This window comes from Diospyros lotus, chromosome 13 (genome assembly GCF_014633365.1).
Source record: "Diospyros lotus cultivar Yz01 chromosome 13, ASM1463336v1, whole genome shotgun sequence".
In the NCBI taxonomy this organism is placed as follows: domain Eukaryota; kingdom Viridiplantae; phylum Streptophyta; class Magnoliopsida; order Ericales; family Ebenaceae; genus Diospyros; species Diospyros lotus.
The window spans coordinates 35,992,079-36,053,026 of NC_068350.1; the positions used below are offsets into that span (position 1 = coordinate 35,992,079).

A 60,948-nucleotide genomic window follows, 5' to 3' on the forward strand; every position below is an offset into this window, starting at 1 on the left:
ACACCATATTTCTTCATTAATCCTACCACAACTTTATTACAAAAATGGGAACCCCCATCACTGATGATTGCTCGTGGCATCCCAAATCGACTGAATATATTTTCTTTCAAAAATTTCACGACAGTCCTATGGTCATTTGTTCTGGCCGGGATTGCTTCTACCCATTTGGACACATAGTCAACAGCAAGTAAGATGTATTCATGACCAAATGAATTGACAAATGGGCCCATAAAATCCATACCCCAACAGTCAAAAACTTCTAACACTTGGATCGGATGTAATGGCATCATGTTTCTCCTTGACAGACTTCCTAACCTTTGACATCGATCACAATTTGAACAGAACTTGTACACATCCTTGAACAGTGTCGGCCAATAAAATCCACTCTGAAAAATTTTTGCAACTGTTTTCTTGACAGAAAAATGGCCTCCACATGCAAGAGTATGACTGAAATTGATAACACTTTGTTGCTCATGATCGGGTATGCATCTACGGATGATTTGGTCAGGACAATACTTGAAGAGGTAGGGCTCATCCCAAAAGAAGGTTCTGACTTTTCTGAAGAATTTATGCCTATCTTGCTTACTCCAATGGTCTGGGATCAGACCAGTTGCCAGGTAGTTCGCAATGTCAGCATACCAAGGGACAACAGATGATGCACGAATAACATTCACTTCAAACAGTTGCTCATCAGGGAAATTGTCATGAATTGGTTCATCAAATTGTGTGAGATCTTGACTTGGAATCCTTGACAAATGGTCAGCCACCACATTTTCTACTCCCTTCTTGTCTCTGATTTCAATGTTGAACTCTTGCAGGAGTAAGATCCATCGGAGCAGACGGGGTTTTGCATCTTGCTTTGTGAACAAATACTTCAGAGCAGCGTGATCAGTAAAAATGATCACTAGTGACCCTACGAGGTAAGATCGGAACTTGTCCAGGGCAAAGACAACTGCTAGTAACTCTTTCTCTGTAGTGGTGTAATTCTTTTGTGCCTCATTAAGAGTTTTGCTAGCATAGTATATCACATGAGGTTTCTTATCCTTCCTCTGCCCTAACACAGCTCCTACCGCGTAATCACTAGCATCGCACATAAGTTCAAACGGGAGGGACCAATCAGGGGACTGAATGATAGGTGCTGAAATGAGTGCATCTTTCAATTTATCAAAAGCATTTTGACAGGCAGGACTCCATTCAAACGGAACATCTTGAGACAACAAATGGCACAAGGGTCTTGTTATGGTGCTAAAGGAAGCAATGAATCTCCTATAAAACCCTGCATGTCCCAAAAAACTTCTGATGTCTTTCACATTCCTAGGGATGGGGAGTTTTTGAATTGTTTCAATTTTTGATCTGTCTACCTCCATCCCCCTAGATGAAACGATGTGCCCCAAGACTATGCCCTGTTTCACCATGAAGTGACATTTTTCCCAATTGAGTATCAGATTTGTTTCCTCACATCTTGCTAAAACCTTTTTCAAATTCTCCAAACAGGCCTCAAAGTTACTTCCATAAACAGAAAAGTCATCCATAAACACTTCAACAATTTGCTCAACCATTTCACTGAAAATGCTCATCATACACCTTTGAAAGGTGGCTGGAGCATTGCATAACCCAAATGGCATGCGCCTGTATGCAAATGTCCCAAATGGACATGTGAAAGTTGTCTTCTCTTGATCTTCTAGTGCAATTTCTATCTGATTGTACCCTGAGTACCCATCTAAGAAACAATAGTAGGCTTGGCCTGCTATTCTCTCCAGAACTTGATCCAAGAAAGGCAAAGGAAAATGATCTTTCCTTGTCACAGAATTGAGCTTTCTATAATCAATGCACATACGCCATCCTGTCTGGATGCGTGTGGGAATCAGTTCATTGTTCTCATTTTTTACAACAGTGACTCCAGACTTTTTGGGTACTACTTGTGTTGGACTTACCCACTTAGAATCAGAGATTGGGTAAATTATTCCAGCATCCAATAGCTTCAGCACTTCTTTTCTGACAACTTCTTTCATGTTGGGATTTAATCTCCTTTGCATTTGCCTAACTGGTTTTGCTCCTTCTTCCAAGAATATCTTATGAGTACAGATCAAAGGGCTAATACCTTGCAAATCTGAAATGGTCCATCCTAATGACTTCCTGTGTGCTTTTAGAACTTTTATCAGTTGTTGCTCTTGCTGAGGTGTCAAACTTGAAGAGATCACTACTGGGAATGCTTCCCCTTCTCCTAGAAAGACATACTTCAAATCACTGGGCAATGGCTTTCTCTCAGGCGTGGACTGATGGCTATCAGGAGCCATGAGCTTACTGTCCAAGTTCCTTAATGGCTCTAAACCAGGCATCCATGTAGGCTTCTCACTTTCTTTGCTTATGACTTCCACTTCTTTTATTTCTTCAAGATCTTGATTTCCTTCTTTGGGTCTTCTCATGAACTCTTCAAAACAGTCATTGGTCAGTGTTTGGATCAAGTCTACCTCCTCCACTTCACTCTCAGTGTCCTGATGTTTGGCTACCCTAAAGATATTCATTTCTACAGTCATGTTCCCAAAAGATAGCTTTAACACACCATTCCTACAGTTGATGATGGCATTTGATGTGGCAAGGAATGGTCGACCTAAGATGACTGGCACAGGAGGTTGAGGCCCCTGATGCGGCTGGGTGTCCAAAACGATGAAGTCCACTGGAAAGTAGAACTTATCGATTTGTACCAGAACATCCTCCACAATTCCTCGTGGAACTTTGACTGATCGATCAGCCAGCTGAAGGGTCACTCTAGTGGGTTTAAGCTCACCTAATCCCAACTGTTGATACACGCTGTATGGCAACAAATTGACACTAGCTCCTAAATCCAAGAGTGCCCGATCAACCTTTTGACTTCCTATGATGCATGTAATGGTTAGACAGCCTGGATCTTTGTATTTGGGAGGAGTTTTCAATTGGAGAATGGCGCTGACTTGTTCAGTCAAGAATGCCTTTTCATGCACATTTGTTTTCCTTTTGACAGTGCACAGATCTTTCAAAAACTTTGCATATGAAGGTGTTTGTTTGATTGCATCCAACAGCGGGATGTTGATTCTCACTTGCTTAAACACTTCATATATATCTGCATTTTGTTGCTCTTTTTTCAAATGATTCAACCTTTGTGGAAAAGGTGGTTTGGGCCTGTATTGAATTTCTTTCTCATCTTCTTTTTGTTTTTCATTTTTTTCATTTTTCTCATTTTTTTCATTTTTTTCCACGGTGGATTCATGATCTTTTGGTTCTTTTTCTTCATCAACATGTTGGTTTATCCTAGGATCAGTTGGTTTCTCAATTATTCTTCCACTTCTTAGGGCAGTCACTGCTTGCACTTGTTCATGAGTGTTGGTTTCACTATTTGAAGCTTCTACCTGGTTGGTTTGCCTAATTGGGTTAGGATTAGTTTGGGATGGAAACCTCCCGGGTTCTCTCACACTCAATGTTTGTGTTATCTTGGTCAACTGGCTCCTAATGTCTTCTACAGCTCTATTTGTTTGGTCTTGATTTTTGACAAGCTGAGCAACCTGATTATTGATACCTGTTTGACTTTGGATGAACTGGTGCAAGGTATCTTCCAAAGATCTTCTATGAGGAGGTTGATAAGTATTGGATGAAGAACCTTGATTTTGTTGGAAAGTGTGCTGTTGTGCAGGGAAGGGAGGTTGAGAATGATTTCCAAAATCATTTCTCCAAGAAAAATTGGGGTGATTTCTATTATTGGGATGGTATGAATTGTAGTTCTGATTATTCCCATAATAGGCTCCACTCTGATTTTGATTTTGTCTCCCCTCAAAGTTGTGTGAATGATTGTTATTAGTCTGCCCATACAATACCTCCTTGAAAGCAGGTAGGGTAGGACATTCTTCAGTTGAATGATCTATTGCATCACACACAGCACACTTTACTTCCACTTGATTAACAGATTGCACCTTTTTGGGTTGCATGTTTTCAACTTTCTTTGTTAAAGCAGTTAGTCTTGCATTTAAATCGTCACTCTCACTCAGTTGGTATCTCCCTCTAGGTTGTGGATTTTCTCTTGAATCAAGAGCAGATGTTGGACCAACTTCCCAGTTCCTTGTATTCTCAGCCAATGTGTCAAAGAAGTGGAAAGCTTCTTCTGGAGTCTTCTCATAGAATTCTCCATTGCACATTGTAGAAACTAGCATTTTCAATTGGGGAGTGAGTGAATCATGAAAGAAACTGACCACTCTCCATTGCTCAAAAGCATGGTGCGGACAAGTGTGAAGAAGGTCTTTAAACCTTTCCCACGCTTGAGCAAAATTCTCATTTGGTTTACAGGCAAAGTTCATGATTTGTCTTTGAAGAGTAGCAGTTCTGTTGGCAGGGAAGTATTTTTTTAAGAAAGTTGTTTGCATTTCTCTCCAAGTTCCTATAGATCTAGGTGGGAGAGTGCTTAACCATATTTTTGCCTTATCTTTCAGTGAGAATGGAAAGAGTTTTAATCTTATGACATCCTCATTTGCTGTATGGTCCATGCAAGTGCTACATACTTCCTCAAATTCTTTCATATGAGTATATGGATTTTCAGAATCCATGCCATGAAAAGTTGGTAACAATTGGATTGTGCCAGGTTTGAAGTTAAACCTATGATGGTTGATGGGAAGAATAATGCATGAGGGGGTTGTCTGCCTAGGAGGATGAAGATACTCCCTAAGGGGTCTGATCATCTCCTGATCAATGGGATCAGGGTCACCGTGGTCACTACCACGTGCAGACATGTTCTGTGGAAGTGGCATGTTCTCATTGTGTTGAGACATGAGTGACTGATTTTCTACAGTTTTACCTGACCTAAGTATCATACACTATGCAAAAATAAAAATAAAGTAAAAAGAAACAGAGTTACCGAATTTATCAGGAGATGCTTATTCTTATATTTTGTTTTTCCTTTTTGTTTTTGCCTCAATCTCCCCGGCAACGGCGCCAAAATTTGACTGCACTCTCACCCTGCAATTAAAACACAAAACAAAACACAATAAAAATTTTATATTTTTTTATTTATTTAGGCGAGAGGTTTATACTCGTCAGTGTACGAGTGCAGTTGTAGTTCAAATTTAAATTTATACTTTCTGGATAAGTCCAGGTCGTCCACTGAGAGATTTATTTATGGCAAAAGAAAAAAAGAATGTCACACACACGCACACGCATTTAGATGGATTGATAACATGATTTTTTATAATTTTTTAGATAACAAATACTAGAAAATAAAGCAAGATAGAAGTTGAAATAAATACTAAACGTGAGAATATGAAATTGGAAAGTACTTGAGTTAAGACAATTTCAGTGCCAACCCGTTGATTCCCAAATATTAGCATAAAAGATTAGCAACATTAATTTAATTTCATATATGAGGATTTGTTATTAAATGCAATTAAAGATAATGATAGCTTTAGTTTAAGCAATCCCCATACATGATATGCGGGATTCTAATTTAAAAAACTACCATAAATTTAATTACAATTAATACACAAAACAACTAAATTAATCATCCGGGTTTGGGTATGATAGCGTTTCCAGTTCTAGTAACTCTCATGCGTGACATGAAAGCTCTAAGTTAGGTTTACGCTCCAATCCAAACCTAGTGATTTTTCAATAATCAAAACAAACTCATATTGAAGTTTAAACCAATGTTACTCATTTAAAGCGTAGCTTTCTTTGGGAATCATTGGCGTTAGACACTGTCCTTGCCTTAACCCAAGATTAGATTTAGCTACTCATCTCTATTAAATTAATTGACAACAATTTAAATGACATAATTTAAATAACAGAATTTAAATGACAGGAATTAAAATAGAAGAAACTAACCGGCCATTTAGGCGGTAGATAATTAAAATACAAGAATTAAAATTGCAAGAATTTAAAGGCATAAACTAACCGTCCATTTAGGCGGTGAACAATTAAATGACAAGAATTAAAATTGCAAGAATTTAAAGGCATAAACTAACCGTCCATTTAGGCGGTGAATAATAAAGTAATAATAAATGACATAAGAATTTAAAAGAAGAAAGGAAGAAAGGAAGAAAGTAAGATCACAAGAGAAAATACTAAAGAAAATGAGAGAGAACAAAAGCAATTCTCAAAGAGAGAATTCTAAGGAAATAACTAAACTTTGATTCAAGAATAATAATCACACTTACAAATGCAATCAAGTGAGCTATTTATAGGCCACAAGATGCAATACAAACCACACAATTTCAATTATTCAATTAGACATAATTATATCTAATGGGCACTCACACACTTAAAGTTAAATGGATTTTAGCTATAATACACACCTAATATTAAATGGATTTTAGCTAAAATACATACCTAATAAAGCACTCATAAAGTTAAATGGATTTTAGCTATAATATCCACCTAATAGTTAAATGGATTTTAGCTAAAAAACATACCTAATAAAGCTCTCACATAAAAAATAAAAATAGATTTCTATAAATTGGTTTTTTAATCTTTATTAGGATTAAAAATAATCCTTGGGCCTTCTCCAAATAATATCTTCCATGGGTTGCTCAAATTGGGCCTTAATTCTTCATGGGCTTGAATTCTTCATGGATTTGATGTCTTCATGGACTTTAAATCTTCATGGGCTTGATTTCTTCATGGGCTTGATTTCTTCATGGATTTGATGTCTTCATGGACTTTAAATCTTCATGGGCTTGAATTCTTCATGCCTAAAAAAAAAATAATTTAATGTTATTAATAAATTATATATTATATATATGTATTACACATGGCACACATATATATATATTAGATTATATTATATATATATATTACATGCATGCATATAATGATGTATATGTATTATATATAATTTTATATATTATTATTATTATTATTAAATTTTACTTTAAAATTTCATTTCATTCATTTTTCAATTTAAACTTGCATATAACCATAAAATATATATTAATATCTAATTTAAACCATTTTTAAGATCAAAAGAAGGGTATAATTATAACAAAATTTTTACAAAATTAACCACTAATCATTAATTTGGGCTAAAAGTGACACTTTTCTGAAACTATCAAAATAAGTCGACCGAGTGAAAAATAAGTCGACTGAGGGAAAAATAAGTCGATTCTTCAGTTAACTTATTTGAGAGCAAGGAAAAAATGACCGAAAAAGACGAGCCTCTGTCGAGTTAACTTAACCCAAAGATAGGTCGACTCGATGCAACCAGAAACATATGAAACGAACACCAAACACCCCCTCCCCCCCATTCAGCTTCCTAACCCACAAATGTCATTCCTTGAAGTAAAAATGGGATGAACAAACCGTAATGAGACTCTCAACAAGACTATCCAATTTACAAGATAAATATATAATATTTACAACCAATGGAAAGAGAAATCAATTTTATCGAAAGAGATTTCAACACAATGAAGAAGATAAAATCTTGCATCAAATGAAAAGAGAGGGGGTCAAGAAAAGCTTGCACAACCAAATAAAAAAGGGTGCAAGAAAAACTTGTCTTAAATGGTGCAACTCCAAAGAGATGAAGAAAACCCCGAAAATTTGCAAATCTCTACTTAAGCTCTAGTCAAGAGTAAAAATAAAGAAAATAGAAGAAAGAAATAAAGAGGAAGAAGAAGAGATGAACAAGAAAGAAAGCGAGAGAGAGAGAGAGGAAGATTCCTAAGGAAACAAGAATGAATGGGGGAGATGAGTTGCCACCAACTTTTCCAACCACCCTTTCCTTAGCAAATTTCAATTGTGCCCTCCATCACAATACACACACAACATTTATCAAGCCCATTTTAGACTTTACATATTTTCTTTTTTTTCCCATTTATTTAATTCAATCCACTTAAATACATGGGCTCAATCCCAACTATATAATCTCTCTCCATTAGGCCCATCTAAATTAAGGCCCAATGGGCCCTTATTTTAACTTGCATTTATATCTAATTTTACCCCATTGGCCCAACTCACTTCATTACAAAAACACAATTATACCATCCCAGCCTTAGGCCAAATTTAATAGCCCAATTCAATTGGATTTTTCCCACACAAAATAATATTTTCAACCTCTAATTAATAAAAGCAAAACTTTAATGCCCACGTCAAAATATCAATAAACGCCTAGACCCACTAATGGATCGTTACAGTTTATATTTTATTTCGATATTTTCTCATATGTCTTTTTAGCCATTATGAAGGTCATGTTCCTTAATCTAAGAGAAATCTCCCTGGATTGTCCCTTATTGCATCCATGGTCTCGTAATATTAAATTTTGGCAAAAAAAAAAAAAAGCAAATACTTTTTAAAGTAGTTTATAATTATAAAAATTTGTAGTAAGTTTTGTATAAAGATCTTATCATTATATATGTTCTTTCAAATAAGTAAGTAGTGGTATAGACAAGTCTAGTCAAAGGCAATTGAGAAGAGAATAATTGTTTTTTTTTTTTTTTTTGTGAAAGTGTTAACTTTAAAAGCTTCAAACACAATGTACAAGATATGTTTGTGCGTGTGATTGCTTTACTTTATATAAAATGGATATAGCAATATTAAATTAAATAAAATGAAAATATAAAAATCAAAGCAATTTAAGTGCAAATCTAAAACAACTATAAGCAAGCGAGAGAGGAAAAGGGGAATGCAAATTAATTTATAAAGGTTTAGATTAACCTTATAACTAAGCCTATGTCCTTTCTCCTCTCTCCTTAAGTTGCAATTTGAGAGTTTCACTACAGAAACGATCCTTCTAGTTTGTCAAGTGATAGAGAATCTTACAATCTCATTGCTTCAATAGGTCTAAGTCAATCCCTCTTGTCACAACAACTTAGATGGCCCAACATAAAAGAAGAATGCAAGATTTCTTTGAAAAGATAGGAACAAAAATTTGGCCCAAGTAAAAAGCCCTATATCTAATTTTGAAAAGTTTTATTTTTTAAGAGGAGAATATGACCCTATTTATAGAGTTTCAAAATATGACAATTATAATGTTTAAAATTCAATTGACAAGAATTTTTTTTTTTTGTAAATGAAAAATGCATTAAAAAGAAAAAAGGACGATAATGTTTACAAAAGACCATCGGGGCAAACCCCGCAAAAAAACACAAAGAAACAGGCCCACACTCATATTAGAAAAGAAAAGAAAACCACAACTACCTCAAACATGCAATGCAGAAATAAATTAAACTAAAAATAAAATAAAATATGGGAGACTAACAGCACGCACCCCATAGTGATAAAGGCACAAAAGAACATGAGAAGAGCATTAAAGAGTCATCAAACAAGGATTATAGCAGTCGTGGATAACGAAGGCTATCTAATGTGCTAATATTTCTTATATATTTTTTATATCATTCTTACTTAATTTTATGCTTAATTATCATACTCTTATATGTTTTTTATATTAATTTTAGGTTATTTATCATGTTGACAAGATTTGAAGGAAAAGTGAGAGGAGCAAAAATTATGGATTTTCGCTATTCAATGGTTCGATTAAAAATAAAAATTGGACCAATTGAAATTTTTAAAAATTCTAAAAAAATATATATGTGAAAGCTCTATATGTCTGCTTTTTTACGCTTCAAACGGTGCATAAATAAGAATTTTTTACATAAAGTTAGGGATGTTGGAGTCACATAAAATCAAAGTTGTCAAAAAAAAAAAAAAACAGCATTATCTACGAATTTTTCATTCCATTTTCTCCAAGTTGGATAGATTTGTAGATGAATTAAGGGGTCTTTTAAGGGTTACTAGAGCTGTCTATTCCTTAAAAAATTAGACCCAAATTGACCAAAGAAACCTAACCCAAAAGTTTAATTAAAATAAGCCCTTATATTACAAAAAATCCTAAATTATAATTCTTGATATTTTGAGAGATTATTTTATATTTTTCCTTGAGTGTGGGACTTAAAATTTTGAGTGGGCATGGATGGCATGAAACATGGAGGAAGAAATTAAAGAGAAACATAGAGGAGGAAATTAGGGAGATAAGGTATGGTTTGACTCATGTTTTAAGGAGGAAATTAAGAAAAAGAAGAAAGTGATGAATATAAATAGAGAATGAAGGCTGAAAAATTAGGGAAGTTGAAGGTAGGAGAGCTTAAAGGATTGGAGAATTGAAGTATTCTTGGTGGAGTATTTCTTATATTTTTTTCAATGATTGGTGATAGCATTTTTGGAGAAGGAAATTATGTACATCAAAAAAGTTTTTATTCTATACTTATGTTCATTTATTTTGTTATGAATTTTATTATTTGTAATATGAATTAAATTCTATAACTATGGTGTTTTGATGTAACTTAAATATGATAATTTGATTTTATGGATTGATTTTCTTTATTCATACAAGTGTTTATTATTGTACTTTATGCTATCAAATACTTTGTCAATATTTGATTGATATGTTGATATAGATTTAAAATAGAAGGAAAAATTTATAACTTGATCTAGATAATAAATACCACAAGAATATAATTAGAACAGAAGTAAAAATTTGACTTGTATGATTAATTATCTTTACATGAATAATTAAATTTGGAACATCAACCATTTAAATTAAATTAGATTATTTAGGTAAAATTAAAATACCCTAGTGCTCTCCAAAACTTGAACTTCCTTATATTTATTTTCTATGTTATTATTTCATTTTATTTTCTTAAATTAATTAATTCATCACTTAATTAATTATTTAAATAACATTTGGATTCATATAATTTTGTTAATTATCAGCCAATCCTGGTTGGAACAATACTTTTACTTACTATTTTATTACTTATGCAATCCGTACACTTGCAAAAAATTGCTATCGCTGGCCCACAAGAGGCCTCCATCAAGTCTAAAGGAGACCATCCATCGAAGTTCTTAAGGAAAATATGATGCATTAGAAATCTAATCCTTATGATGACAATAACATAGGGACTCTGTAAGAAGGAGGAGAGGGACAAAGGATATTCCTGCCAAAGACCTTGCAAAAAAACCATACTCACAAGCAAGAGAATCAGTAGCATCTAAACAAACATTCAAACTGCGAAAAAGCGCTAGTTGAAACACAAAGACAAAAACTGCCAGAAATAGGCAAAGGCCAAACCTTACAATAAGTGAGGGAAGCACACAGAGGACAAACGAGTCCAAACAGAGGTTTGGATCTAATAAGCAATTTGAGTGGGGGAACACTCGCTATCCCGAAAACATCGGTTATTACGTTCTTACCACAAGAAATAGACAACTGCTTGCAAGGAAAGCCGTGTAGAATTATTATTCAAATTCCAGAAACATTCATGTCAAATCACTAAGAATGAAATAAACAATAAACGGAAGCGTACCTGTATTTATTGTGATGATTGATCAAAACGGGTTTTTGATCTTCCAATTGATTCGTAGTTTCTTAGAATTTATTTGTTGATGGGGATGCAAAGAGATAAAACTTCTTAATCAATTGGGGACCATAACCTCTTTATTTATAATTGCTAAAAGCAGTTAACAACTTCTAATATTTCCAAATTAGCCCCTCATCAATTTAGAAATATAACTTATGTTTCTACACATTAATTCTATGATAGTTTAATACCCAATAGCCCAAAAATAAACTTTATAGATCACTTTTAATTAGCTAAACTTTAAGATAGCATTATACATTTAAAAATACATTTGTGGCCCTATATATTGAATCATTTATTTTCAACAATCTCCTACTGGGCCACATATGTAACCTTACAAATGCGCACAACCTTATGAGCTCCAAAATTTTTGTTATCACTATTAAGGGTATTTTCGAACAATCTCGTCCATTAATCATACTGATATAGGATCAAAGTGATATTCGTCACATTTAACGTGACTAAGATTTATCAATAGTCACGTATACCAATACAACCAAATGACATAGACCAATCATGGATGTGTAGCATGGAAATTACATGTGATGTGATCCAAACATGTCTATTTTCAACTGGTCCTACCTTATTCCTTAGTGAGATCAATACTGAACATAATATATCAGAGTGAAATGAACCGAATACTTTATTTCTGTACAGAAAATATTCAAATACAAGAATGTCTTTATAAACAAACATAAAACAACGAGAATACAAACTCTCACTAAAACATGATATCCTCACACAATACAACACCCATATGAACAGTGTGCTCGTGAAAAACCTTAGGTGGTAATCCCTTAGTAAGCGGATCCGCAATCATAGAGTTTGTCCTAATGTGTTCTATGGAAATCTGTTCACTCTGCACTCTTTCCTTCACAACTAGTAACTTTATGTCAATATGCTTAGATTTAGATGAGCTCCTGTTGTTATTGGAATACAGAACTGCTGATTTATTGTCACAATATAACTTAAGTGGTCTTTCTATACCATCCAAAATGCGCAGCCTAGTGACAAAATTTCGCAGCCATATTCCATGGTTAGATGCCTCATAACACACTACGAATTCTGCTTCCATGGTGGAAGATGCTATGAGTGTCTGCTTGGCACTCCTCCACGAAATGGCTCCTCCAGCTAGCAGATAAATGTAGCTTGAAGTGGATCTCCTACTGTCTTGACATCCGGCAAAATCGGAGTCGGAATACCCTATAATCTCCAATTGATCTGATCTCCTATATGTGAGCGTGTAATCTTTTGTTCTCTGCAGGTATCTCATAACCCATTTTGCTGCTTTCCAATGATCCATGCTAGGGTTGTTTAAATATCTGCCTAACATGCCAACAAGGAATTCTATATCCAGACGTGTACAAACTTGAGCATACATTAGACTCCAGACAGCTGACGCATAGGGAATCTTTTGCATCTCCTTAACTTCAAGTTGATTCTTAGGGCACTGACTGAGATTAAATTTGTCTCCCTTAGCTACAGGGGTGTCACCTGGCTTACAATTCTGCATGCCAAATCTTTTAAGCACCTTATTGATATAGCTCTTTTGTGATAATCCAAGAATATACCAAGAACGATCTCGGTGTATCTGAATCCCTAATACAAAAGAGGCATCACCAAGATCTTTCATCTCAAAATTCTTTGATAGATATCTCTTGGTTTCATGCAACAAGCATATATCATTAGTGGCAAGCAATATGTCATCAACATACAAAACCAAGAAAATATGTTTACTCCCATTGAATTTTTGATACACACAATCATCCATAGCATTAATCTCAAAACCAAACGAAATAATGACTTGATGAAATTTGTGGTACCATTGACGGGAAGCTTGTTTGATCCCATAGATGGATTTCTTTAATTTGCAAACCATATTCTTTGGGTCTCCTAACATAAAGTTTTCTGGTTGCACCATATAGATCGTTTCATCAATGTCGCCGTTGAGAAACGTCATCTTAACATCCATCTGATGTAACTCAAGATCAAAATGTGCAACAAGCACCATAATAGTCCTAAAAGAGTCTTTCGTAGAAACCGGAGAGAAAGTCTCTTTGTAATCGATGCCCTCCTTTTGGGTAAAGCCTTTAGCTACAAGACGAGCCTTATATCTTTCCACATTACCTTTCGAATCCTTCTTGGTTTTAAATATCCATTTACAACCAATGGGTTTCGCACCTACTGGTAATGGGACAAGATCCCAAACTTTATTGTCTTACATAGACTTGTACTCCTCATTCATGGCATCAATCCACTTTTGAGAGTTAGAATGTTGCGTGGCTTGATGGACATTAATTGGGTCATCATCCACCATTCCAATATCTTCCTCACATTCTTGAAGAAATACTATATAATCGTCTGGGATAGCACTTCTTCTTGCTCTAGTGGATCTCCTTAGTTCATGAGGTTGTTGAGTTTGTTCTTCAAGAATAATTACTTCATTCTAAATGGGAAGTTGTTCAACATTGTCTTATTGAGGTTCCTAATTTCTTTCTTGATCAATGACAGGTATAGAAGCCTGTACATTATCAAAAGTAATAGTAGGAAAGGAAATCGATTCCTCCTCAAAGACAATGTCTCTAACCTTATTTCTCCCCCCAAACTCAATATCCTCAAAAAATGTTGCAGTTCCCCTTTCAAAAATTGACCTAAGTGTGGGATCATAAAATTTGTAGCCCCTAGATCCCTCAGAATAACCAATAAAGTAGTTGCTCACTGTTTTGAAGTCCAATTTCTTTTCATGTGGCCTATAAGGCCTTGCCTCAAATGGACATCCCCAAATGTGAAAATGCTTTAAACTAGGCTTTTTGCCTGTCCAAAGCTCATAAGGTGTTTTGGCAACTGCTTTAGTTGGAACTTTATTTAGAATATAAGCTGCAGTCTTTAGTGCTTCTCCCCATAGTGATTTTGGTAAGGTAGAATGACTAATCATGTTCCTCACCATGTCCTTAAGAGTCAAATAATAATCAGTTGCTAACAATAACAATAAAGTGCCTATTACATCAACTTCCACCAATTTGCCATCACCCACAAAGATGTATCTTTCACCATCATTTGGCTTTCGGTAGCTCAGGCAACCCTGCATAGAAACACTTATGTGAGTAGTAGCACCAAAATCTAACCACCAAGTGTTTCTAGGTACTGAAGCTAAATTAATCTCAGAACAGACTAAAGTAAGAATTGTACCTTTCTTTGCACGCCAAGCATGATATTTGGCACAATCCTTCTTCACATGTCCAGGCTTATTGCAAAAGAAACAACCCTTATTGTCTTGCTGTTGTTTCTTCTGTGTTGGACCCGTAGGAGCAGCTTCATATCCTTTCTTTCTTTTCTTGCCCTTATCTTTAGAGGTGCTTGCCAAGTGAGCACTTTCAATTCTATCATACTTTAACCTTTCTTCCTCTTGCACACAATAGGAAATGAGCTCATTTAGAGACCATTTCTCCTTCTGGCAGTTGTAACTGACCTTAAATTGATTGAAGTGTGCTGGAAGCGAGATTAATACCAAATGCACAAGCAAGTCATCAGACAGCTCAAGCTTTAATCCCTTAAGTTTTGAAGCAATGTGAGACATTTTCATGATGTACTCCCTTATGTTACATTTGCATTTATATTTAATTGAAACCAAGCGTTGCAAAAGCATGCTTGTTTCAACCTTATCGTTTTTCACAAAACGCTTCTCAATTTCGACAAGGAACTCCTTAGCATTAGTTATCCCTTCAGACGCTGCACCCTTAAAGGCTTCCGGAATGCCGCGCTTAATGATCATAAGACTCATGTGATTTGAGCGATCCCATTTCTCAAAGTTCCTCCTATCATGAAGTGAACTTTCATCCGTAAAAAGAGCGGGTTGCTCAATCCTGAGCGCAAGGTCTAGATCCATGCAGCCTAGATGTAATACCCGGGAATAATTTGAGGACAAAATTGATATTTGATAAAGGGCATAAATGGAATTGTGGGAAAAATAAGACTATAGGGCACACTAACACAGCTTTGGACGATCGAATTAGTCAAAGGGAGTACCTCGGACCCTAGATAATTAAGAAAAATGGTATAGTATCATCCAGTAGAATAAATTATGATTTTTGGTGATGAAAAAAATGAGATCGGGAACAGTTTTCGGTACAGCAAAAATACAGCTGCCAATTAGGTCGTATTACCGAATTGTTATAGACGATATCCAAAAAATCAATGGAGTGTGTATAGGACTAATATTTGATGTATAGAACAACCCTTAAGTGTTTTCAGATTTAATCGAGTGGATTTGAGATCAAATCAATCAATCGGGCCTAAGTGTAATTTTTTAAAATTGCCTGAGGGAGGTCAAAACGGTAATTTTTTAAAAGTTTCCAAGGATAAATGAGAAGTACTAATCTTGAGGGTCTTAGTGATGGTGTTAGAAAGATCAGGGCCTTGAGGTTAAGGGCCAAAATGCAAAAGAAAAATTTCAGGGGGCCAAACTGCAATTTTCAAAAAATTGCTCAGAGATGGCAGATTTGGCCGTGATTTGTGGCCGGAAAATCCGACCATTTGGCAGCCTAAGACCCTCAGGGAGTGGCCTAGGGTGGTCTAGGAGGCGTGGGGAAGAAGTTTTGGCCGAAAATCGGCCACGTGGGGGTCGAATTTTGCCTATAAATACTTAGGGTTTCGGCCGAGAATGAGAGCACAAATTGACCTCATTTTTGGACGATTTTTGGAGCTTTGATAGAGGGATTTTGGTCGCGAGGCGTCAAGGATCACTTTGGGATCGTTTTGAGGCATTTTGGAGTGGGTTTGAGGGCTGTTCGAGCTCGACCGAGGGTTAGAGGCAAACCGCTAGTCGGACCTGCAACTCGACTTTTGGAGGCCTTACCGGTGTTGTTTCGGCCCCATTTTAATTCCATTGTGATCGACTCTTCAAGGGCTTTCGGACGGTACCGATTTTGTGGCCATCGGAGCAACCACCGGTGACCGAATTTTTGGAGAAGACGGTGGCGCGTGCAGCCACGCGCCAGCCCTCACCCTCACAAACGCGCCTAGCGCGTGAGGGCACGTGAGCAAGGGTATTCTGGTAATTTCAACTCCAGTATTTTTAATTAATTATTTTAAGAATTATGGTGTTGAAATATTTGAGAAAATAATTATTTTGGAATTATCGAGGTGAAAAATGGGAGAAAATAGAGGAAATTGTGAAATAATTGAGGAAAATGGATTTTAATGTTTCCTTTATTAATTATGGTGCTTAGGAAGTGTTGTGGTTCGAGGTTGACTGTAAATTCAAGTGTCTATGATTTGGCACGCATAACAAGGTTGTACACGAGGATCGAGGCAGTCCAAATACGTCGAGGTGAGTGTTCGCCCCCAACTTTGTTTTGACTTGTGAATGATTCTATCGAAAAACTCGTTTGTGGCATATGAATGGTTTACTGTGAGTGTTCATCCTCATGACTAGGTTTATTGATGGTTTTACAAATGATTACTTACACCTGTGTTATATTTCGTACGGTAAATTGCATACATTGAGATGTTGATTTTAAGTTATGCATTTTATGATTTTTCGGCATTGGCATGTTGTGTTGTCCATGTGGGACGTGGGTTGTTAACCTGTGACGTAGCTCTCGAGTGTCAGCACTCGGAATGCGTGCCAAGGGTTAATGCTATATGACTCACTTGGGACGGGGCTGAGACAGACTTCACCCTACAGTACTCAAGTGGCGGGGCTGAGAGTGGACACCACCCCGATTGTTGGCTCAAGTGGCGGGGATGAGAATGGACACCACCCCAGGTTCCTTTAAGCAATAGCATTAAGGCCGAGGTGTCGTGGATTTCGGGGATAGTGTTGATGTGACACTCTTGGGACTAGAGTTACGTTGGGTTTTGGAATGCTTTTGAGCGTAAAGCCTAACAATGACAATGGGGTGATTTCCGGGTTCATATGTCGAGGTTGTCCCTCTTAAGCAGGACTGGTTTGCCCATGGGTCGGTATGGTCGTGTTGCCTTTAGAGAAATTGTATTTCCCCCGGTTAGGGCTAAATGCTGTGTGGGATTCTCTTAGGCTGAGGCATGTCAGGATTTATTGGTTTTATGCATATGATTTTGCATATCTGCATGAAAATATTTTTGAATTCTCACTTAGATGATTCAGCATCTAATTTGGACTATGTTCCTGGAATATTCAAACGTTCCAGGTGAAAGCAATGGCGCCAAGGGAAAGAATGTCGTCGAGATGTAGCTGTTATGTTCAGTTTTCGTAAGTTTTGGTCTATGATTACGATGTTCAGAGGTTATGTAATATTTTGATATTTTCATGTGAAACATCGATTTGGTTATTGTAAGGGAATTATCGGTTATATATCATTGAGGTTTCGATCTTGCTTCCGCTGATATGATTGATATTACTTGTCTTAGTCTATTAATTAATAAATTTTGATATGCTAAGAAGGTACGATCGGGATTGTCGGAAAATGATTATAACAAGGGTATGTATATCAAGGGGCTTATGTTGTGTATATGATAAAATATATATATATATTCCCAAAATCTCGAGGTAATGCACGTTGTGGGAAAACGGGGCGTTACACTAGAACAATCGAAATGTTCTCTTTCCAATCTTGGAAGTTTGTCCCATTCATCATGGGAATTGAATTTATATTGGCAGATATTGTAGTAGCAGACATATTAGCTGTATAAAGAACAAAATAACCAAATAAAAACATGCTCAATTAATATCTATAATAAATCAATCAATAAATTCAAATAATGGTGAGCCCCATCTCAAGATACCTAGCACAACATTAATATCAAATCTTTGGACAGTAATATTAACTGTAAGTGGTACTCTTGATGTAGTAATCAAACACTGATAATAATTACATATCAAACAATAAATCTTCCTTTGGGCCAATTTATTGGTCACATGTATAAACCGAACAATTATCACGCATTTATTACCACAAGTGCATATGAAACTATGTTAAACATTTACCTTCCTTTGGGCCGATAAATATTAACACAAGTTACATTCACACAACCGTTTACATTTCAAAACAAATTAATTTCCACAAGAGAGGTCACTTTGGCGACATATTGTGTCAATTAATTTATTTCAAAATATATATATATAAGCAAACCAATATTGGAATTTAAAATTGCACCAAAATAATTACTGAGTTAGGACTGGACCGGGTCGGGTCAACCTGTCCCGGATCCTGCACCAGCCCGCCCAATCCCTTGTTTCCTTTAAAAATAGTTTTTTTTATTTTAAATAAAACTGTTATTTGGTGAAAAAATAATGAAATAAAAACAAACTGTTTTACATTAATTTATTAAAATTAATTATTTACTGGAAACCCTAGGAGTTCAACCCCTAGGAATGGAGACAGCGGTTAAGCCTTAACTGCTCTGCCGTGACGCCGCGGCCTGGAGGCCGCAGCCATTTCTTTTCCTTAATGCTGCGGCCATTGGCCAAGGCTTTTCATGTTTTGTAATGCAGCGGCCAAATGCAGTGGCCATTTGGCCGCTACCATCTTCATGCCGTGGCCTCTGGCCACGGCCTTGATTTTCTTAATGTCGCGGCCAGATGGCCGCAGCTGTTCCTTATCGGCGCAGTCTTTGACTGCGCCACAACTGAATGTAAAAACAAATTTATTGTAAAAACAATACGATTCTTAATGATTCAACATGAAAACTGCTCTGATACCACTTGTAGAATTATTATTCAAATTCCAGAAACATTCATGTCAAATCACTAAGAATGAAATAAACAATAAACGGAAGCGTACATGTATCCATTGTGATGATTGATCAAAACGGGTCTTTGATCTTCCAATTGATTTGTAGTTTCTTAGAATTTCTCTATTGATGGGGATGCAGAGAGATAAAACTTCTTAATCAATTGGGGACCATAACCCCTTTATATTTAATTGCTAAAAGCAGTTAACAACTTCTAATATTTCCAAATTGTCCCCTCATTAATTTAGAAATATAACTTATGTCTCTACACATTAATTCCATGATAGTTTAATACCCAATAGCCCAAAAATAAACTTTATAGATCACTTTTAATTGGCTAGACTTTAAGATAGCATTACATATTTAAAAATACATTTATGGCCCTATATATTGAATCATTTATTTTCAACAAGCCGGGCAACCATATTCCACTGCTATTTTTCATGCAACCTATGGGTGGACCAAAAAAATCCCCCTTACCCAATTCCTTTAATGCCATATAAATTTAATTTGTTGCCTTAATTGGGACACAACCTACCTGGAGAAGGAGCAATCAAAAAACAAATGGTTGTGGCATTCAAATGCTCTCCTACACAGATAACATTTGTTAGGAAATGGTAAATAAAGGTTGAGCCATTCAAAAGTGAATAAATGCTCACGAATAGCTAACCAAAGGATAAATGCATATGAGGGAACCCCTAAGCTATGCCAAACAAGGTGAAACCAATGAACTCTACTGCGATTAGACTAAAAAGCCCTCACCGCTTATTGCACTGTAAAAACACCATCAGAAGGAGGGAGCCACCTCAGAAGATCAGAAGAATTGATCCAAGGCTGTCCCGACATAGATGAGAGGATGAGTTGAAAAGCCTAAGAGGGAACTAACATAGGCCAATTCTAGGCACCATCAGCAATAATATCAAACACCCTAGCAGTAGAAGGGATGGAAAACTAAGAGGGAACTAGCACGAAAGGTAATCCACCAACACTCCTAAGGGATGCCAATTATCATACCATAGAAAAATCCTACTACCCTCTCCCACAATCCAACCAAAAAATTGACACACCTTACCCCTAATCTAGAGAAGTTTTCCCCAGTACCAAATGCAATAATAGGGAGTAGGGAGGAACCAAAAACAAGAATCCCTGATCCTGTATGAATGAATTCATTGAATCCAAATGGATTCAGAAGAAGCATTCATGAGATGCCAAATGAGTTTAGCGACCAAGGCTTGTTCCACATATATAAGGGTCGAAGACGCAACCCACCTTGATCCTTAGGACAACAAATATCATTCCAAGCAACCTTGGCCTTATGAGTAGATAGATTCGAGCCACTCCAAAGAAAAGCACAAGCAATCTGCTCTAGCTCCTTAATAATTTTTTCAGAAGAATAAAAATAAATACCCAATAGATGTGGATTGTGCATGAGATGCCAAATGAATTTAGCAACCAAGGCTTGTTCCACATATACAAAGGCCGAAGACCCAACCCATCTTTATCTTTAGGACAACAAATATCATTCCAAGCAACCTTAGCCTTATGAGTGGATAGATCCAAGCCACTCTAAAGAAAAGCACAAGCAATCTGCTCCAGCTCCTTAATAATTTTTTTAGAAGAATAAAAATGGATACCCAGTAGATATGGATTGTGGAGAGAACAAAATGAACTAATTGAAGTCGACCAGCAAAGGATAAGAGATGACCACGCCATGAGCCCACCCTAAAACGGACACAATCAAGGATAAGATGACAATCACTATAGGAGAGCTTCTTGGATATCAAGGGGATACCTAAATAGTGGATAGGCAGCGAGCCATGACGAAACCCAGACTCCTTAACCAACTCATCTCACAACTCAAAGGAGAAACAACAAACAAATCAATCATTTTTAAACAAATTAGCTTAAAGGCTAGATAACTCCGAAAATCGGATCAAACAGGATTTCAAAACTTTGACAAACACACGATCCCCATGACAAAAGAGCATGAGATTATTGGCAAATATGTGCATGACAATCTTTAAATTTTCACATTTTCAATGATATTGAAAATCATCAGCTTGCGAATGATAATTCACAATGCCGTGAAGAACTTGCATCACAAGAACAAACAAGGTAACAGGGGGTCCCCTTGATGAAGCCCTCACCCCCCAAAGAATAACCCATAAAGTTTCCCATTAATTTTGATCAAATACCGAGAGGAAGTCACACACACTTTAATTTAAAAATAGAAGTGTGGAGGAAAATTCATGAGCTGGAGAATCAAAAGAAAAAAAACTCCCAATTCATTGAATCATTAACCTTTTCTAAATCCACTTTCAACGCATAGTGAGAGGGACCATGAGAAAGATGGTAGCGATAAAGGATTTCCTGGGCTAACAGAATATTGTCGCCAATGGAACGCCTAGACACAAAGGCTGTCAAGGCACCATCAACAAGATAAGGCAAAAGCTGATTAGCAAGAATCTTAGAAATAATCTTGTAGATCACATTGCAACATAATATAGGCCGAAATTGATTAGGGTTCTCAGGGTGGGAAATTTTATGATAGGAATTAATGGCTCAAATTGAGACTTAGTCAAATTAATTTTTTGCCTTTTGAAATAATCATTACATTCTTACAATGTTCAATAGATTGTGTTACAAACTCATTCGATTAAATAACATTTTTTTCCTCTAAGTACAACCACCAACAAACTTTGATGATGCACAAGAAAGTTCAAAACTTTGTAGGGGAACATAAACAACTTAGATAGTATTTGTTAACCAATGTGTTTGTTAAGGTAGTCTAGAAAGCATTACAAACTTTTTGTCATTTTCAATGTGTAACATCCCAAGATTTTGGAGACAAATAATAATTATTAATTCCTGTATTTGAAGTCATTATAGAATATTTGAGGAATTAAGAGAAAATGTTTATTTATGTTATTTCGAGGAAATGAGTAATTAAGGTAATTAATTATTTTATTTGTAAGTATTTATGGAAATAGTAAAATAAATTAATTTAGTGAATTCTCAGAAATTTGGGTGTAAGTGGGATTCCCAGAAGTTTCTGGGTATTAGTGTAATTAAACGTGAGGTGCAAGTGAGGTTTTTCAAAGTGCTAGGGTGCTGGTGTAATTTTAGAGATTAGTCGTGGGATTCCTTTATAATTAATGGGGGGCATATATACAATGAAAGAGCAACTAGCCCAGCAGTCACGCGCGATGGCGACCTAGCAGGAGGTGTAGGATCAAGCTGAGGGGGAGGCGTTGTGGCTGTGTGACTTTGCTGGATTTTTTTAGCAATTTGAGGCACCAAACGGCGTCGTTTTTGGCCTAAGTGACAGCAACCTTGGGCTGCGACGTAGCCACTTCTCGACCTTTCTTTTTTGTGGCTTAAAAGCCATTTAAATTTTGTATAAATTGGGGAGGCTTGGGCAGCAAGCAGGGGCCTTTAAAGGCCTTAAATGAGGGCGTTCTGGAGCCATTGACAGAGGAAGAAATTGAAGAAAGAAGAAGACGCGGCCAACAGCTTAAGGAAGAAAGGAAAATGGGAGAAATGGGAGAAATTAAGGAGATTTTGGAGATTATTTGGTATTTAAAATATTTAGGTAAGTGGGTAAAATTATTAAACGTAATATATGTTTAGATTATAGATTTTTCACGGTTAGATTGTATATTTTACACGGCTAGATCTGATTATTAAAGACCATAATCTAATCATTTTCTTATAAAACGTTTTACTTTGTAGCAGAAGCGCAAGGAAGGCCAGAATCAGCCAAATAAAAGCAAGTTCCTAACACTCTCCTTATGTTCTTTAATTCTCGTGAAAGTCTCCATGGTTTCTCATATTTTAATCTCTCCCTTATCATGATTCGGTACTACGCATTAATAATGCAAATACGCATGGTAACCATTTTATAATATGCGAGTTGTTATCGAATCTGTGAACGGAGAGCTTGAACTAAATATGTGACTCTTGGGGATATTTATTTCTAACTTTCACGAGGCCTTGTATCGCCCATACTTCTTTGGGAATGATGCCAAACCGATGTGGGTTAGGTTCTTAGAGAGTCGGGGTGACTCGGTGTGATTGTGGCGGTCAACTGACCAGCCTCCGTCTAATCAAATAATGTTAAATATGTTGAACTCGCCAATTATGTGAGTAACAACAAGCAGTGTCCTTGATCTTGAAAGTAAAGTGGTACAAATACTTGTGCCGTATAGGGGTTCATATCCTGACCCCGGAATCATATGAAACACCAACCTGTTGATTTGTGAGTAGTGGGCTAATATCTTGTGCCATAAATGTGTTGGAAACTTACCAATATGGGTTCAATGATGTGGATTGCATAACGTGTAACATATGGGCTTTTACCTGAAACAAATAGAGTAAATATTCCCTTAACAACTATGTAAAGACCTTGCATATACATGGTGGTGTGAGTTGCATATGATCATGCATGCATTGTATTTATGTTTATCAAGTGAGGATTACGATGGGTGTTTGTCATTTCGGCCTCTGAGTAAGGGCACTGCTATCGCTGTGCTGGTGACGTCCGGGCAAGTTAGGCGTTTGCTGCCATGTCAAAAAGAGTGACAGATGGTTGATGAGTATTATGAGTTATGATATTGCATATGGTATCATTGAGTATATTGACATATATGAGCCTAAGGGCTATTTGTATTTTGTTGAGCATGTGCATGTATTGCATTATGATATGGAACCTTTCATGAGAATACATGTTGTAGAGAAAAGTAATGTTAATGTGAGCGTGCATGACGGTGCATGGTATACAATATGAATTCGGCTCGAATGGCCATTTGCAAAATTATGAATACATGCCACACAAACTTGTGGAACCTAACGTTGGTATACTGAATATATGCAATAACTTATGATATGATGTGGGGAATGAATATTGTGGGAAGCCTTGTTAGTGCTAGTTGTGGTGATTGATTCCCCTTTGTTTTAATTATGCTTGCTAAGTCTTGTGGCTCATGTTGTTTTAACATCATTCTAGGTTAAGGAAAGAAAGTTCAAGGTTAAATTCGGTGGTGTTAGATCCTTATCGATAGCCATGTGTACAAGGCTCTCCCGACTAAAAAGATCTTTGGAGGTGAGCGTGAATAGGGGCTCAGGTGGGGGTGTTTTGTTATATTTGTTTAGCTGATGCTATGGTATGTATGTAAAAGCCCCTAAGATGTGTAATTCTAATTAATTTGCTTCCGTTGATGTAAATAAAAATTGAGGTGAAAATCTATGTCGTTACACAATATATTTGTTAAATTTATCTAGCCATCATTGAAAAAATAAATCACGTGACTTCTTATTTGACATATTCTAAATATGCTTATCCCCATGCCCCCTCAAAATAAACATATCTTAAATCTTATAGATAAAAAAAATAACGCATATGTCCTCCAGTGTAATCTAAAAAAATTAACAAATAATTTAATAAAAATCTTAAAATACTTCTCAATTTTATTTTAACTATTTCATATCTTGATCTAGAAAACATTCTAATATTAACTTAATACAATCTTATCTTACTCATTTTAACAAACATGACAATATTCCCTTTTTGAATGTCTAGGCATGTTTTCAGCTCAATAACTCAATCAATTGTGTGGTCTCACAGATGACACTCTCTCCTCCTTTCATAAAAATATTTCTCTTTTGCAAGCATGAAAAACGAGAGTTCATTGTGGTGTGAAAAGGTTCCAATTAAAGCACATTTGGACTTTTCTTCAGAGTGAAGGGCCTTTGTTTATTGTTATCAAAATCTTTAAGTATTTCTCTTTCTTCAACAATGACAAAAACACTGAAATAAAGGGGAAAAAAAAATAAAATTTGACCCAGTTGGCCGTTTAATCACTTGACAAATGTGTAAAAATTATTAGTATTTAAGTATTTCTCTTTCTTCAACAATGACAAAAACACTGAAATAAAGGGGAAAAAAAAATAAAATTTGACCCAGTTGGCCGTTTAATCACTTGACAAATGTGTAAAAATTATTAGTATTCGTGTCGGATAACATAATATTTGTTCAATACGATCAAAATAAAAAAGAAGACATGTGAGCCCAGACATGGACATGGGCGGCAGGAGAACATTTCTGGCGTTCTTTAATCAAATATTCTGTAAGAACATTGCTTTGTCCTTTTTTTTATTTTTTTTCTCCATTTCTACGCACTCTTCTGCCTCAAGGGACGAATATATCCAGTTCAATAGGCAAATAATAGCCGAAAGCATTGACATTGAGATGATTCTTCTAGCTTGTGACGTTTGCCTTTTTAATATTTATATATATATATATATATATATATCACCAAAGTGGCAGATCTTTCTTTCTAGATGGCATGCATGCAATGGCTCTGTGTCTTTGCTTCTCCAAAATCTTCTCTTTTTCACATTGGCTTTCCCCTTTCCAGGCTATTCCAGGGTTTAGCCAACTTCAGCATTACACGTTGCTGATACCATATGCCCAATGCCAAACCAGTGTATAAATAAGGATTGAGGCGGCTTATGAGAGACAACAGTACATAGGGTTTGGGACATCATTTTGTGCTGCAGCTTGAGACATGACCAACCCACAGAAACAAGAGAACCAACCCCCTCCAGGTATATACAAACACACTAACTCTCTGGCCATCACCTTCATCAGAGACCATCTATAAGCTGGCTTTCTTTCTGAAAATTGTTCTGTTGATTTGAAGGGTACCCAACTCAAACTCCGGCGACAACGACCGGGAAGAGGCGCTGGCCGTCCACGAAGACAAAAGGGGACAGGGGCTTCATTGAAGGCTGGTAAACTCTTCTTCTATGACTCTCTATATCCACAACTTCTGCATATCATTACCCTTATCCCTGAAACTGATAAATAAATTTCGTCAAACAGCCTATTCGCTCTGTGCTGCTGTTGGATCTGCGAGGAATGTTGTATCTGAAAGGTGACTAACAACCCAACGGGACAGAGACACGATAGTGCCTGCATCATATCACTATGTAATTGTCACATGTGTTGTTTGCCCTATGTAGGCTTAAATTGCTTTCTAGAGATGATCTTGGTATGCGTGTATGGTCTACTAGTAAAAACTAGAAATAGAAATTTTCTTTTCACCATTTTCTGAAAAGACTGAGGTTGATTATACATATACCAGCTCTTTAATCTTAGTAGGTGAGTTGACTGTACATATATTCTAGTTCTCCAATCGTCTCTATCTCGATGGTCGCAACTATTATATCCTATTCCCCTGTCATGTCTTGACCAGCAATTTCACGATTTAATACAAAGCCAATTGAAAAAACGATCAACCCTCTTCATAGATTAATGCTACACTCCATTATTGAATCCAAATTTCCCCTCAATGTGATGTACAGCAAAACAACTGAGGTAGATATGCCCTTTAAGTAACCATATTCAATAGAAGGGCAAGATTTACAAGTTTAAATAAAATCAACCAAAAAAAACAAGGTGCATAATCATAGAGCTAACCGATCAGCAATGCTTTTCAAATTGTAGCGGACTCTGGGAACAGCTTCTCCAGCATGTAATTAGAAAGGATGTGATTGGGATCCAATTCCCTCCGTGCTTGATTATATGCATCCACTGGAAAACGCTTCCTCAACCTTTGTTGCATAGCTGCAAGCGCTTCCTTGTCCTTTGGAACCTGTGCAAAATATATATACCAGTAACCCGAGTGCAGAAATTTTTCCATTTTATCTAAATTGCTATTTCAAGTCGTGTTTCTATGTCGTATAAGTTGGCTTTACAATATCAACTATGTGGTGGAATACAACCATATCAAATATCTTCATTTACTCCCATCTCACGAACTTTTATTGTGTTGGAACTTTATCTCAACATTCTCAAAGGGTTGGGTCAGAAAAGGTATTTAGCGTAAAATTTTGTCACACTATTCTTCTACATGGATTTGTATTGTCAGTGCAAATTTTAGAACTCAATTGACATTATGAATACCGTGTCACTGATCCTAACTTGGTTAGGATACAATACAGTTAATGACGATGATGACGAATTAATTGCTATTTCCATCCAGAAATAAATTCCATATGGATAACAGAAAACTGGCTTGATTATCTACCTTCACAACCAACCAGACCCAGCACCAAAGAGGAAACAGTTCAGGCACTAATCTATCTAGAGTTCGATCCTCGCAGCATGGTAATTTCAGATACAATTCTTGAGAGAGAGAGAGAGAGAGAGAGAGAGGCTTTCCACAGCTTTTATATTGATTACCCACATATACTGGAAAGTTTGCATCAAGTCCAAATTTGGAAATGATAAACTCAAGTGTATATCCAGTTTTAGCAAGACAAATTATTGTACATGCTGTAAATAGATGGGGGTGATTCTGAGAAAGGGTTGGTAAGGAGTATTTCTCGGGGGACATCTTCAGAAACTTCTAAAAACTTCACTCTGTTATATCATCATTCATCAATTTTTTCAAAGACTTCATATGTTGTTGAAAGAAAAGACTTCAAATTTTTTTCAAAGACTTCATAGTGGGATTAAGGCTTTATAGGTTGTTTGTTTCATAAAACCAAAAGTTTTAGAGACCAGTACTACAAGGAACAATAGACTGGGATTTCATAAATACCTCAATCTTAGCCCAGTGTTCATAAACAGAATATCGATCCCACAACTGTGTTTGGGACAAATGCCTGTAGTGGAAGAACTCTTCTGTTATTTGTTTCCTCTGACGAGCATCCATTATAGGAAGATACATAATTATGCCAACCTGAAACACAACTTTTAAGTAGATGAGAATGTTCTGATTAACCAAATAACGCCTCAGGCTTCCTAATTTCCACAATTAACGCAACAATAGGCACAAATGAAATTCAATCAATTCCCAAATTTGCGGCATTCATAAATAAAATATTAACACTAAACTTTTCAGTTTGAATGGCCTACCACAGTTTGACAAGGTTCCAAAAGTGTCAAACTTTATAAAATTTCGGTTGGTTTAGCCAAACCCACTAGTGGGATTAAGGCTTGTGAATGGTGTTGTGGTAGTTTCGGTGGTTTTGTTACGGACAAAAGAGCTTATCAGCTAGAAGATAAGGAGTGGCGGTTAATGATAAGAAGATAAGGAAGCAAGAAGCCTAAGAGGATGAATCAAGTTTAAGTTTTAATGTTTTGTATAAATCTGTAAATTATACAAGATTATTGTTCCTACTTATTAGGCTGTTATCCATTTCTAGTTTTTAGGAGATTTATTAGCATACTCCTTGTATATATAGAGCTTCATACGCATGGAATAAATAAGAGAGGATTTCTATTCTATCTAAACTCTCTCTCAACATGGTATCAAAGCCTGCTTTCTAGGGAATTCTATTTAGGCCTTCATTGCCGTTTTTTCACTGCTTAGTGCCATTCTGGCCTGTTTTCTTGTTCCGTTCCTAGAAGTGATCAAAGTCAGTTGTGGCTTTCTCCTTCACCCGATAGAGTTGTTTCTTTCATCTGTTTTTTTTTCCTTCATCCGTTTGGTCCATCACCCAATAAGTAAGTCCAAGATCTTCCTAAGATGTCTACGTCTCCAACACCAATCCTACACCAGAGACGGTTGAAACAAGCAGCCCATCAGAAACCCCATTCACTGGATCTAGCAACTCGAGTAATGGGGGAGAACTACAAAATCTCTAGGCAGCCTACCGATTGAATGGGAGAAACTACCTAAAGTGGTCCCAACTTATCCAGACCTTTCTCAAAGGTAAAGGTAAGATCAGTCATCTCTTAAGGACCGGCCCTAAAGAAGGAGATCCCATGTTTGCTGCATGGGATGAGGAGGACTCTCTAGTTATGTCTTGGCTTTGGAATTCGATGGTGCCCGAGATAAGTGATACGATGATGTTTTTAACAACCGCTAAGGATATTTGGGAGGCTGTCAACCTCACTTATTCTAAAGTGAAGGATGCAACACAAATATATGAGGTTCGGACTAAGATTGCAGCAACCAAACAAGGGGTAAAATCTATTACTGAGTACTCTAATGTGCTGCAAACTCTATGGCAAGAATTAGATCATTATCAATGCCTAAAGATGAAATGCAGTGAAGATGCAGCCTTACATAAAAGATTTGTGGAAAAGGAAAGAACCTATGATTTTTTGGCAGGTCTTAATATGGAGTTTGATGGAGTCAGGGTTCAAATACTTGGCAAAGAGGATATACCTTCCCTAAAGGTAATCTCTCTAATTCGGGCTGAAGAAGGAAGAAGAGGAGTAATGCTTGACACTGCTCCTATAGAAAAGTCAGCATTAATAGCATTGAGAAGTCCTGAGGAGGAAAGGAAGGCTGCTGGAGATAAGACTTCCAGCAATAGAGATTCTCGAGACTCTCTATGGTGTACTTTTTGCAAGAAACCAAGGCATACCATAGAGAGATGCTGGAAGTTACATGGAAAACTATCTAAAGGAGGACAACTTGGGGTCCAAAATCAAGCCTATATGGCCAGCAATCACTAGCAGGCAAAGCACAAGCAAGGGAAACATAAGGAGCAGGCAGATGGCTTGGATTTTAACAGGGCAAAAATTGAAAAGTTAAGAAACTTTCTAGACTCTCTTAACAAGAAAGAAAAAGGTACCTGTTCTCTTGCACTTACAGGTATGTCCTCTCATTCTCTTATCCCACATGCTTCGGGAATAACCCAATCTAATTCTTGGATTCTTGATTCTGGGGCAACATATCACATGACCCCTTTATCCCATTGTTTCATTACCTATAGCCCTTGTTCAAGCTCTAAAAAGATAACCCTGGCAAATGGCTCATTGACCACTGTTGCTGGCCAAGGAAATATTATCCTTAATAACCATCTAACTCTCAAGGATGTTCTCCATGTCCCTAAACTCTTCACCAACCTCATCTTCATTCAAAAGCTTACCCTAGACAACAATTGCAGTGTTAATTTTTCTTCTACTTGCTATGAAATTCAAGGACAAGGGTTGAAGAAGAGGATTGGGCTTGCTAAAGCTAGGGTTGGCCTATACTACTTTGATGGATCAAATGGGGAGGAAAACAAGGACAAGGTGAATCTTGTGTCTTGTTTGGTGCAATCTAATAAGGACCAGATCTGGTTACATCACCATCGTCTTGGTCACCCTTCGTTTTTACTCTTAAGAGTTATGTTTCCAGCTTTGTTTAGGAGTTGTGATATTCAAGACTTTCATTGTCCTATTTGTGAATTTGCTAAACATAAAAGGGTGTCTTACCCTTCATCCAATAAATGAACCTCTAGTCCATTCTCTCTTATCCATAGTGATGTTTGGAGCCCTGCAACTATTCCCAATCTTTCTGGGGCACGGTGGTTCATAATATTTGTGGATGATTGCACTAGGGTAATGTGGTTGTTTCTTATGAAAAACAAATCTGAAGAGAGCACTATTTTTCCTAACTTCTATAACATGATTAGTACTCAATTTGGAGTGCCAATCGAGAGGCTAAGGACTGATAATGTCAAAGATTTTTTCAATCAATCCCTCACACAATTTTTTCAACAAAAATGAATTATTCATGAATCATCTTGTCCATATACACCCCAACAAAATGGGGTGACTGAGCGGAAAAATTGACATCTATTGGTTGTGACTAGGGCATTACTTTTTCACCATAATGTTCCAAAAAATTATTGGGGAGAGGCTGTTCTAACAGCCACTACCCTTATTAATAGACTGCGATCTCAAACTCTTGGATCCTATAGCCCTCTTCAACTCTTAAGCAACTATTTTCTAATTTACATATATCTAGCTACTGGAAACCAAAAATATTTGGGTGTGTATCCTTCGTGCATGTTCACAACCCTAATAGAGACAAATTAGATCCCCGCACTCTAAAATGCATTTTTATTGGATATTCCTCCAGCCAAAAGGGCTAAAGTGTTACCACACTCCTTCCAAAAGATTTTTTGTCTCGGCTAATGTTACTTTTGTGGAAAATTCTCCCTATTTTGATCACTCTCATGACAGTAAAAAAGTTGCCGAGGGAAATCAAGTCATATCCGTACCTAATCTAGATCTTTCATCTCAACCTACCTCCTTACCAGGTCCGGTTACTACAGAGGATGCACCAGACAAGGCTCTCGAGGAAACCTCACCAAGTACTCCTCCCCTGCAGGTCTACTCAAGGCAGTAGAAGCTGGCTGCTAGCTCGGTGCAGATCCAAGAATTTAATTCCTCCCCTGCACCTGTTCCCAACACCAACACCAGCAGCTCTCTTGTGAAACCAGTAGGTAGCAATTCTATCATTTCTATTGACTCCACTGCATCTATAACTGAACATCTTATACCTCAAAGTGACCCTACCTTTTCCCCCAGTGATCTGGAATGGCCTATAGCCCTCAGAAAAGGCACCAAGACCTGCACTCAACATCCTTTGCACCTGGTCCTATCCTACTCCAAATTGTCTACCCAACACAAAACCTTCCTAACCAGCCAACATACCATTCCAATTCCTCACCATTTTTCCAAAACAATAAGGGATGAGAATTGGAGGAATGCCATGGAAGTCGAGATGGCAGCCCTTGAAAAAAACAACACTTGGGAGCTAGTTTAATTACCCAAAGGAAAACAACCGGTAGGATGCAAATGGGTGTATACAATCAAATACAAATCCGATGGGACCCTCAATCGGCATAAGGCAAGGCTAGTAGCCAAGGGATACACCCAAGTGTATGGCATCGACTATCTAGACACCTTTGCCCCAGTTGCAAAGCTAAATACAGTGAGAGTTCTCCTATCTCTAGCTGCTAACCTCGACTAGCCATTAATGCAATATGATGTAAAAAATGCCTTCTTGCATGGAGACCTAGAGGAGGAAGTTTACATAGACTTACCATCGGGCTATAGTACAGATACTCGCGGGCAGGTAGTGTGCAGACTGAAAAAAGCATTGTATGGCCTTAAACAGTCTCCTAGGGCCTGGTTTGGCCAGTTTACCCATGTGATGCTTACCTTAGGGTATAAACAAAGTCAAGGAAACCATACACTCTTCATCCATCACTCGACCACAGGGGGAGTAACAGTCCTTTTAGTATATGTGGATGATATTATTGTGACTGAAAATGATGAAGAAGGTATGACTAGATTAAAGGAATGCCTAATTAAAGAGTTTGAAATTAAAGACTTGGGGAGATTGAAATACTTCTTAGGCATAGAAGTTGCACACTCAAAAGAGGGCATCTTTATTTCTCAACAAAAGTATATTGTGGACTTGCTAACAGAAACCGGGCTGCTAGGTTGTAAGGCTGCTACTACCCCGATTGAATTCAACCACAAATTGGGGAAGGTTCCAGAAGATAAAGAGGTGGAGAAAGAATCCTACCAAAGGCTAGTAGGGAAACTAATTTATCTAGCTCACACTCGGCCAGATATTGCATATGCAGTAGGGGTGGTCAATCAATTCATGCATAGTCCGAAAGAAACTCACCTTAGAGCAGTTTTTAGAATACTCCATTACTTGAAAGGGACACCAGGGAAAGGCATTATGTTCAAAAGGGGACGAAGTATGATACTTAAAGCCTATACTGATGCAGATTATGTAGGGTCAGTGGTGGACAAAAGATCTACATCCAGCTATTGTACCTTTCTAGGGGGTAATCTTGTAACTTGGAGAAGCAAAAAACAAAATGTGGTGGTCCGGTCAAGTGCAGAGGCAGAGTTCAAATCCATGGCGTTGGGGGTATGTGAGTTACTTTGGTTGAAAATTTTGTTAGATGATTTGAAGATCACTTTGGTGGAACCAATGAGACTACATTGTGACAACAAATCAGCAATCAATATTGCTCACAATCCTATATAACATGATAGAACCAAGCATGTTGAGGTGGACCGACACTTAATTAAGGAAAAATTGGATAGTGGTCTAATACGTACTCCATATATATCATCTTGTGAACAACTTGCAGATATTCTCACTAAAAGGTTGCCTACAGCTGCGTATCAAAAGTTGACTAGCAAGCTTGGAATTGATGATATCCATTCTCAATCTTGAGGGGGAGTGTTATGGATAAAAGAGCTTATCAGGTAGAAGATAAGGAGTGGCGATTAATGATAAGAAGATAAGGAAGCATGAAGCCTAAGAGGATAAATCAAGTTTAAGTTTTAATGTTTTGTATAAATCTGTAAATTATAGAAGATTATTGTTCCTACTTATTAGGTTGTTATCCATTCCTAGTTTTTGGGAGATTTATTAGCATACTCCTTGTATATGTAGAGCTTCATATGCATGGAATAAATAAGAAAGGATTTCTATTCTATCTAAACTCTCTCTCAACAGGTTTAATACATGTTGCTAACCGGTGAGATAGACACAATACAGAAAGGTCACAGGAGTCAAAGCAGTCTCTGTAAACACAAATAAACAAAGTCCTTATAGAGCATACACACGCACAAACAGAAAAAGTATGACCAATTTGTTTGAAAATTTTGTTTAAAAAAAAAACTTCTAAAAGTAACAAATTCTAGTCAAGACTTCTTTCAAAACATATAAACATAGAGAATAAAGTTGTCTTACTATCTTCATAGAATGAAAAGGAATTTATTTTCTGCATTTTTTCTTTTAATTTCATACATATAAATATATTAAAGTTTAATTTGTCATTGCACCTCTGACACATCCACATCTTAATTTCTGGAAATCAACACATTGGCTTCATACTGTGCTGCACCCACGTGCTTTGTCCATAATTGCACATTCAATTCCTACTGCTGTCGCAGCAATGTTGCCTTTCTTTTCACGCAGGTATGCTGCAGTGACAAGGTTTGGTCATTAAGTCACTTTTTTGACACTTCTTTTGCAGCATAACACCTCCATCATTCAGAGGTGCAGCAAAAGGGCTCTAAAAATATTATTAGCAGGGACCCAGAATGCTAAAGGTGTAGGTAAATGAGAGTTGGCACAATATGAAAGAGAAAATAGTCTAAGAAACCAACATTTCTCTATAGAAAAATAAATAAACCACTGAAAATTTAACATACGTGCATGCACTTGTACTTTAGACATCTCAAACATGTTCCTTGGAAAACCTCAAACAAACAACATGTCACTCCTAGGAAAACTTAAAAAAGCTTGTTTTTTCTCTGAAAGATGGAAAACTTTGAAAAATGTTAAGAGGGAGAAAGGCAAAAATTGATTTTAGAACGCTGTAACTGACTATATGACAACAACAACAATCACAAGCCTTAACCTCACTAAATGGGATTGATTACATGAACTCTTGATCCCCAACCATCTCTATCCATGACTATATCCCTGTAAGGCCATTATATCCTATGTCATGTCCAAGGGCTTCCTACCCAAATTATCTTTAATCTTCCTCTCTCTCTCTCTCTCTCTCGCTACAAATTTCCTCCATTTTGTCCACTCACCGGCGCACAGGTGTTTCCCTTTTTTTCTCACATGTCTAAACCATCTTATTCTAACACCAACCTTATTATATATGATTTCGTTTTTCTATTTTGTATTAAATTTGTATAGCCACACATCCATTGTAACATTCTCAGCTATGCTCATATTTTGCACAAGTCAACACTTAACTAGCTAATATTTTGAGCCATGCAACAAATATGGTCTTATACCATCCAATAAATCGTCCCTTCTAGCTACAACTAACTATACAGATGGAAAATTTAGCAAGCATAGAAGCTAAATGGTCCTCTAAATTTTGAATACAAAAAAAAAAAAAAAAATAGAAGGCATGATCAACATCCTACGAGACATCGAAGATCCAATGTTGTGCTAGTATAAAATTGTGTTTGAATGTACTTAAAAATTGGCTCTAGAAAAGTAGGCATCAAGATTTAAGGAAAAAAATCAAGGCCAAAAAATTTAAAATTTGCATGCTACCATGGCATTTGAAAAATTGATGCTTCAAAACAAAATGGCCCATTAATAACTACTTAAAGAAAAGAAACAGCCATGGCAAAATTACCCATGAGAAAATATCACCCTCCACTGGGCTTGAAGCTGGGCTCATGGGGCTTTTGCTGCGAGCTGTCCATCGCTGTTCTATAGGAGCAGGTGCTGGTATCATTTCCTTATCTATGAGCTGCATCAGATCTTCTATGTATTCAAGATCTTTCATGGTAGGCTTTGTTAGAGTTCCAGCAGGAAAACAGGTCTCTGATACCCACTGTTGGCCACCACAGTCAAAGCCCAGAATCTCATCACTCCAACCTACCCTGTATCCTTCAGACTTCCTCCAGAACTCTGCTTCAGCTTGGTTGACCTTCATTACATGGTCTTTGTTGAGGGGATCAAGAGCAAGTAGTTTATCTCGTAGCTCTGTAAATGAAAGCTCATTTATGTCTTGTTCATCATTGTCCACAGATTTATCTGTGATCACTTCAGGTCTGCAAATAGCTATAAGATAGTTCATTATTGGAAATAAACAGGAACACAGAAATATGTATATATATGAGAAACTGAAAAATAAAATTGCCAGAAACATTGGGGTCATAGCTTTTTAGCTAAGAAGAAAATGATGAATGACCCATTAACAGAAGCTTTGAAACTCCAAGGCAAAAATTTACTTTTCATGAATCTTCCTTCCATTCATGCAAGCTTGCATTTGTGTTAGAATCTTCATTCTCACCGGACCATTTAACTAAATCATTCATTACATTCAGATCAGATCAGAATAAATTTTTGCAGTCACTGGTAGAACTAGAAGGATTACTACGGTCAGTTTTCTCTCATTTTTTTCAATATTGACAAGGAAAAATTAATTGCTAGCAATATAAAGTAGTGACAATATCAGGCAACCATTTTACCTGTACTTCTGGAGAGACTCCTTGTAGAGATCTTGAACATGCTGTATAGCTTGATCATGACTATATTTTGGTTTAAACTTGGGTGGACCTTTCCACATGGAAACAGGGTTGCACCTCACAACTACAACAGTGTCTGTATATGGAATATAAAGATACTTGATATGTTTATTCTCAGATAGCAACTTCCTGCAAAAAGAAAGAGAAAGGACTTATAGTCTAGAGAAATTAATAAAGCCCAAGCATTACTACACGCAATGCAAGCATCCTGCACACACATATACAAAGTGACACAAGAATAATGAGAGGTGAGATCTCCTGTGCTAAATGGTTGTGACAAGGAACAATGCGAAGTAATAGATGCTTGAATCAAAGAATGTTGTGAAGCAAAGCCTAAATCTAGAATACAAGCCCACACCTGATGGGTTCTAAATATCCAATTACATGTACACTGACTATATAAAGGGTCCTAAGTTCCAAAATATCTAGGATATCATTAGAGAAAGTTACAAGGTTTGAAAAACCAAACCAGCATCAGGCAAACCATGGGAAAGTCAGATGCTCCAGATGATCAAATCATATAATTTCTCACAAGGTATCCCTTATGATTTATTCCTCACTGACTACCTTATCCTGATTTTATACTTGCAAGCTGCAAGCTTGGAAGGAGGGAGTGAATGGCGTTTATGTTGTTCCAATCATAAGTGGTAAAACTTTCTCACAAAAATAAACAAGATAAATTGCAGTGTTTAGAAACCCAATTTGGACCAGCCAATTCAACCGCAAAAATCAGATGTAGTTGTGGGAAATGGCCAAAATGATGAAATCAAACCATCGTAAAAATCAATGTCAATTTGCAAAACCACCCAAACCCACAGTTGAACACGCAACCCTCAGGAACTGTTCATGGTTCATATAAACTGAACATCTCCATGTCTTGTACGTATAGCAAGTCATAGAGCACAAAGAGAACCCAAATTATGTCAACATGTAGCACCCTCTCACTTTCAATCGTGTCAATCTGTTAGATGCAACAAAGAACACTAGACCATTGCTAGTGGTAGCATTCTTCTCCATCCGTAATGATTCAATTATCACTTTGTTTATAAACCAACTTTAGAAAATATTGCTTTCTCTTCTCTGGTTCAGTCTCTTTCTGTACCATTCCTCTTATCTATATTGACTCTCAGATGATACACATGCTTTTGAAAAGAGATTATTTCTTGACTGTCTTTTCTCCTCCAAATCTACTATGCTGTGAACATCAATTTTGTCTTCTATGTTCGCTATCACTGTAATTGTTCTTTTCTCCATTTGTATCCATTTTTGTTTGTTATTCCTTTCTCGTTGGAAATTGAAACTTTTGGCTCAAGTTTTTTTGTTATGAACTTAGCATTCCTGTAAGTCTGTATTCTACATTGAATATTTTATCCAGGTGTTACTTTGTTTTCTGTTTGGTTGGGCCTGAGATCTTCCATTATCTTACACTATTTTTTTATGAGTTGTGATTTTCTCAATGCTTAGTAATATGCATTTATATGAAGTGTTTATTCAAGTATAGAATGACGCTTTAGATTTGCTGCTTTGCATGCTTAATCTTTGTGAAGAAAACAAAAAAGAAAATACAATAGATCATTCACATAATATGCTCTTGTTCTAGAGATAAAGAAAGGCATTAGAATAACTTCTTTTACAAGTAAGAAGATTTATAAAAGCACTAGAAGAAAATTTAGAATTTTACTTGACTTTTCAAGTAATTTTAACACATATTTTATTGAGTAAATTGCACTCGGATCCTCTATGGTCTAAGCCATTTGCATGGAGACCTGTTGTGGTTTAAAAATGTCTCTAGAGGTCCTTGTGTTTTACTTTTTTGGCTAGAACACCCTTTCCATTAGCTTAAAAATGTCTTTGGCGAAGATGTCCAAGCAAAAAAAGTAAACCATGACAACCTCCAAAGACATTTTTAAACCACAGGGGGTCTGTGTGCAAATGGTCCAAACCACAAGGGGTCTGGATGTAATTTACCCTATTTTTGTTTCTTAGGTATATAATTTCAAATATTATCTAACTTATACTTTTACATATCCATACATATAATCATGATGGGCTGGCTTGATTCCAATTAATCGAACAGGTAAATAAGTGATCCTTAACCCTGTCTCTTTTCTTGTTCGGCCAGCAGTACAGGTTTCAAAATATTAATTATTTGGTTTGGGCAGAAACGAAAAAGGAAAATAGTTACTTGTGATTTTTCTTTATCTCTTTCATAGTTGAGACATATGTGTGCTCAACAAGCTCTTCTCTATCTACACACTGAAGAGTAACTTCAGCAACTACACCAAGGCCCCCAAGTCCACAGCGAGCAAGATAGAAGAGTTCTGGATCTTTCTCTTTAGAAATATCTATTGTTCCTTTGGCAGGAGTAACCAGTTTCAATCCAATGACCTGCTCATCAATAGGAGGCAACTTTGCACCAGTGCCATGTGCACCAACCTAAAGATGTAAAACACAGGAAAAAAAAAACATTAGTAGTTAAATTCTTGACACTTCAAGAAATAAGCAAATGACATAGCTTAAAACAAATCACAGCATGTGGCATCTCAAGTATTCACATAATATTAAATTAATCAGCATGAAGGCATTAGCACATTAGACATTTGAAGTGAATCAAATGTCACCTAAAAGAAGTGAGTTGCTAACCATAGTAGAGAAAAGTTGTAAATTAAGAAAATGGAAAATAGCAGATGTCCTGATTCTAGGAGCATTTTTTCTGGGGAACAAATGCAATAAGGGTCCATAGCTAGTTCTGAAATGGTATCAAATATAGTGCAACTCTCAAACTAAAGAGGAAAGGTCAAGTGCCACAAAAAATCCAGGCATACCAAGCCAGTGAAGCAAAAACCCAGGAAGGTCAGTAAAGGTGAAGAGGATACACGGTGGGAACAAAGTCCAAAGGCAACAAAATCCCTCCCAAATCAGGAAAGGGATAAGAAAAAGAAGTAAACTGCATCTTCAAAACTGAGCACTGGATGGCAAACATCAAGCAAAGAAGTGCAAATGCAAAACAATTAGGAAATATATAAATAAAACAGCAATCCTGACTCCTGAGCATAAGGTATAAAAAAACAACTGCCATTAACCTCTTCTTTTACTTAAAGATTGTATCATTCTCTAATTTCACTGGCTTAAACATTAAAGTGCTCTCAGCCGAATTCTATTTTGGGAAAGTGCTCACTGTGCAAGTTAGTTGCAGGGGACATCCGAAGGGGAGTTCAGTCCCATCATGCTTCAACCCGTTCCCAAAATTCCATTCAAGAGACTGAACTCATATTTGAATTCTGCCAGCAGTGGCATTAATTCATTAGTTGTGACAAACATGGAATTTTGATGGAATATGGTGTAATCAAAAATATTTGACGATGAATCAGCAAAATAGTTACACAAACAAAATAAAAGATATTCCAAACCACCACAAAAGCGAACCTGAATAATGCCACCAATCTGCTGTTCCCTAATGGATGCAAAGTTCTGCAAGGTGAGCCCGTAATCTTTGATCCCATCAACGAGCTGCTGAACCCGAACCCCGGCTTGGACCCGGACTGTCTTCTTCTCCTTATCCACCTCCAAAACCTCATCCATCAGAGCCAAATTCACCATCCCTTGCCTAGTCAATCCGATACCATTGGGCGAGAGGCCCGACCCGACAGGGCGGATCTTCTGCTTGTTGCGATTGGCATCGGAGACAATGGTTTCAAGTTCCTGGTGTTAGAGAAGATGAAAGATGGAGTTGAGTGAGAAAATATCAAAATGCACTGTACGCATAGAATAGGCACAGATAAATTCTTCAATTAACCTAATTGGCAATAAACGAGTATGAAAAGGCTAATAAAGAATACACGAAAGATCAGCAAGATACAGAAAAAATTCCGAAAATATTCGAAGACCTGGAGCGTCTCGGGCTGGAGGAAGACCCGAGTTTGGACCTCGTGAGTGCCGCTCCAATTGGACACGGTGTGGAGATCCTCCGGGAGGGGAGCGTAGCGGAAGAGCTGGGCCTTCTTGTGCTTCGCGTTTTCGGAGAAGGGGAAGGAGTAGTAGGTGGCAGCGCCGCAGCCGAGGACGAGGACGAAGTAGCCGACGTACTTCCGGAACTCGGAATCGGAGATGGACGAAGAAGAAGAAGAAGAAGAAGCGGAGCAGAATGAGCGGATGTGGCTAGGGTTTTGGCGCGGGGCGGAGGATAGAGACTTGAGGGGTTCGGAATAGGGGCTAGTAGGAGTGTGGTGGTGGTGGTGGCGGCGCAGGGGTTGCCGGAGCGATCGCCGGAGAATGAGAGAGAACATTGAGAATTCAACTGAGAGAGCTTCGACGTAACAGATCAGTAAGTTGAGAGAGAGAGAGTGTGTGTGTGAGTGTGAGTGAGTGTGTTGATGAAGCTCTTTGTGAACTGTAATCAGAAGATTCAGAACTTCATCTCATCTCTTCTCCGTAGTGTAATGGAAACTCCTCCAACCATCAGCAATCTTATACCCCCATTTTTGTTCCAGCTGCTGCTAGGTTGGCAATGGTTCGGTTTAGTTTTATTTTTGTCAAAATTATAATTAAATTAAATTTAAATTATTAAAATCAAAACTAAATCATTACTCATTTAGTTTTAAAAATTTAAAATCATAACCAAACTATTCGGTTTCAGTTTAACTATGATTTTTTTAGTTTAATCCATACCAACAAACAAAGACAAATAGCATTCATAAAATTTTTTGATAATTTCACAACAAACATAGATAAATTCTAATAAAGTTACCTTATTCTTGAATAAAGATACAAAATTTCTTAAATATAAAATCACATCTCCAAACCTACAATTATTAAGATCAATAAATTAATATTTGCATAATTAAATTATAATTTAAGCTAAAAAAAATTAATTACGAAAGTTAATACCTTCATCAACAACATTAATATATTCTTTGTAAATTGATGCATATCCATCTGAAATGAATGAGCCAACTCCATCTAAGAAAATTATAAATATAAAAAATAAATTAATATGAAGAGATATGAGGCAGAGAGCGAAAGACAATGAGGGTGAGAGAGATCGAAAGCGAGCAAGAGCAAGAGGGGCCAAGCCCTAACGAGAGCAAGAGAGATCCAGCGAGGGTGAGTGAAAGCAAGAGAGATGTAGAGAGCAAGGGCGACTGGCGATCTCGCGCATAGAAGCAAGAGAAATGAGGCAGAGAAGGTGAGAGAGATCGAGGGCGAGCAAGAGCAGGGGCCGAGCCCTAGCGAGAGCAAGAGAGATCCAACGAGGGTGAGCGAGAGAAAGAGAGATGTAGAAAGTCAGGGCGACTGGCAAGCTTGCACGGACGAGCAAGAGAAAAGAGGCAGCAAGGGTGAGAGAGATTGAAGGCGAGCGAGAGAAGGGGCCGAGCCCTAGGGAGAGCAAGAGAGATCCAGCGAGGGCAAGCGAGATGCAAAGAGTAAGGGCGATGGCACGCGGACGAGCGAGAGGCAGCGAGGGTGAGAGAGAGCGAGAGCGAGATTGAGAGAGGAATGAGAAGAGAATGAGAGAAGGGTCTGCAAGCAAGACAATTGGGCTCAGGTGGGCTGGGCTAAAGTGGGCTGGGTTGTATATAATACATATTATATATATTCAGTTCGGTTCGGTTACCCACCATTCGGTTCGGTTTCGGTTTCGGTTTTGGTTTGGTTTTAGTGAAAACCATAACCAAACCATATCCATAGAAACAGTGTTTGGTTTTTCCCCAAACCAAACCATTACCCAGTCAAACGATTTTTAACCGCATTGACCGGTTCGGTTTCAGTTCAGTTCCCCACGATTTTGGTTGCAATTGCCATCCCTAGCTGCTGCACTTTCAAGAATGGTCTCGTTCCCCAAAATGAAAGAGCAATTATGTTTAATTGAAGAAAAATATTACTTGCAGCAATACCCCGTTTGTTATAGCTTAATTAAAGAAATTATAACTTATAACTTCTTAGATTATAGCTTCTAAAACTTAGAATAAGTTGTGAATTTGTTTATTACAACTTCTCAGAAGTTATAGTTAAACAGTTGTGGTGTTTGATATCATAAGTTGTAAAATAACTTATTTTTGTATAATTGTCCATAATATCCTTAATAGTTATAGAATGATAATTTAAAAATTAATTAGTGTATATGTATAAGTTTCAAGTGTTATAAAAAAATTAATTAATGTATAGAGAGAAAGGGAGATGACGAGAGAGAATAAGAGATTTGAAAATAGAGATGGTGATGGAGAAGAGAAACCCTTGATTGCGTGGACAGAAGAGTAATTATTTATTAAAAATAGGGGCAAAATTGTCAAAAAAATGTAACTGTTTAATCAGAAGTTGTAGAAGTTGGAGTACCCCAATTTTGAAAAAGTCAATTTCTACCCCTTCTAAAAACTAGTAGAAACTATAAACTAGAATTCTAAAAATTAAAACAAACACTACATACCCACTTTTTTGAAACTAGAAGCTAAAAGTTGTAGCTTTTAAGCTGCAACAAACAGGCCCAATAAATGGGTTGCGATCAATTATAACTGAATTGATCAAAAATCACTAATCAAACCGAATCAAGGTATATAATTGAACTGAATCAAACTAACCAAATCATCTAACCTAATTAAAATAACCAAAATCGAACTAACCGAATTTTGAGCCGTTGTAATCGAACCAAAATTTTTACAAAAAAAAAAAGAACCAAACCTAATAATTGAACCGAATCTAATAAAAGAGAGTTGATTTATCGGTTTGGTTCGATTTTTCGATTAATAATACCAAAATAATATAACCGAATAACCGAAATTCTTGAAAAAAAAATAACCAAATCGAACCGAACTAAATAACCGAAAATCTTGATGAAAATAACCGAACCGAACTGCTACCAATAAAAAACTAAACTGAACCGATCGAACTTGTCTGTTCAGTTCGATTAGTTTGATTTACCTAAAGTTTTGCCCACCCCTAATTTAGAGATGACTAAATGTGTCAAATGACAAAAATACCCTCATCTAATTTGTAGATTCACCACCATTGCCCTTAGTCGTCTCCAGCAAGTTCTGTCTCGCCTCATCGTTGTCCCTCATCGATCGCCGATGTATCCTTTTGTCGTCCTGCTACATCACCTCGTGGGACCGCCACTACATCCTATCGTCGCCCCGCTGGAACTCCTCACGCGATCGCCGTTGCATCTTATCATCACCTCATCACTACACCTCACGCCAATCGCTGCTGACCATCTTATTGCTTATCCGCTATCGCATCTAGATGAAACTCGATCATTCAAGATGAAATCTCGATCATGAAGTCCGATTCAATCATCGAGTATATCATCATGTCGGTCGGTACAAGTAACACTATCCTCCAATCCAATCAAGTTGGGCCTAGTAAATTTAAATTATTCTTTCATTTTATTTATTCATGACTTTTTATTATTTTTAGATAAAAAATTAATAATTTAAGAAGAAGTATGTTAATTTATTAACACAATACTTATAATTTTTTGAAACAATAAACGTTAAAATATATTTAATTATAAAATTAAAAAAAATATTTTCTAAAACTAAACCTAAGCTAAGCTTTAATTAAAATAATTATGTCCCGATCATTAATTATATAAATATTTAAATAGTCCATCAGAAATGAAGTCACATGCATTCATTTATTTAGTAGGGACAGGCAATACCCACCTCTCATCCATCCACATAATGAAAATAGTAATGTTATTTAGAGATGAATATGACAGGTTATATAGACTGTGTATTTGTTATTTTTTATATTTTAAATAGATTAAAAGTAGAATCATGTTAGATGTACATTCATTTTGTACATCTTAGGCTACATAAGGGAATATTATGACCAAAATACCATGTGCCTCACATGCGTCTCTACGCGTTTCATGATGAATTTTTTTGTCATAATATCTCCTTATATAGCCCAAAATGTATAAAATGAGTGTACCAATAACATTTTCCTTAAAAATATCAATGTCAAATGTTCGTATGAACTGATAGATAAAGATATAATAACATTATTCGAATAAAATTATTATAACAAATATTACCTCAAATCAAAATTTAAGATTATTGCTTGTTAACAAACTGAAAAGTATCAACCATCCAGTCTTTTTTCCTGTCACTACATCACATTTATTAATCATTTATCTTATCGAACTACAAATATTCATCAAATATTTGCACTCATTTAATTTATATAAAAATGAAAAAATAACCCCAAAATGAAGAAGATAAGTTTCATAACTCTTAGAGTATAAATCGAGCGATCAAACAAGTGATATGCCGAGTTCGCATCAATAGGTTGTGAGTTCGATCATCACTCTGCGTAGTAAGACAAAGCGTCACACCTGCGATTTATCTTTTATGTCGAAATCGATGGCACAAGTAGTGGGGACCGCGCAAGGACGATCACCCAAAAAGATAAGTTTTATACATTAATCTACCATAATTCACTAGAAAACTTGCCTCAAGGAAGACAACTTTACACAAACTATCTTCTGTAAGAACACAAGAACAAGGTATCAGTCAACCAAATTCATTTTCCATATTCAAGAAACATATTTCAGAATGTAATAGCATGCAAATCATATACAAGTAGTTATAGATATAAAAATGTTATCTGCACCATGTATATTATCACAAACATATCTGGAAACATCTGCTTATTATATAGGTAACAAGCAGAAAAATTCTTAAAGTTTCCAAATGCTGGGCACACAATACCATTATTTTTACAAGGCTTAAGCCTAAAGAGTCATGCTAAAGAGAGTAAGGGACACTCTTAGCACTGAGAAATTCTAAGATATATACCCTCTAGATGCCCACCTATCTTCATACCTCCCGAGTGAGGGGGCTGTACATGGAACCTCACTTAACTGGAGGGGATCTGGTTCGATGCCATAATCTGTCAGCGGCCTGTGCTCCAGAACATTGTCATGATTCCACACAAACTCCGGGATCTCGACCTCTCCTTTCTTGATATCCTCCCATAGGTACTGTAGGCGGCTAATGTACTTGATTTTCCAATACAAGCTACATGCAATAGAAGAGACTGGTGAGCTCAAGCACGCCATGATAGCAGCAAAAACAAACGTACTGCCAATAATTGAAGAGGAGGATTTATTTGCAAAAATCAAGTCTATGTAGGGGGCGCAAGTGGAGGGGGCAGGGGCATATTAGATGTTCAGTCTTCAGTGAAGGGGAAAAGCTAACATAAAACAATCATATAGAGCACTCTGGTACAGGATATAGTTAAGCTACATAGGCAAGCTGCAAATAACAGAGCCAGACACCATTGCATTTTGCATGCATGAACAACACAATCACTCAAGTTATTATCAACTTATATACAGGCTTACATGGCTTGTTTACTCTCTTTTTTATCTTTTTCCTTTGGGTTTCAGACTTCCAGTAGAAAAGTTAGATGTAAAAGCAAAAGCCCCAAAGAAATGGTTTCTGGTAGGGGCAAGACACTATAATGACAAAGGAAAAAAGCTACCCAAACAGGACAGCTTATGAGTCTGCTATAACTCAACACAAATTACTTGGGTACTAAAAGACATCTCTCATGGGAACAATATGATTTGAGGAATAATTTTAGAAAATTATGCCCCAGTGGAAATTGTTAAAGAGTATTAATATTAACATTAAAGATAAATTACCCCTCTTTAGCTTAAACTTTGAGATAATTTGGTCATTAATAATTTATTTAACATTGTATTATAGCAAGTAAAACATAGTGTATTCAAACCTCACCACCAACCCGACAGTTAAACAGTTGCACATGCTTGGCCTAATTAAAGAAGAAACATGTGAGGATCTGTATAGAGAGCGAGGAGGTGTATAGAGAGCATAACTATTAATGTAAAAGATAAAGTCCCAGCTCTCTTAACAATTTTATCTTTTAGACGAGTTGGTTGTATACGCGAGGGGGTGTAATAAAAATAAACCCAAATCAATCTATCTTAATGGAAATAACCATTTTCAAAGAGATGCCCTAGCTGCAAACTAGATTTGTCTTCCAACTTGCTAAAGACATAGAATTTAGTACATTAGTGATCAATGGAGCACTGTTACAAGCCATCCTTCCTTATCCCTGTGACCAAAAATGCACGCACTTGGAAGTACCTATGGGATATTTGCTTTTAAAAAAAAGTATATTTTAGGAAGTTGAGAAGATTAACATTGAGTAGCATAAGTTTTGAGTTCAACATGAAGTCACAATATTGAACTTTAGAGTTGTCACGAGGAGCGTTGAGGCCCAAATTAGTAAAGGAAAAAAATTAGAAAAAGGAAAAAAATTAGAGTAGAACACATAGCAAAAAACAATTACAACAAATAATTAAAATAGAACACACAACAGACCTCCAGCTCACACTGCTATGTTCGCCTCTCATCAATATAGAAGAATATGCAATCAAATGAACAAGAAATAAGATCTAAGATGACAAATGTGTTGAGAATAAAATAATAGTATAAAAGATAAAGTTAACCCTCCATATAACAGTTTAAGCTTTTAAATCAGATGGTGGTTAACAATTTAACATGGTATCAAAGCAAGCAATTGTTAAAATTGTTATACATAGACAGACCGATTGTCAATAAAGCCTGGCCACACATGAGGGTGCATGCTGAGAATAAAATAAGAGTATAAAAGATAAAGTTAATAGCTTAAGCTTTTAAATTAAATGGTGGTTAACAATTTAACAAAATAAACAAGAAATAGGGTTTTAATACAAAGGCATGCCCCTTGCATGAGGTGTGTGCTTCATGTGCGTAAGCAGCACCTCAAGCATGGCATTGCGCCTCAATGGTGATGAGGTGCATAGAGCTGCGCCTCAGGCCAGAGCGCACCTTTGACAAATATGCTTCAATGGGCACGACGATTCTATTTTCCTTGGAAGGGGCCTAGATGTTGAAGTGTCCTGAAGTTGCTTTTTCCACATGTGGTAGTAGCACCTCACATATTCTCATTACTAAGAACCAAGACAATGCAAGTCTATCACTTGGTGTTATATACAAGCAAGATTTGAAATCAGTCAGTCATCACCTCATTCATTGCCTAGAAGTGAGGGTACCCTGATCTTCGATTTTATTCATGTTTGGGCATGTTGGGTTTTAAATAGAGATTTGAGAGATCTTGTTATATCTTTGTTAGGGGCTAGAGTGGGAAGGAAGAAGAAGGCATAAATTTCTATGGTTGACCTCCAGGTGGATTACATTGAGGAACAGTAATAGAGGAACTTTTGAAGCTTTTGAAACTTCCTCAAACAAATTGAAAGGAAGGGTTTTTCCTCAGTAAGTCAGAAGTTTTATTTATGTACTTAATTTTGGATTTAGCAATATCCTCTTGGTTCAACTTTAGTATACTTCTTTTACTCATCAAGAGAGTTAAATGTTTGTACAACATATCACCATGCAAACCTGTGCCACCCCTCCTGTTTCAATAATTAAAATATAAAGAAACAACTCACCCTCCGCTTAGAAAGAAACGACCAAGAGTGGCAAAGACCAGCCTTGAGCGGAGCCCTGGATGAACAAAATATACTGCCTGCAGTCTATCCTTGCAATCAGAGGGAAGCTCTTCATATATCCACCTCAAGATCATTAGGCCTGGATTGTTGTCTTCTTTCTGCACCGTACTGTGCATGTAAAGAATGCAGAATGGTCCTTCTGGTACTTCACTGTGTATTTTATGAAAAACATACCTTTTCAGCCGTTCCCCACTTACAACTGGAGCTGGATATGATTGGGTTAAAAATGTGAGTCTGTTAAATCTACTGATGCAAGTTAACATAAATAAAGCAAAAGGTAGAGATCCCCCTTGTTAAAAAAAAATGGAGGACTATAATTCCTAATACAGTTTAAGAAAAACTTGAATTCTCATTGCCACATAAAAAGAAATCACTTAAAGCTGCAATAAATAGAGCCTATATCACTTCGAACAAAATGCTGTCAGAAAACAGTCAACACATGGAATCCACAGGAAGCATGCTATAGAAAACTAGTAATCTTGTTTGAAAGCTATTATCTATCTTCAGTTCCTGGAAGCTGCAAACAGTTTATGTTTCTGAAAAAACCGCAAGGGCCAAACATCCAATAGCCAGTGGAAAATTCATACCAAGTCAACTAGTTTCTTGCCTCAAGAAAAATGGCCAGAGGAAGCAAAAAGCCAAAAGAGAATAGGCACGTGTGTTTTTCCTGCTAAAACTGCAGCAAGGCATAACATATGGGGAAAACGTTAAGCCAGTATAAACTCTATAAGACCTTCCTTATCTCTCTACTTATCTTTATGCACGTCAAATAAATTGCAAGAACAACTCCTCTACTCATCCCAACAATCACAATAGTGCAAAATTCATTTATGCCTTTAACAAACAAAAAACTTTTAGTAATAAATTCAGCCAATAATTGTCCAAAAGATCATTTTGGAGTTTATGGTTTATTTGGTCATTTGAATATGCCTTTGTAAGTAATCCAATATGAGTCCTTCATGCTATGATGAAGTACACCAGTTGGGGCTCTTCACCCACATGGAAGTATCTGGGATCCACCTTCAGTCAACTCTAATGTTATTCCATAACCTCATCATGTCAGCTCATATACTTGAACCATCTGCAGATGGATGGCAAATACCATCTAAATCTTCAAAGAACCAAAACATGAAACGGAAAAAATACAAACACAACTAAAACCAGAAGACACCTATACAAATAAAAAATACAGTTAAAAAAATCAATTCAGTAATATATTGCATGTTTTTTAATTAAGTCACAACCCAAGTATCTATTTATGGATGGATATCCCACAAAATTTTCAATATCAATACACTAAGCCTTAGTCCTACTAAGCAAAGTCGGCTACACAGATTCTAGCTTCCCAATAATATATTTATCTATAATCTTTCTTGGAACGAAGGAGCAAACTGAACCAAGATGATTTCCAGAAGCTCAAGTTGTGCCAAAGATGCAGCTGAAAACGCGTGACTCGAACATTGGTCCAAAAGTGTATATATGTTTACATGCTTAACACAATATTTTTGTACTAAATTACCTCATCCTGTAGTCTAGACGGATGTCTCAAACATAAAATCAAAAACACTCCAAAATCCTGCCCAGATGCCCAAGAATTCAAAAGGCGTACTAATCCCCGAGGCCAGAAGAATCAGAACGTTCGAATATCGCGAAGATAAAAACTGACAATTCAACGAGTCTACTGCACATATAAACGGAGAGGTGGAGTACTGGGGGGTTAATTATACCGGGGAAGTACTTGCCGACGATGCGGAAGATGCGGTTGCCGGACTTGTCGGAACCGCTCTCGAGGCGGAAGAACTGCAAGGCGTCGAGATCGGAGTAGTCCTGTTCGTCGGCGGAGGGACAGTCGTACCATTGCTCTTCGCCTCCTTCTCTGTCCGACGGATTCAAAAAGGGCCGGGCATCTATGCCCAGATCCGATGCCAACACCAACACCGAGAAATCTTCCGATCTACTTGAAGTTGAATCCCCCATCTCTTTCTGTTTCCTTCTCTTTCAGCGACCGTCCGGTAGGGCTGCCAGTGTCAACGTGAAAGCATTTTTCTATTGGCGGAAGCCATCTCTTATCTCAATTCATTCTTTATCAACAGAGCTTAAAGTGATAATAACTATACATTTGATGGAAGAAAAGTTTATACTCTGTTACAAATTGTAAAAATTCATATTTTTTATTCTGTATTTTTATATTTTTTATTTAATTATTTTAAATTTTTATTATTTCAATTACACTTTTATACTTATATTTTTAAATTAATTTAACTCTTTATATTTTAATTTTTTCCATATAATAATATGATTTTTTCTTTATTTTGATTAATTATTTACTTATATTTTCAATTTAAATTAACCTATGAACTTTGACGTATAAAGAAAAAAATTAAATTAACTCTTCTCACGTTATATTCTTTTTTTTACATAATAAAGTACAAAGATTAAATTTATTTAAAAATATATATATTAAAGTGTAATCAAAATAATAAAAAAATTAAATTATTACAAAAAAAATATAAGAGTTAAATTAACTTAAAAATACAAGTTTAATAAAGTAATTAAAAAATAAAAAATTCAAGTTATCACACAAAAAAATATAAAAGTTAAAGAGTAAAAATATAAATTTGACCAATCTATATATATATTATAACAAAACAGCCGTCAAATTTTTTTCCGCCCATTTTCAGTTACTATTTTGATATTTTATTATGTTTTTTTAATTTTTTTTGCTTACCTAAAATAGAATTTTTATAGGTCATTAATTAAATCTTGGAAATGTAGTTCTTGGAACATGTAAATGGTTTTTTTATAATTAAATAGTGTTTGGAGAATGTGTAATCATGCTGGTATATGAAGAGCCAAAATAAATATTATTAATTTATTCATATTATTAATTTTTAAATATTAGCATCAAATTTTAATTGAAATAAATTACAAAAAAATAAGACTTTTTTAAATCGGGAGAAATCTATATATATATTATAACAAAACAGCCGTCAAATTTTTTTCCGCCCATTTTCAGTTACTATTTTGATATTTTATTATGTTTTTTTAATTTTTTTTGCTTACCTAAAATAGAATTTTTATAGGTCATTAATTAAATCTTGGAAATGTAGTTCTTGGAACATGTAAATGGTTTTTTTATAATTAAATAGTGTTTGGAGAATGTGTAATCATGCTGGTATATGAAGAGCCAAAATAAATATTATTAATTTATTCATATTATTAATTTTTAAATATTAGCATCAAATTTTAATTGAAATAAATTACAAAAAAAATAAGACTTTTTTAAATCGGGAGAAATCTTGAAATATTAGGTAATACTGTTGAATACCGACTGTCAAGTAAATTTTTTATTTTATTTTTATTTATATATAGTTTAATTAATTTAGATTTATTTTTTTATAATTTTAAATGTTATAATTTTATATATAAATTAAATGTTATAATTTTATTTTTTAACTTTATTTTTTTTGTTGCTTTTTAAAAAATGTGACATGTCTTAAATGTAATAATTGATTGTTAGAATAAATATGTAAAGTCATGTATGGATAATCAATTTTTAAATTTTGATTATTATTATTTATATAATTAATTAATTATTTAAATTATCTTTATTTTATATATAGTTTAATTATTTTAAATTTATTTTTTTATAATTTTAAATGTTATAATTTTATATATAAGTTAAATGTTATGATTTTATTTTTTAACTTTATTTTTGTTTGTTGCTTTCTTAAAAATGTGACATGTCTTAAATGTGATAATTGATTACGAGGAGAAATATGTAAAGTCATGTATGTATAATTAATTTTGAAAATTGATTATTATCATTTATATAATTAATTAATTATTTAAATTATCTTTATTTTATATAGTTTAATTAAATTATAATTTTAAATGTTATAATTTTATATATAACTTAAATGTTATAATTTTATTTTTTAACTTTATTTTTTTTGTTGCTTTCTTAAAAATTTGATCTGTCTTAAATATGATAATTGATTGTCAGAAAAATATGTAAAGTCATGTATGGATAATTAATTTTGAAAATTTGATTATTATCATTTATATAATTAATTGATTATTTAAATTATTCTTATTTTATATATAGTTTAATTAATTTAAATTTATTTTTCTTATAATTTTAAATATTATAATTTTATATATAACTTAAATGTTATAATTTTATTTTTTATTTTTTTTTTACTTTCTTAAAAATTTGACATGTCTTAAATGTGATAATTAATTGTTAAGAGAAATATGTAAAGTCATGTATGGATAATCAATTTTGAAAATTTGATTATTATTATTTTATATAATTAATTGATTATTTAAATTATTTTTATTTTACATACAATTTAATTAATTTAAATTTATTTTTTATAATTTTAAATGTCATAATTTTATTTTTCAACTTAATTGATTATTATCATTTATTTAATTCTCCTTTTTCCCATTAGTCTACATTGAAGATGTGTTATATGTTGGACTTGGAGAAATTAAATGCAAATTAAATTTGTGTTTTGAAAATTATGTTAAGTGAGTAAGATTCAAATTGTGTGGCAAAGCGTGGGAAAAAAGAGAAACTTAATGGTGGCATGTGATTTGATAAATTGACAGAAATAGGAGAATTTGAATGAAGAGAAATTAATAAAAGAAAGTAAATATCTATCTCTCTTCTTTCTCTCCATTCCCGTTCAACCCTTCCATTTATTCTCTTCTCATTTCTCGATTATTCTTCTCAAATTTTCTCTTCTTCTTTATTTTTTTTTTAGTAAATTTTAATCGTATTTTTTTACCCAGTTTGGTCTTCTAGTGTAACATAGCACCACTATTCTGTCAAGTGAGTGATGTGAATGCAACTAAAAAAAATTAGGCCTTGAGGGTTCGTGTGGTATGCACATATGAGACAAATACACGTAAAAATCTCCCCCAAAAAAGTCTACTCTTGAATGCATATTTCAAAATAAAGAAGCTGGTTATCGTTTATTTTTTTTTCCTGTTATTGTGTAATTTTTTTATTTTTTACGCATTGCTTATTGTATTATATGTTAATTTAGGTTTATTTTTACATGACTTTGGGACAGCGTTATGTGTTTTAAATTGTTTGTTTACCCTTGAATGTATATAAGGAAATCTTTCAAAATCTATAATCTTTTTGTTGTATTTTCATGATTGTAACACGGTTATTTTATTTATTTTTTACTTTTTTATTGTGATTTTCATTTATTGTAATTATTAAATTATATAATTTTTACTTTAACAATTTTTTTTTTTTTTTACGATATCCATTCATCCATGCATCGCATGGGTGATCCGCTAGTACTTATATAAAAAAATAAATTATTGTAACAAAACGTAACATATATTAAGTAATCATAAGGTTTAGCTACCACTAATATAATCTTATTTTTTGAAATCAAAAGGTGAAATCCCTATCTTAAAGATCCCTCGCAGCTCAACTTCAAGATTTTTGTAAGAGAAGTAAATCACGGAACCTAACAGCGAGATTTGAACACGAGACTTGTGATCGGCTATATAACAACTAGAATTCAAAATTCTTTGAGATCAACACATGTACAGTCTCAACCATTCGATTATACCCGTAGAAGCTAATATGACCTTATTCTTATACCATATGAAACTCTCATTCAATATGATTTTCTTAATCTTTTAATGTCTTGACATGATAAGTTGAGTTTTATGGTAATAACTAAATTAATGCAACCTTTTTTTTTTTATCCCAACTTAGATAGCGTTTATTAAAATGAGTAAGATAAAACTACATTAAGATAATTTATCTGAATAAAGAATAGATAAATTTATCTAAAAAATTCAAAATAAAAAGTTACACGTTTCTTTTCAGATAAATTTAATAAATACAATAAAAAATAATTTTGTCCGTATTGCTTTTCATATCCTACTTTTATTAATCTATATCTTGATTAACAAATATTGTCTTAGTAAAACTAGTTTCATATCCTTGCAACGCCAATCTTTACAATTAGAAATAGAAAGCATCTTCACCCTGTCCATGCATGGAACAATGTTCAGACACTACAATGGCACTTGTAATTGACCAACAAACAATAATAAGATCACCATTCACCAGGCCTAAAAGGAGCAACAAATCCAAGAGTTGTTAAAATCCTCTTCATCCTGTTTCTAAAGTAAGCCAACGCTGTCTGGTCAGGGATCCATAGAAGATGTTGAAGATGCTTCAACCATGTTCTTCTTTGTTTAACAAATGATGAATGGACTCTCAATGCCACAGAGGAAGGAAGGATTAAAGATCTGTCTCTCTTAGGAAGTTAAGTTGCTGCAGGGGCAGTTCTGTATCAAATATTATCGTCTCTGCTTTTTGTTCATGTGTAATCCACGCATGTTCTGGGAAAAGCATGAAAAAAAAAAAAAAAAAACAGTTCAAATGGTATGGATTCATCATCACCCCAGAATGAAAGAGGTGATCTCGTAGTTCTTGGTCTGTGAGGTATTCCATTTTTTTCTCATTAAGGTCTGTGAGGTATTCCATTTTTTTCTCATTAAGGTCGAACCTAAACCTGTGTATCTTAATCTGAAACGACAAAAATCAGTTTTGGAATTGAAATTGTTCAAACTGCTTAGTTCTAAACACAAATGTACCGGAAAATTGGGAAAGTTAAAAACTGTTAAAACAAGGGTAATCATCAGAACCTCAAGCAACAATAACTATGGAAAACTGAAGCTCAAAACAAGCAGCAGAAGAAAAAACATATGGTTTGTGCATAAATAAAGAAGGGGGTGGCTAGCAATTTGCTGATTTTATGGATCAGTAACCAACTTTACCTGTATAAGATTTACTGCTAGCCCGATTGCCCATCCAACCGAAAGAAAAAGAATGAGAACCAATAGAAAAGAGCTTTGATATGAAGAATCAGCAGTATAAAACCCAAATAACCAGGGTAAATACTCAAAGAGTAATGCGATTTATATCTAGATTGAAGTTCGATCTCCAGTTTAGTTGACACGTTTTCATTAGAAAATGGGAAGGTGCAGGTGTGCAAGTTTTCAATGAAAATGTGTAAATAGCATTACTCATACTTCAAAACTCACATGATTCAGACCGAGAATTGACTACCAATCCAAGCAAAACCAAACATCAGTTAGCTAGATTCTCGTCTGATTCTTTGCAAGAAGAAACAGGATTATGTAAAGAACCTGCAAGAGACTGCTTCTTCAGAAATGGTAAAAGACATTAAAAATTTGTCTTGACAAAAGTTAGTACAGGAAAACATGCACCGCACAAGCAACGCAAGTAACCTATAAATATTCGAGAAGGAATGAGTGGAACAGAGAGAGAAATCAAAAATCTATCAAAAGTTCTCTTAAAGTAGTTATTCAGCCCTACAGCAGAAATAGTGGTTATTAAATCTTCAGATCCATTTTAGCTTTCTTCAGGCATGAAACATCCCATGAAAATAGATATTAAGATAATTGGTTTTTCAATTCTACCTATATATTTTGTAGAGGGATCACCAGTAGACTAGCAATGCTAATCCTGGGACACAAAATATTATAAATGCCCAAGTAAGAATACATACATTCATAGCACAATAAAACCTGCAAAAAAATGGAGGAAGAATATAATTGCTTTTTTTTTTTTTTTTGGGGGGGGGGGGGGGGGGGGGTTTTTTTTTACCCTGTATAGAGCAAATACGAAAAGAGGATCCAAATAGCCTACCCATAGAGGGAAAAAGCTTTAGTTGATTTGAATTTAGCATAATATTCCTTAATACTTTCAAGGAAAAATATAAAATAAATTTTGAGTTCTAAGTGACAAAACAGAACAGAAGGGTTCATAATGTGTATTTACATGATTCATTTGAAAACTAACACATTTATGTCCTATTAGATATTGTCAATATTGCAACGTGACATCTCTCCTACAGATGGGTTACTCATGCCTACCCACACTGGGTGTTCATTCTGAAAGGGGATACGTGAGAAAACTAGATATCTTCCCATTGAGACTCAAGCATAACCCTAGCTCGGCCCAGGATTGCTCTACTGAAGCTCTCAAACTTTCTAGGCCTACCATGACTTGAGCACAGCTCTAGCTCAAGCGAGGATCCATATGCTTGAGCTCTCAAGGCTTATCTTCCTACCAAAACTCGAGCATAATCATAGCTCATGCATAACCCTTCAGTTATGTGTCAAACATACCTCATGATATGTCAGCATATCTCCTCAGCGCATCAAGTCACCCAATGACTAGCATTATGGGCAATCCCTCTTATGTCATTCTGTTTTCCCCTTTCCCATAACACCAACAATTTGCATATAAAGCGTTGTTAACTGGAGGGGGAGATAGAAGACTCCACCACTCTCTCCCTGTAAAGCTTAAGTCTTCAGTTTGCCACCAAACCTATAACAATTTTTTAAGTTAATCATAGTGACCCTCAGAACCTCTATGGCCTCCAAGGCATGCAAAACACAAGTTTGTCAAGCCTACAGTGTGTTATTGCTTGACAAGAGTATTCTCTCATTTATAAGCGTCTTATGTGGTAACAACATATCCTAGCATTGCCTATAGTTGAGCATGCCAAAACAGTATGACGTGTTTGTTACTTGCCCAAGGACATTAGGCATTAAATTGAAGGGACGCAACAACAACAAAAATTATCATACTCGGAAATGATTAGTGTTAAAAAAGACAATGAATAGCCACAGAGTTCCTTTTAATATTTAAAATATCTAATCATTTTGGTTTTGCTTGAATTTCATATCATGTAAATAAAGAAGCCCTGAGACTAAAAGTTCCAATGTCAAGAAGTTAATCCTACCAAGGTGAACTAGTTATTATAGTAGTTTGTAATTGACCCTAATTGAACTGCACCAGTTCATACCTTTATTGAATTTGCGAACAAACCAGCCATCCAAGCCATCACAGACAAAGCTGAGTAAATCAATGTATCTCATTGTGAGCAAAAAGTAAAAAAGCATTGAAAATAATACAATGTGAAGTCTAACCTTATAAAATAGATAACTGAGAAAAGCATTTTGTCTGAAGAGCTAATGTAAAAGGCAACGCAATTCATAAGAACTCTTGTATATCCTGCATATGTACTGAAGATGAACAGAACAGTTCATAGAACCTGAAGGAGCAATATCCTATATGGGAATCACCTAAGAAAAAAATTTCAATATAATCATTAATAACTTGAAACTGGCATAGTAAGAAGATGCAAACAAATCTTTTTGGGACTTTTATATCATTAACCCTAAATACCTTGTGAGCTTAAACATTAACCTAGACGAAATAGAATCTAGATGTGTAAAGAATACAAATTGTAGAAGCGCAATAAACATAGGAATACATTTGATTTCTTGCATAACCCATGTTAAAATACAATAACAACAAACTGATTAAGGAAGAATAAGTAGAAACCCACCAATGATATTGGGAATATACAAGTATAAAAATATTCCGGACTTCTAGTTGGTAGGGTTGTAATCAAACCGAGCTGAGCCGAGTCGAGTTGAGCTTTGCTAAGCTCAAGCTCAACTCGGCAAGCAAGTTTCTAGGCTCAAGCTCAACAAGATTCTAGAAAGCTCGAGCCAGGGCTCCGGCTCAAGCTTGAGCTCGAATTTGTCAAAATTAAATTTCAAAAACTTGATAATCAGTAATCTAATATGTAAATAATCAACAAATGTAACTTTAAATCAAACCTAATAATCAATAAATATAACATCAACATGATAATCAACTAATAATAATTTCAAATTACAATATACATAATATCGTTCACCATGCAATAAGAAAATCAAATTACTTGTCTAATTGTTTTCAAAATACAACATAATCAGAATCACAGGAATGATGTTTTCAATTTGACTTCAAACTACCTGCTCCAAACATCAACCTGCAATTTCAAATTGCAATATTAATCAGTAATCACAATTATATATTTAGAATCACAAATATCAACCTATAATTAAAATACCAACATATATTTCAAAAGCCTTCAAGAATCATATACCTTGTTTTGTTTCATATAGCAATAAGTCTATGGCAGAAGAATCTCAGTGATGTCTTTATCCTATAAATAAAAACATAAAAATTAATAATTTTTACCAATATCAACTAACAAGTAACAAAGGAGAATAAAAATAAAAGTATACTTCTCTTTTCCTTTTGATGCCATAAAAAGCTCTAAACCAATCCTCACCACATAGCAACATTTGAACTGTGTCTATTCCCAAATTCAAATGGTATTGATCTATAACCCGACCACTAGCACTAAAAGTTGCTTCTGAAGCAACTGTGATAATAGGAATTGACAAGACATCACAAACCATCTTGGACAAGATAGGAAACCTCAAATTATTCATCCTCCACCATTCCAACACATCAAAGACATTGTCATCTTCATTACAAATGTAAATGGGTTCCTCCAAATAAACATCTAACTCTAATTTTCCTAATTCAGTGGCGTTAACAGTTCTTATAAAACTATCAAATTTTGCCCTTCCACTTAGCTTTCCTTTAGTGCTCAAACCATTGCCTGAAGCAATTTTATGACTTTCAACTTGTTTTCATTGTTGCTTAATCTGTAGCTCTCAAAATACTCACCATATAACTTGTATTGTAACACCCCATCTCCTAGCATTGCCTGAGAAGAGGTGCTACGGGTAATAAAATAAAACTAACTGATAAACTAAAATCTGATACTATAATGATTATCTCAATCAACTAAAATAAAACTCTAAGTAAACACAAACTGAAAACTATAAACTTTGTCTAAGGAAAATCTCTAAACTGAAATATAAACTAATACTAAACTAACAAACACTATAAAACTAACAACTCCCAAACATCTTTGGTTTTGAACGGCTCCATGTACACACACTACTGACCATTGCTGCTAGGCCTTACATCTGGCGCTCCCCAGCTAGGATCTGGAATGGTGAAGAGTACAAGGTGAGCTACAATATTTCTTGTGTATGCATTGTAGAAGGCCCACAGGCTAACTCATTTAGGTACTGAATTAATTTACTATCAAAACTTGATCTTCAAATTCTTTATTTTTCTTTTTCCAGAATCATCTTTTCACTGAAACCCATTGTTCCATTAAACACAAAAGAGTTTTCAACAAAACCCAATTCCAAAAGGGGCTTCATGAGAACCTTAACCTAGCTAGGTAGGAACCCAAAGAAAGCTTCAGAGTTCAGAAACAACATGGTTGCTGTAAATAAAACATCGAGTGAGATTGAAGACGCATGATTTAAAATGCTATAAAAAACGTCTAAATTGTTGAACCCAAAGAAAGCTTCAGAGTTCAGAAACAACATGGTTGCTGCAAAGAAGGCATCGAGTGAGATTGAAGACGCATGATTTAAAATGCTACTAAAAACGTCTAAATTGTTGAAAGCTCGAGCTGAAGCAACAGGGTTTTGACAAATGAATGTGAAAGTACCTGATTAAATGGCCCCAAATCAGCAACACAAGGTGTGGGGAAAGTGTGAAAAACAGTTATTTTTAATACACAGAGAGAAAGAGAGGGAGAGAGAGAGAGAGCGCTTTGCTTGTAGTTGCATATGTCTATTTTTCCTTCAATCAAAACCAAATTAACAGGTTCATTGAAAATGAAGGCTCGTCGTCGCTCACCCACCACTCGGCCACCAGCCGCTCACCCATCCACCGCTCATCGCCTTTCACCCACTCGCTCACTCGCCCTCTCTCTCGTGCTCACTCGCTCTCCTTCTTGTTCTCTCTATGTCCCTCTCTCATTGTAGATCTGCTTACAGGGGAAGGGGAAATCGAAAATGAAAATGAAAAGCTTACCTTAAACCAGATGAAGATGAACCCTCGGAGCACGTCTTCGCAGAGATGGCGACGAACAAGGGAAAGAGTAGCGCCGAATGGGAAGAAGAAGAGGAACTCGAGGTTGAAGTTGAAGGGGATAAAGATGTGAGGGTTGCTTGTTTCAATTGCCTGGAAAATCGGAGCTCCTCTCCCCTAAGGAATTTGATTTCCATGATTTGAAGGAAAAAGCGGTCACGTGATCAGAAATGGGAAAATGAGTTCCCTGGAAAAAAATCACTATCAAACACTACACAAATAGAAAATTAGATGGAAAATATGCCTTTTCCCAGGAAAAAAAAGCCTATCAAACGGGCCCTTATTTTCTTACATGTTTGGTATCATTATTGGTTTAAAATTATATAATTTAAACGCTAAACTAATAATATTTGTAAGAAGTTATCACCCATCATCTTTTGCTTTGTGAACCATACTAGATGTACATCACTTTTGTACATCTTGGGCTACATAAGGGGTATTATGACCAAAATACCCCTCACCTCACATGCGCCTCTATAAGGGACTTTTTTTGTCATTAGTACACCTTTATATAACCCAAGGTATACCAATAGAATTTTCCTTTGCAAAAACGTTGCAAAGGACTTTTTGAGTTAACCAACTCATTTACAATTTTACCCTCTTACATTTTTAATATTTACACATTATATCTCTCTTCTCTCATCTTTCCTTCACCATCTCTTCCATTACCGTTGTGCTGGATCTCCTCATCCATAAACGGTTGTCGAGCGTCGCAATACGCCCAGTGTCGTCGCCGCCCAACATCGCAAGCTGCCTAGAACTGTTGCCAGATCTCAACGAAGCCACGGTTGTCGCCTCCCAACGCCATCACCGAATCTCAACAAAGCCACAATCGTCGTCGTTGTCACCCAAAGTTGCAAGGCACCCAGCTCCATTGCCGTCGCAAGTCGGATCTTCTCGTCACGGGATCTAGATGAATCATATACATATATAAAAATAAGGAATTTTATATAATAATATCTTAATATATATTAAAAATTATATGAATTAAATTTAAATTTATACTTAAAGTATTGTATTAATATAATTATATATAATTTATTAACATGTAATTGTATTTTAGTAATTGGACATCAATTTATAAATTATTTTATCAAAAATTAATATTTTTTAGAGTTTTATTTATATTATTCAACACCGTGTCCATTTTTTTTTTCTCAAATTCTAATAAATTATCAGTTTTTACAAACCAAACACATAAATTTTAATTGATAACCTAAAAGCATATTTATCTAAATATTTTATCAACTTAAACACTAGCTAACTTAAAAGTTTTAAACAACTTAAAGACTAAAAAGCTTAAAAGTTATCTCCAAAAACGGATAGCCAAACCAAGCCTTAATAACAAAAGGAGGTATGGGCAAGAAAACTAAATTTATGTTTGGTTAGGCTAACTCCAATAGGGAGTCATTCTGCTTGTTAAAGCTATTTATAGGGAATTAAATTCAAAAATTAAATTCCAACGAAACTTGTTATAGTCCTTTTCCCTTGCTAAAAAATTGGCAAAATTCAAAAGCCTTGCCATAGTTAGCGATCAATACTAGAACCAGCAACAGTTATGGCTAACGAGTTGCATACATCATATCCGACGACAACGAACATAATTAGCAATAGCAGTAGCGACGTCGTCTTCTTCGGCTGT

At 35.6% G+C, this 60,948-nt stretch overlaps 2 protein-coding genes and 1 long non-coding RNA gene across 4 annotated transcripts; all 3 read right to left on the reverse strand.

Moving 5' to 3' along the window:
- Positions 1 to 26,362: 26,362 nt before the first annotated feature.
- Positions 26,363 to 40,395, reverse strand: LOC127788336 (L-galactono-1,4-lactone dehydrogenase, mitochondrial). Of its 2 annotated transcripts, XM_052316477.1 has the most exons (7): positions 39,798 to 40,395; positions 39,337 to 39,612; positions 38,096 to 38,346; positions 35,854 to 36,039; positions 35,013 to 35,433; positions 27,686 to 27,826; positions 26,363 to 26,734 (listed from the first exon to the last, which is right to left on the reverse strand). In XM_052316477.1, exons 1-7 carry the CDS (start codon positions 40,194 to 40,196, stop codon positions 26,576 to 26,578), a joined length of 1,833 nt encoding a protein of 610 aa, XP_052172437.1. In that variant the 5' UTR covers positions 40,197 to 40,395; the 3' UTR covers positions 26,363 to 26,575. The 2 variants fall into 2 exon arrangements, with proteins under 2 accessions (XP_052172437.1, XP_052172438.1); XM_052316478.1 differs by lacking the exons at positions 26,363 to 26,734; positions 27,686 to 27,826 and adding an exon at positions 27,833 to 33,828.
- A 4,098-nt stretch (positions 40,396 to 44,493) lies between these two features.
- On the reverse strand, positions 44,494 to 49,519 carry LOC127788339 (uncharacterized). Its single transcript, XM_052316489.1, has 3 exons — positions 49,156 to 49,519; positions 47,369 to 47,633; positions 44,494 to 44,927 (listed from the first exon to the last, which is right to left on the reverse strand). The coding sequence occupies exons 1-3, from the start codon at positions 49,403 to 49,405 to the stop codon at positions 44,693 to 44,695; spliced, it is 750 nt and encodes a 249-aa protein (XP_052172449.1). The 5' UTR covers positions 49,406 to 49,519; the 3' UTR covers positions 44,494 to 44,692.
- A 7,769-nt stretch (positions 49,520 to 57,288) lies between these two features.
- On the reverse strand, positions 57,289 to 58,297 carry LOC127788341 (uncharacterized). The gene is made up of 3 exons (XR_008020321.1): positions 57,587 to 58,297; positions 57,445 to 57,504; positions 57,289 to 57,327 (listed from the first exon to the last, which is right to left on the reverse strand). It is a non-coding gene; the product is annotated as an uncharacterized LOC127788341 (long non-coding RNA).
- Positions 58,298 to 60,948: the final 2,651 nt, after the last annotated feature.

Coding starts and splice junctions, on each gene's coding strand:
- LOC127788336 (XM_052316477.1), bottom strand. CDS start 40,196: ATGTTCTCTCTCATTCTCCGGCGATCGCTCCGGCAACCCCTGCGCCGC. Junction 35,434..35,853: donor GAGTCTCTCCAGAAGTACAG/GTAAAATGGTTG, acceptor AGCTATTTGCAG/ACCTGAAGTGATCACAGATA. Junction 26,735..27,685: donor AACACTGGGCTAAGATTGAG/GTATTTATGAAA, acceptor TATTTTGCACAG/GTTCCAAAGGACAAGGAAGC.
- LOC127788339 (XM_052316489.1), bottom strand. CDS start 49,405: ATGGGGGATTCAACTTCAAGTAGATCGGAAGATTTCTCGGTGTTGGTG. Junction 47,634..49,155: donor CGTCGGCAAGTACTTCCCCG/GTATAATTAACC, acceptor AATCATATCCAG/CTCCAGTTGTAAGTGGGGAA. Junction 44,928..47,368: donor CGTTTCTTTCTAAGCGGAGG/GTGAGTTGTTTC, acceptor TATTGCATGTAG/CTTGTATTGGAAAATCAAGT.